The following is a 63169-nucleotide window of genomic DNA, read 5'->3' on the forward strand; positions in this document are numbered from 1 at the left end:
ACTCTTGCTTCACTCATCTAAGCCTGTGAGGCTGTTTCAGGTAGAGGGAGCATCACTATTGCCTGTCACTCTTTGACCTCACGGGGCTCTGTGGCTGTACTAGCCATCCATTCAGCATCCCTTTGGTCATAAGTGGCCGTAAATGCTAAGGCCTCAGCATTCTGAAAAAGCCATGGCGACAGACAGGCCAGTTTGGCGCTGTGCAAAAAGCTAGAAGGTAGCTTAAGTTTAGTTTCTGTGGTCTTCCCCCAATGCCCCTCGGACCCTGCCCCATCCTTTCACTCCCCTCTACACACATCCCCACAGGCTCTACAAAGGAGGATGTTCAGCCTTCGTGGAGTCCAGCTGCCTGTGATAGTATGGGCATGGTATCTACCTAGTGGGAGTGTGCCAATATGTTGAAAACGTCATGATGTCCATGGCTTTTGCAGCACGGTTACTATGAAAGCGTTTCTCCTGGATTGTGGTTTTATTGTCCTTCTCTTTAGTGTAATGTTGGCAGAGGATGGCCATAGCCCAGTGCCACAATGGGGAGTCCTTGACCCATGATGGAGACCACATTCATCTTGGTAGAACAGGGACCCATGAGAATGTTTTGAGAGAGTATTGGGTTTGTCCCTTGTTTGAAGTACGAGGTCTGCTCAGCAAGGTCCAACTATTGGAGACAGACCCATGTCAGAACATGTCGTGCATCTTGGAATCATGGGGTTGAAAGCAGCTGCCAAAGAAGGGTATGGCAGGGTGTATTGGGGTGCGAGTTTGCTACATAAGAGCAACAAATCAGCAGTCAGAAGATAATCCTTCAAAATTCCTTCCATCATCACCTTAATATCAAAACTGGAAAGAAGGACAACATTACAGCAAACATACACCTATATTCCTTGTGAACACAAGGGCAAAATCCTCCAGAAGGCATCACATTCTCCAACTGAACAATATATCGGAAATTGAGTTCAGGAGAACCAGGTGGGATCTCTAAATTTCACGCAGGGATGCTTAAACTTTGCGTAGTCCCAGGATATGAGGTACATTGCCTTATGCATAGCCACTGCTCCATAAAAAAGTAGACAAGCCAAGGAACAATTCAATCTACCTTCTCAATGTGCTAGTAAACTATGATGTCATGATATCCTTAGAGCAGAAAGTAAGGTTATATCTGCTATCAGAGTTCTCCACCTTGCCTAGACATTAGAGAAAAACATTTGGACAGTAAAATGATGCAGCCAGAAGTGGAAAAATTGTTGGGCATTGATTTATCTCATAACAACTGCATTGTATCAGATATTATCAACAAAAAGTTATAGGTTTCATGCCACTTTCTACCAATGCTTACCACACACGTGTCTGTGCTCCTCAGATGCTGAACAGGACTCACTCCAATGTAGACTTCAAGATACTGCACACAAGAAAATGTAGCAGTGTGTCTCTACTGAGAAACTGAATTATTATAGTCAAAGCTATCTTGGTGCTACTATGCCTTCCCCACACCTTGTTTTCTGAGACACATTGATTCCTCTCAGTGACCCTGGCCTTGACCTGTATTTAGGAAAGCTGTGCATGGATGAGGGTGACTGCATCATTAGAATTGTGATACTGCTTCACCATCTGAATTGAATGGACAGTAGTGAGTGCCTGTATCCAGGGTCTCTCCACAGAGTAGAATTAAGCATGCTCTGACTCTTCCCTTGCAGTATTTGTGAAGGAACATCGAAAAGCATGAGCTCCTTTGGCACTTGTATCTTCTCAAGTTAATACAGCAGTAGAAATGAATGAGCTGGGGTATCAAACCATTTCCTTTCACTTTCCCAAAATTATCTCGAGGCTGAAAAAACTAGTACAACATCCACACTTGGATGCTCCTGTCTAACCCAGTCTCCGCCGAATCTGTGAATTAGTCAGATAGGGCAGGCATAACATAGAAACAGGCAGGGCAGGAGGGGTAGCTTGCCTGAGCCAAGGATTATGATGAACTCAGTCCTTGCCCCCTCACAACTTTTGCTGATACCTAACCACAATGCTTAACAATCAATGCCCACCTTCTTACTTTGACAAAGGATGTACTCATCTGATTTCTGTAAGACGTGTCACATCTGTAAGATGGAAGTGGTTACTTTGTCACTTATCCTGCTTGAGCACTCAGCATGAATTTCAGCCTGTTCCCTGGCAATAACCCATTTTGCTGCATCCCAAAATCATTCTGAGAATGAAACATATAAGCCATGAAGCATAAATATTGATACTTTTATTTGCAAAATTATTCAAGCATACTCTTTGCAGCATTCACCCACTGGCTAAATTTTATGAAATGCTTCCACAGAGGAAATGCAAAGGTGTAATAGCAGTTTTGATGGTCATTTTGTAGTATTAGTGGGGTTATTTTTGAAATGATTAAGAGGGCAAGGAAAAGATGGCTGTGTCATTATTCTCCTGGGGATGTGTGGATTGCCTACAAGAAATGGGGGATGAGATGATTGTTGATGGGACCAGAATTCCAGGTATGTGAAGGGAAACCCAGATGGCTGCAGCATAATCGGGTAAGAATAGGTGCAGGGTGGCATTCTTGTGTAGTTCTGCAAATAAGAATGTGTGGTTGAAACAACACTCGTGACAGAGGCTCTAGAATGAGGATGTTGACCATATGAGACAACTGACTTGATGTCAACTGAGGAGAAATCTCAAGTGTGAGTGTGTCCTTGATGTTTGATGGTATGGCAAAGGATGATGACAGAGCTAATAAGGCTCCTCTTATTGCGTCAGTTTTAGGAGCCATAGTGTCAGCTACAGATGGACTGCATCTGCAAAGTGATGCACCAAAGCCTGCATAATTTTGAGAATTGATGTTCCGTGGAACAACACTTGCATTTCCATTACTCTTTGTTAAAACTTCCCCTGCTTGATGTGACTCCTTGGGCAGTTTTTGAAGGGAGGATTCCAGGGCCTGGCATTTCTTTTCATTGCCCACTCTTCTTAGAATATGTCATAAAAGCTGAGGACAGCCTTGTTTGGAATGTGGATGATGGAAGAACTGCACCTGCAAAAAAATTAAACTTGCATCAGCAATATTTCTAGTCAGGAGGGAAGTGAACATGTGACAAACTGTGCTAACTAGCAACTGCATAGACACATGACAGCTACACTTGGCTTTCCTACTGATGTGGAATAATGGTTAATAATTTGTGGCTGAATATATGCATAAGTACAAGTGTATCATCATCTGTAAAACAGAAATGCCCTGTGAATGAGCTATGATATTTGGTAACTGGAAAATTTTGCCTAACAATTTGTATCAGCACTTTACAAACCATGTATTGAATGTTCTGAGTATAATATTGGTATTTCATCTTGTGTTCATAAAGTCTTTTATTATCATGACAAAAATTTCCTTTCAGCAGCTATGCACAAACACACACACACACACATTGATGGATGGAGAAAGAGAGAGAGAAAGATTATTCTGATATTGTTATTGGTATGAGTTTCCTATGCTAGTTCATTGAAGCACATTTTGGTTCAAGATTGCTAAAATGCCAAAAAAAGAAAAAAAGGAGATTCCAGCACAGAGCACACCAACATGACCATGTTCTTGCAGTGTACATACAAAATGCACAGTGCTATTGAACTTATTAAGAATAACCTCTCCCACAACAACAGCAACAACAAAATACTAAATATCCCATGTTAAATTTGAAAGCATCCTTCAGGCCTCCTACTCTGGATCCTTTACAAGAATTTAGCACTATAAATACACATTATATATTCACTTGGAATCAACAGAATGTAAATCTTAATCACCTTGCTTGTCCCGAAGACATCACAACATTCCTGCATAAAGTGGAAAATGGAAGCCAATCTCTGAAAAGTTGACTGCATCTTGCTGAATCCATAAAGGTTAAGCTTTCAAACAAAGCCCTTCAGGTTGTACATTTCAAAGATTCTGAAATGACTTTTCATCTCTAACACGTCTGTGTGAAATTACTCTACATCTATCATGATGGAGCTTCCTCCTTTATCCCACCAAATCAATTTGAATTCTGAGCTTTCCACTATTTGCCAAATAGTTTTCTAGGAATCCCCAGAGCATGATGGTTATTCTGTTCCTGATGAGTGAATCCATCACTAGGAGAAAATGATCTGTCCATCATGAACTGCTGGGATAAAAGCTTAAAGGTCTCTTCTTAAATCACAGACCTAAGGTGAGTATCCTCAAGGAATAGCTGTTCACTTTCTGGAGCTTCCACAAGAATGTCTGTGCTCAAATATCAGCCCTCACAGCACATCTTAAAACCTGGAATGAGTTTTGTGTCCAGTGCCTCTAAGCAACTTGATTGCTATTAATTGGTTCTACTGGATGGTTGAAGACTGTTACTCCTCTGAATTCTTGAGAAATGTCCAGGCTAACTGCTATCTCCCTCCACCACATCTCATACAGGATCATTTTAACATCACTATATACTGTCTTCTACCTCAGCAACATATCTCATCTTTGACCCAGTTGGCTCCCAACATGCCACTGAAACAGAGCAGATGGGAAACTGGGGCATGTGTCCCATGCTAAAGTATATGCACAATTATTGCTATTAATATTATTAATAATCTTAAGTATTAATATATATATATATGAATAACAAGACATAAGTCAAGGAAATTAATCATAAAAAGGGCATAAGCCTGGCTTTCTTACTGATGAACAGGATAAAGGCTTCATTCAATCTAACTGTGTAAATGATTGTGGTGGGTTACAAATTCTTTCCAAATAACATTGCCTCTATGTAATGCTAACAATGTGCAAATCCTTTTCTTAACTTGCTTGAAACAGGGCTAGCAGAAAGCATTGTCTTTGGAAAGGTTGTGTTGAATTCTATGTGAGGATCAGCGAGTGCAATATTCAAGGAGATTTAAATTCTTGGGCCATGGAACAGCATACATGTACTTGGCAAAAGACATTCTACAGGAATCATAGTACCATTCTTCCCAATTCCTCTTGCAGTATATGAATTGATGTCAGCTACAGAAACCCTGGACTTGTGCACAACTGCTTTGCTTAGCCCTGCCCTCTTTGCAATGTTAAACTATGGGAGGCTTTTGGCACCTGGCTGTGTTCTTTTGTGCTTGGAAGACATGCTGCATTGAAATTAAGCTGACCTTGTAATTGAAGACCTTAAGTACCCTGCTGTTATTTGAGTGGCTCTGGGGTGTCAAAGAGACTTAGAAAGTCAGAATCCTTGTATCCCAGAGGGAGATTTGAGAACTCATGCATACCAGAGATGACAAGAGAGAGTGCAAACACTCTGAGTCTCTAGAAACCCTGCCTTCACAGAATTTTTTCCACATCCTTAAGCATGGTGACTCCTGTTCACATTTTGCCCCAGTCAATGCATACAAAATGAATGTTTAATCAAAAACACTGAAAGACGGGATTAAAGAAGAGCAGTAGATATAAGACAAATATTGTAAGCCAGGGTCCTGAGGTGTGTGACAAGGTGTCCTTCTGAGTAATGAACAGCCCTACTTGGACACTTTTGCTCTAAACCAGGACTTGGCCCAGCAGTGTTTCAGGAGAATGTTGAAGATTTTTCCCAAATGATTACTTTTTCCCCAAATGATTGGTTCTCTGTTTTTCCTAATTATCAATGTGGTTGTCATTGAACAGTGAATTCTTACCCCAAATTGGTTGGTGTGAAGAACCTAGGCGTTTTCTGCCTTTTGTGATTCTGCCTTAATGGCTTGGCTGGGGGCTGTGTGAACCTCAGGCCTGATAGTCTACGTGACACCCAGCAGGACACCTGGCAGGTCACGTAGGCAGACCACTCCTCAGGAAGGAGGTACCTGGTGTTTGATAAGATTCACAGCCCAATAGCTTATCAATTTGTACTTTTTAAAAGTTGCTTGTTTCAAACCCACCAATAGAAGCCTGCTAAGTCATGACTGCATAATTAATAGCCTGAAATGTATAAGAACTGGGGGCTTGGGCTCTCGGCCCGTCCCTTGGCTGGTGGCTCGCGCGTCTTTTGTCCTCCTTGTGGATCCTTGCATCCTCGGCTGCAGCTGCCCCTCCCCAGCCCTGCCATGCTGGGCTGGGGGAGGTGGCTGGGAGACCTAGGCTAACCTGAATAAACCACCTTTTTGCCTCAGCACCGACTTCAGACTTGATGATTATCTGGGGGTTTCAAAAAACCGGCACAACAGGTGCTGAATGTCTTAAGTCAGGAACAGGTACCTTGGTTTATGTATTGGTCATGCTCCTACTGATATTGACCAGCTAAGTCCCATGAGGCAAGACACATTCCTCCAGCACCACTCCAAGAGCTTCTCCAAGATTCTGGATCATGTGGTAAGTTCCACTTCCATTACAGCTTTCTCTCTTACTCCAACTGGCTTGTGTCCTAAAGGCTGCATGCTGTGGTCCACTCCATACATCCTGTTTTTGCCATGTAGAACTAGAGCTGTCCTGGAGAGATCGGTCTGAGTATTTGTTGTCTTCAAGCTCTGCCAATGTAATTATTCATTTAAAAATAGGTGAATATTGTCCTATACATAGCTGGCTCTTTCATAAGGAGTACCTGCACTAAGGAAGAGCCACGGATCATGCACTACTGTGCTTAAGTTTCAACACAGTTCAAGGAAAATGACAGGTAGATTTTGAAGTAGGAATGCTCTCCAAAATTTATACTCTAATATTCCTAAACTAATTTATTTTGGTCCAGCCAACCTCAAAGATCCAATGCTTTGGAATATTTAAAGTTGTAGTTGATGTCCCTGCTCTTCCACTTTCCACTCTGCCTGCTGCCATTTATTTTGAAGGTAGTCAGGTCTACCTCCTAGCACATCAAGAGATTCCTGGCTCAAGATTTTGATTCACTCAGGCCCAGCTGTTATTTGTGTTTTTGAGGTTTGATCCTGCCGATGGCAGATCACATTTTTGACAATCTGTCCCTCATTCTCTACACCTATCCTTTTTTTGTTTGTTTGTTTGTTTTAAGATTTGTTACTATATTGCAAAGTCAGATATATAGAGAATGGAGGAGAGTCATAGAGTATTATCTTCCTTCTTAGGAGTCACTCCCCACGAGATCCACTTTGCTGGTGCTGAGTCCATCTGAAGCCAGCAGCCAGGAACTCTTCCAGGTCTCCCATGTGGGTCCAGTTTCCCAAGGTTTCGGGATGTACTTGACTGCTTTCCTATGGCACAAGCAGGGAGCTGGATGGGAAGCTGGGATGCCAGGATTAGAACAAGAGCCGATATGGGATTCTGGTGTGTTCAGTTTGAGGTCTTTAAACACTAGACCGCAACACTGGACCCAAAACTGTGCTTTTACTAGAAACGAATAAATAAAACAGAACCAAAAATCAAGAAATGGATTCATTTGAGCAGAGAATTGGCATTGGGTCAAATCAAACATGTTTGCTCAACATGTACAGACTAGTGAATGTTGGCTTTCACTGCCTGATCTTTTGGGGTATTTCCAAAATATTTTACCCATGCCATTATTTAGAAGAGTACATTGTACTGATTTCCAAGGTTTAATCATTTCATGTGGAGATTTTCTGGAGTCTAGCTGTAGCTGAGGTGGAAACTTGAGAAGGGTGCATGCAATGAAAGAGCAATGAAACAGGCCACTACAATTTCAGGATCATAATGGACAATGCTAGAAAGCTGCATGCTTTATTTACACAGAAAGCATCACAAAAGCTGGCATAGACTTTTGACACCTGGTCAAGCAGGCATTTCTAAGGATATTTTTGCTAAATGTTTTCTGAGGCAGGATATTCAGTCTTAATACTGTAGTCAGAAAGTTCTCAATAGAATGCATATATTAATCAGTAACACATCCCTACTGCAATCCTCATTCTACAACTTTGTCTTGAATCATTTAAAGAAAAAAAATGTATCACAGAAGAAGGCAGATAATGATCAAGAAGAGAGGGAAGCATAGATTTCCACTACACCTGGGGATTTCACATTCTTGATTACCATATGGACAATTTGGAAGACCAAGACAGCCTGAGTAATAATAGGCCCTTTTGCTCAAAGAGTATCATCAACTTCCAAACTCACATTGTTAGTGAACATGAACTCCACTCCACAGTGGCAGACAAGGACTAAATAGATTACAGAATTCTCAGCAGGGTTGTCCAGGTACCATGCAATGGGAGGTGGAGTTGCATTCAGGTGGTTGTACAGACATCTGCTGGACTCTGCAGTGCAACAGGAATTCCCTTGTGGTCCTACCTGCAATGGAAAAATACTCATCACCCCTTGTCTTCCACACCCACCACATGGAGCCCAGCATCTCCCCCTATTTAACTACTAAGTTGTGGGTTGTTGTGTTCTCTGTGAGTTACTTGAATCATGGAAATCAAATTTTGGAATTTGACTGGACCAAAAACAATAGAAAAAGTAAAACAATTAATATGATCCCTAAATTTATTACAAATGAGTAGAACATCTTGTCAGAAGTAAGATATAAAAGAGATTGTAAGAATTGGTTAGTAAACCCTTATCTGGAGAGAGCCGAGGATGAGACTGAGAAATGGCTAAATCTGGGCTCATATTTCCTGGATACTAAGGTAGTATATGTGTCATTCAAAACACCTTAGATATGAGTTTTAGCATCACTCTAAGAGTCATGTGAGTCATTATGATGGGAGAGGAGTGACACAAATCTATTGTAAATGTTAGCCAAGTGATACCACATCTGGTTTTTAAGAGTTGAATTTTATTGTCGATATAAATCACTGTCTCTTCTAATGCATTAATTTGGGCCTCTAAATTTTTATCAATACTTTCCTATGAACTTATTTAACCAGCTGTAAGATATCTGATAAGGGTAATACATGCAGTGTGGCCCAAAGGTAAGGATATTACAAAGCATGGACAAAGTTGTTGAAAACAATTCCAAAGTATAAAATGCAAAATCATCATATCATGGTTCAATCAAATCTACAAGCAGCATTACATATGATTGCTTTCTCCAATACCAAAAGTGCCAGGCTCAGGGTCAATTAAATCAATTAGTGACAACAAAGAGATTGTTAGTATAATGTTATCATATTAGTATGCTAGAATATTAGAATCTTAATGTTAGACAACATTAGGCCCCTTTGTGCCAAACAAACTACGACTTTGCAAGATGCATCTGGACCAGGGGAAAACTCCACTTTAGTGACAAATATGTTCTCTGTTCCTTTGTGACCTTGTGAACAGTGTCACAGCCTTATCTATTGAATGCACCCAGGTGCAGGAGGACAGTGGCACAATCATCTGGTCCCAGGAACAGAACAAACTAAAAAGATAATATGTGTGGGAGCAGATTGAGCTGTTTAGACCCAGGAACCCTAAAGATAGTGTGTCTGGGAATGAAATGGACTGTTTGCACCTGGAAGCCCTGAAGAGGACATGTTCAACTCTTTAAGCTGTGTTTGAATTTGTGCAGGCTATGATGCATGTAATGACTGAAGAGGTCTATATAATCTCTAGCATTTTACTAGTTGGGGTGCACCCCTTCAATGTCTGGCCTGCACGCCCCAAATCTGGTCTGACACCATCTGCCACAATAAATTCTGCTTGCTATTGCATTATCGGTGAGGCTCTTTGTTGTACTTGGAAAATTGACAAAACAGGACCCTAACATCTGGGGGCTAGTCTGATTGTCATTGCTTTGAATGATCAAACCACTGGCTGACGTGAGACTTGTGATGTCCACTGCTAGCAGACTGTGTTTCTTTCTTTCTTTTCTTTTTTCTTTCTTTTTTTTTTTTTTGAAACTTCTTGTATTGGCCTGCAGAAGCCAGGTTTCCTTGCATTGCCTTCTGGAAGTCAGATTTGGGAAGACCTGATTGAGGGAAACATTGCACCGGGGAGAGGCAGGTACAGGGCTGTACTCTGGTAACCATGGAGGGACTTAATCACCCCAATCTGGGCCTGTGAAAGGCAGGTTTCCTCACATTGGCCTGCACAATTTAGGTTTGGGGAAGACCTGGGAGACTGGCAGAATTTTGCCACTCCAGAGAATTGCACTCTCATTGAGTTTACAGGAGAAAGACACTGGACCTGCAGAAAGCAGGTATTGGGTCTGCAAGGAGCAGGCATTGGATCTGTGAGGGGCAGATAGTACACTTGCAGGAGGCAGGCATTGGTCAGAAACCCAGAGGACACCATTGAGCTCATCAATCATCGGCAATGCAGAAGGACACTATTTGGTGTGCTCCCAAGTAAGGATCAAGATTCAGAGTGTGGTGTGAGTGAGAACAATGTGAGAGTGATGTGTGTGAAAACAAATAGGTGAGAAAGATGGGTTCAAGTCATGGCTGACTTGCTGTAAGCATTTGTGTGCTTGCTGAACTGGTGACTCTTGCTTTTTGCCTTTTTTTTTTTTATATAATTTTGATGACTTATTTTAATGAAAATATGGTGCAAATTTGGTTTCCCCCAACTATTTATTCCTGAGCCATTTTGCAGAAATCAAAGAGAGCACATCAGCATGGCTCTGGTCATAAATAAAGATAAGTTGGATAAATTTTGCTCTGCAGAATGGTCAGCATTTGGGATCGGATGACCTGACAATGATATCTCTCCAGAGACCTCATTCCCAAGGTAAAGACAATCATAACTAGACCGGAGATATCAGCACATCCATTCCAGATCCCATATATTCTATTAAGGGAGGATTTGGTTGAGGACCCTCCTAATCAGCTTAAGCATTTTCTTTTACCCCCCACAATCCCCAGATGCAGTAACAGTGCCAACCTGTTTGCTCTGGCACTAACTGGACAAAATACTCAGCCTGTGCACAGAAGGGAAGAGAAAATTGTGCCCCATTGGGACAGAAGCCTATCCTCCAGGATGATGCTAGTATATTTTCTTCAGTAATGGGTTTAGAGAATCCTCCCCCATATGCAGTTCCATCTCCTGTCCCATCCTACCTTGTTGGGCTCAGAGGCAAAGAGGTCACTAAGAGAGTGACCAACAGTTCATGTAAATGGCAGGCAAATTGGTGGCCAAGAACAGAGCCCTAGCTGTGAACTAGGGCAGGAGTCATATAGCTCCAAGGAGATATTGATTGACCAGGGCCATCTCCTTCACCTACCACTGGCCTATGGGAGCTGGCTCCTGCAGTCATTCTCCTAGTAATTGGTTGCTGGTTTCTCCACTCCTAGAATTCCTGGAATTCCTGGCCTGATGCTATCCCTTACCCTATATAAGAGATTTAATTTCCCCAGTAACTTGGAACTACTTAGACAGACCACTTGTCCATCTGTTTGTCTCTCACGGGCTGGGAGCCTGGGTGGTGGACAGCAGGCTCATCACCTCTGGCAACTGGTTACTAAAGAAATCTGTGGCAGAGACTGCAGAACTGGCAGAGGACACCTAACTTAGAGGCATGAATGCTGGACCTTCTGACTCTCACTGCGTGGCTCTGAAATAGGAACGTGTTACGGCTGGCAAACAACAAACAGCTTCAGTACAGCACTTCCAAGAAAAGCACATTGCCAGATAAGTGGCATTTCTTCAGGTGAGCTCCAAAGAAAAGAAACGTGGGGCATGAAGACTGGACCTTGTGACCCCCACCCCCAGCTGCAAGAAAAGCAGGAATGGCTGGTAAACAGGTTCAGTTCAGCATCTTCCAAGAGAAGCACATTGTCAGAGAAGTAGTTGCTCTTCAGATGAGCCTCCAAGATAAGAAGGCAACCTGAGATACAGTATTCCTTCTCTAGAGCAGGAATGTACCATGTGGAAGTGATCTTTGGTACCCCGCAGGTCTGCATAAATGTGAGGACAACCCCAGCCATGGCATAGCTTTGGTCGAATCCCCTGAGAGGTTGTAAGGGAAGGGAGATGCTAGGTGCCCAATTGACTTCTATCTTATCCTCTCATCTTCTGCTTTGGGAGATGGCCATGGATGCATAGCTCTGTGGTGAACCTGAGGACTTATGGTTTCTGGCCGAGGAGACACTTTGGCGTTACCCGAAACTCTGCTGGGGAACCTCTGGGCGATACAGCCCAACTAGATATCCGAGTGTCACTCTCCTCTCTGCTATCTTTACCCATGGGCAATAATGCTGGGGAAATTGATGATTCCACACTTATGGCACTAAAATACATGCTGAAGTCCTGAAGGTTAGAAATCTCAGATACTCAGGCAGTCAAAGTCTGAGGGACTGTGGTCAGACTGGCACTATGAGTTACATTGGTTAATTTAATTGCCCGTGATACTTGGGAAAGGAAGAGCAAAACTGATGCCCAGAACACTAATCCTAACCCACCTCAGCCACCCCAACAATAGCTTCTAGGAAGCTCAGATGGTGGGAAACCAGCCCCAGTTCAAGGACAGTTCAGAGAACACAGCCCCAGTTGCAAGCCTTCTGGTGAAGCTCCACCAGGTAGTCCATTCCCATTAATGTTAACCTTGAAGGGAAATGCACAGTGGTGTTGGCAACGCCCGCATCGCCACGTACTTCAAGCCCCGAGCTCCAAGTCGAGCGGAGGGACTAGGGTTATGAGACAGACAAGACAGACAACACACAGACACAGTGGGTCATTCGTGTGAGGAGAATGCCGAATGCCGTTTATTTGAAGTCAAGCTGCATCTTTTATAGTCTGCTTGGCCCCTCCCAGGATCCTCCCAATGGTTAAGCCACACCTAAGCTCCCCCAAGGACATGCAACAAGGGGAAACAAGAAGGAGGGAGATTGCTAAGCCACACCTAAGCTCCCCCAAGGACATGCAACAAGGGGAAGCAGGAAGGAAGGAGATTGCAGTCAAGCCACAGGCTAAATCTATCAGGCCATGATTGCCTTTCCTGTTACACCCTCAAGAAACAAGCTGTGCTGTGGAGTTAATCCTTGGGAGACTGGGGCCTACATCTCCCCCTTTTTTGTTTTTTAATGGACACCTGTCTTAGGTTGTCCAGCAGTCAGTTGATGCCTTACCCGTCATGGGGAGCCCCACCCGGGGCATGTGGGATCCCTGTCTTAGGTTGGTCATCAGCTCTGCCAGATCTTACCCGTCTCTGGCTGCCCATTATGCATCATGCTCAAACATACTTGAGTGCTAGGGTTTTCCACAGCTAAAGCCATCATAGTTTGTCAAATGATGACCTGCTCCCGGGCTTGTTGCCTGCATAGGCGGCAGAGAAAAGTAAACAGTACTACAATCATGGCTGTAGCCATTAGTCCCATGGCTAAGACTCCATTCCATTCCTTTAACATTTCCTTAAACATCCATGCTGCCAATCTAATGACATTTACAATAACCTTCCTCGACATGAGGGGTACTCGGGTCTTAACAATGTTCAAATATTGTTGACTAACAATCAAGAATCCCATAGAGCTAAGGTGTTACATGTATACAGCAAACAGTTTTACCAGGAACCAGAAACCCTAACTGCCTATCATCCCATCTGGCTCTTACACTTCGAAACAGAGAAATGGACCCCAAAAGTTTTTAGGGAAAAGGGGCGTCGTCATCCGCTCTTAGCTTCTTCCTGCTGAGTGGGGGGTGCAGTTGGGTAGCAGCAGCAGTTGGGGGTCAGTCCATCTAGTGGTTCCTGATGGAAGGCAGAAGTTATCAGGTGTTTGATGTACTTCCTGGTACTTGAGACTTCTCTTTGTTGAAATCCTGAGTAGTAAGTCCTTCTGAATTCGTTCAGAAACATTCAGCTGAACAGACTTTGTAGGTGCTGAGAAAACAGAAACAGACATGCCTCTCCAAGAGCTTAACTGTGTATCCATACATTATTTTCAAAAGGATTTAGGTTAGCAATTGACATTTATAAATATTCTCATCTGTAAGCCAACTAAGATAGACTGTATAGCTTGCCACATAAACATACATGTATATCAGATAACACATTATAAAACAAACTGCTTTTGTAACAGCTACTTGAGATTTCTCTTAAGCGTGTAAGTTACCAATTGTTTAGAATTACATTTTGCTCTTAATAATTTGAATAAACCATACCTATAGTTTACTATTAAACTTTAACAGTGCCCCCCTAAAAATTTTTTTTTTAAACAGATTGAATCAGTTGTCTGTCCTACACTTAACTTTACCAACTGAAAGATACAATCTTTGAATTACATTCTTCTGACTTTGAGGCTGCTAGGGGCCCATCTAGAAATCCCAAAACCAGAAGAGTTAAGCCTATTAAATATGCCAAGAGGCCTTAAAATATCCAAACCGATTTAAACAATAACATAGCAAAAAGTTTTATCACATGTAAATGATCACCCAAACATGTCAAAGTAAATACATAACAGAAAATACACTTGAAATCACAGCTCTTCTCATAACTTTTTAAGAATTTTACCAAATTCAAAGGTTGGAACAAGAATAGAGCTTACTGAACCTGGATAGACATTTGATAAAGTTACCAATTAAACAGAGACTATCTAAAGTTTAATGCTTCAATTTTTTAACAGCTTTAAAAATTAGATATTTTTGTTTTTAGATATTTACTAGCATTTTTATGTATGCACACTTCAAAAAACTTCAAGTACTTAACAATAAGGTGAAAATAACTTGAAAGAGATGCTAAAACACTGTTGTTTCTCACAAGAAATCAGACTCCAACTCCATTGTCTTAAAGGCAAAATTTAAAAATCGTACATATCATAACCAATTTCACTGTACAATTTAAACGAATTTGTTTTCCTGTAAGGCAAAATCTCATACTTCTTTGTAAATAAGAACACAAATAATTTACAATCAGGGCCAGTTTCATAATTAGGAAACATCTGATAATCCAAATTATTTTGAATAAGAATTACACTACTCAAATTTTTGTCTCAATCTTTGAGAGTTCCAGGGATCCTACTAGAACGCTCAAAGTCATGAGACTTGGTTTAGAATTCTGAAGAATTTAGAGTCTAAATAAGTTAAACAATAAAATACCTTTAGCATTTAACTGTACCCTAGACCTAATCAATGCCAAGATAACACTGTAAGCTGAACATCAAACATCATAGAAGAAAACATTATAGGAACTTTTCCCCAGTGGAGGTGGGGAGTCTGGTCTGGCCATGGCCTATTAAATTGTTACACCTCTCTAAAATTATTCACCAGGAGAGAGAAAGGAGTAAGGTCATTGTCCGTCCCATCTTGTCTGTCAGTCAGTCACACACGCACCCAGTTCTGAACAAGAACAACTTAGCAATTCAAGACAAAGACAGAACTGGAGAAAGAATGTTAAAACAAAATCTACTTTTTGTCCGGACAAAAATAATAGAACACCAACAATAATAACTAAACATATGCACAAACACCAAACACATCAGAACAGAGACATATAACTCTTAAACACTTTGCAATTTCCAACCTCTTCTTTGACATACTTTAACCTGGAGACATTTTATAAAACAAGTACTTGGGTTCATCTCATGCTTTAGGTTAATTTAACAGTGGACCACTTTACATCAGATTATTTTTTGTTAAATTAAGTTGCAGAACACGTGTCTTTCTTTCCCTTTTTTTTTTTGTTTTTTCTTTCTTACTCTTTTTTTTTCTTTTTTTCTTTTATTTATTTTATATCTACCTTGCTTGAATTGCTTAACTCTCCGGTCAGCCTGTTCTGACCAACAGCGTTCCCCATTTTATGCAGAAGTTCTTCAAGCTCAGTGTCCAATTTATCCTGGGAGAAGGCTAAACCCATTTTATTGTCCTTTTCGCAGGATGAATTAAACACCAGGACCTAACTATACTTCAAAATAAATCTGAAACCTAACTATGCCTCAAAATAAAACTCCCTTTCCTACCAGTTTAGGAAAGACTTACAATACGTCCCACTTACCCGCTGGCCAGCCTCCTGGGACGACCCTTCGTCCTGTATCCTCTCTTTCTCGATCTCAGTGGGACCTCCAGATGTTGGCAACGCCCGCATCGCCACGTGCTTCAAGCCCCGAGCTCCAAGTCGAGCGGAGGGACTAGGGTTATGAGACAGACAAGACAGACAACACACAGACACAGTGGGTCATTCGTGTGAGGAGAATGCCGAATGCCGTTTATTTGAAGTCAAGCTGCATCTTTTATAGTCTGCTTGGCCCCTCCCAGGATCCTCCCAATGGTTAAGCCACACCTAAGCTCCCCCAAGGACATGCAACAAGGGGAAACAAGAAGGAGGGAGATTGCTAAGCCACACCTAAGCTCCCCCAAGGACATGCAACAAGGGGAAGCAGGAAGGAAGGAGATTGCAGTCAAGCCACATGCTAAATCTATCAGGCCATGATTGCCTTTCCTGTTACACCCTCAAGAAACAAGCTGTGCTGTGGAGTTAATCCTTGGGAGACTGGGGCCTACACAGTGGCAGTGTGATATCACTGGAATATAGGAGACTTAAGAAAGCTGTGGTAGAAATGAGCCTTTCTGGCCTTGGGAAAAGACTAGTTTTCAGGGTGTTGCCCACCAACCGTGTACCACAATAGATTGGATAATAATACTTTGGGAGCTTGTACAACTCAGGAATAAGAAGTAGCCTGGGGAAAGGTAAGAGACCTTTTAGAGAGAGCTAACATGAATGTCTCCTCAGAGGAGGTGCAAATGATCCCTCCTCTTTTTAAGATTTTAGGGACAGAATTATGTTTTGAAAAGGTCTCCCTCTTGAAACCCCAGCTAAACGTTAAGGAATAATATTCACCGTAGAATTTCAAAAGCTTCTTGGAGAGGTCAATTGGTTATGCCCTTGGCTCCCATGTGTATGGGGCAATTATTTGAATTATTTGAAAAAGCAAAATGCTAGGAGACTGAGTTTCTCTCATCTACAAGTCTTGTATGGGAGATTTAAAAGGCTCTGAGCAAGGCTACTTGCTCATTATTGCCCTAAGAAAGAATTACAACTAGACATGTTAAAATTCTTTAGTACTTGTGGCTGCCCTTGTGCGGGAGGGCAGTCTCCTCCAGTGGAGCTATTTATCTGTTGGAGGGGAGCCCTGGATTTATATTTGCCTCATCAGCTTGCAGATCTAATTCAGAAGCTTAGAGAGCTAGCCCTTAGGTGTTAAGACTGTGAATGATCAAAGCTTGTTTGTCTCTTATCGAATGAGTAATTTTGAATGGATTCAAACAAACAGCAACAGGCTGGCAGCCTCCCTTGAGGGTTATTTCAGCACCATTGACTGACATTTTGGGCCATATAAGTGGATCACCTCCTTCAATCCCTTGGTTTGGGAAAGTCCTGCCCTTTTGCCAACAAACCATGAGGGTGGAGGAAGATAAGGGGCCACAGAAGAGGTTTTTCTGTTCATTTGTGTCTATGAGATCTATTTTGAGCCTTGTCAAGGATCAGCACCGTATGTTGTCAATTTGCTCCCAGAATTGGCTCCTGTAGGCAATGCCAGCATCACCGCATACCTCAAGTGGAATAAAGAGACTAGGGTTACAAAAGAGATAACACACAGTGGTTCATTCTTGTAAAGAGAATGCAATTTATTTGAGGTTAACCTGCCTCTTTTATAGTTCCTCCCAGTATTATCCCAATGCTCAATCATCAGCTAAGCTCCCCCAAGGGCATCTTAAATAAGGGGAAGCAGTGAAGAGGGAACTTGTGGTCAAGCCAGGGGCTAAATATATCAGGCCCAGATTGCCCATCGTGTTACAACTCCAGAAACAGGTAAAGTTGAGGAGTTAACCCTTGGGAGAACAGGGCCTACAGTGTCTGGCATAAGAAAGGCTGGATGATAATCCTATCATTCTTCATGATCCAGGCCTTGCTGTGAGGGCAGGTCCATTCCACTGTCTGAGGGTCTCTGTTTGCTCTCCTCACTGGGTAGCAGAGATTTTCTCTCCATTGTAGCCATTTAAACTTTGCCATAACCTGTTCTCCCAGTCTGTCTGTAGTTAGCCACATCCAGTCAGCATCAGGATCTAAATTTCTCTGGCTCTACCTCACAGCCCTAACCCCTAGCTGAGAGGGGTGGGGTAAGAGATAAGTGATTTAATATTTATAAGAAAAAAAATGGAAACTTGTTCTGTAACTTTTTTTTAACAATTATATAGAGTGGTCCAAATCCACTGTTAAACTAAGCCAAAGCATGAGATGAACCTATGTGCTTGGTTTACAAAACATTTCCAGATTAAAGTATGTCAAGGAAGAGGTTGAAGTTACAAAAGTTTGAGAGTTTTATATCTCTCTCTTTTGACATGTTTGATGGTTGTGCATAAGTCTGTGTTAGAGTTAAAAATCACCCATCCGTTGGATAACAAAGAAACAGATGTGGATGAATCAGCAAGCAGAGTTTATTGAACTGGTTAGCCAGCGTAAAGCTCCTTACATGGACACGCAGGACCGGTGGGTGTGGCAAGACCGCAAGCTAGGAACAAGCCAGATTCTTGTAGGCCAGTTTGACAGTTACAGCAAAGCCCGCTTCCATGAAAAACACTCCAATCAATTACCAGCAAGACTAAAGGCCCGTGAAATGCCTCAAGACCCTATTCATCATGACCAGACAAAACTATTCTAAGCTAAGGGGTTACAGATGCAAAGCAATAGATAAAATATCTGTGAAATAAGGACAATGGGCTATTTATTTTTACCCTTATCAGGGCCACTGACCTTTACTTACATCTTGAGCCTGGGTGCAGGGACAATGAGCTCTTGCTCTTACTCTTATCTGTGCCTGCAAAGGACCCACTGATCCTTACAGCCCCCAAGTTATTTGTAGAAACTTCTCATTTTTACTTTAAATTTGAGTTGCTTTTGACTTATTCAAATCACTTCTAATATGTAGATCTTTTAACATTTTGGTTGCCTCTAACAGTCTGTTTAGTCATTATTGTTGGTGTTCTATTAATTTTGTCTGGACAAAACTATTTTTTTTAAAAGATTTTATATTCATTGGAAAGGCAGATATACAGAGAAAAGAGACAGAGAGGAAGATCTTCCGTCCGATGATTCACTCCCCAAGTGAGCGCAATGGCCGATGCTATGGTGATCCAAAGCTAGGAGCCTTTTCTGGGTCTCCCACGTGGGTGCAGGGTCCCAAAGCTCTGGGCCATCCTCAACTGCTTTCCTGGGCCACAGGTAGGGAGCTGGAAGGAAAGCGGGGCTGCCGGGATTAGAACCGGTGCCCATATGGGATCCCGGGCATGCAAGGAGAGGACTTTAACTACTTGCACCACCGCGCTGGGCCCAAAATTAAATTTTTTTTTAAACCTCTTTCTCCAGTTCAATTTTTGAGTGAATTGCTTAGTTATTATTCTTGTTCTGAACTGGGTGCTTGTGTGACTGACAGACGAGATGGGACAAACAATGACTCACCCCCTTTCTTTCTCCTGGTAAATAATTTTAGAGATGTTTAACTTATCTAGCAGGACTTTGCCAGACAGACTCCCCATTGGGAGAAAGGTTCATATAACGCTTACTTGCTGTTTGGTCTTCAGCTTACAATGTTGTCACGGCACTGATCAGGTCTAACATACAGTATTCGTTAACATGTTCAGTTAAATGTTAAATGTACTTTTTGTTTAACTAATTTACACTTTTAAGTTCTTCAGAATATTAAAACAAGTCACATGACTTTGTAAGATCTACTAGGATCACTGGAAATCTCAAAGATTGAGACAGAATTTGGATAATATAATTGTCATTTAAAATAATTTGGATTATAATCTCACAGTATTATAAAATTATGCTAAATTTGTGGCCTCATCTATGCAATTAAAGTAAATGAGTATTTATGCTCCTTGGGTCAAATGTTTCCTAATCACAAAATTGGTCCAGATTGCAATTTATGTTCTTATTTACAAGGAAGTATGTGAGAATTTGCCTTACAGAAAAACAATAAATTCTCTCAAAATTTATAGTGAAGTTGTTATGATGTGTATAATTTCTGATTTTTGCCTTTAAGATGATGGAATTGAGTCTGATTCTTTGTGAAGAACAAGAGCATTTTAACATCTCCTTTTAAGTGATTTTTATCGTATTGGTAACTACTAAATTCCTAAGTAGTCACTTAAGACAACAGCCAAATTGAAGTTTTTCAGCTCTCTTGACTTCCATAAAACAGAAGCTAAGGAAAAGCTCCAGGCCTACCAGCCATGGAAAAGGGAGGAGCATGATTGGAGTCTGCCCTTTGTAAGGAATTGAGGACCTTGGCCACCTTCGTGTCCTCATTGCAATTCTTATCTTCCTTCTCTTGAGAAGGGGAAATTCCCAAATCAGCTAGAAGGTTATTTGAAAAACTTTTCATTCCCAGTTTTAATACAGGTTGTGTTAAAATGTATTTCCATGAATTGAGAGAAATCCTTAAAAATTGCTTAAAGCAATTGTATTTAAAATTTTGGTATGCTTTTATTTAGAATGTCTTAATTTGGAACATTACCTGATTGTTTCATAATATAAATCAAGAAAATTGACAGATTATTAATGAACAGAATTGCTTGTAGAATATTTTGTCCTACACAAGTATGGCTATCATATAATGGAAAGGAAAAGCTTGGACAAAATACTTAAAGGCTTAAGCCTGTTGAGAAATAAACCTTGTAAGTTTTACATATATAACTGCCCATACTTTTTAAGATACTACCACAACATTGTTTAAGTGTTTAATATTAATAGCTAAATGTATGCTGACATTAGAATTAAGTGTGCATATATAGGAATGCTAGTAAATATCTGAAAATTTATAGGGGAGAGGTCTGGCACAATAGCTTGGCAGTTAAAGGGTTTGATGTAGCAGCCTGGAAGTTAAAGTCCTCACTTTGGACATAACAGAATCGCATGTGGCCACTGGTTCTAATAACAGCAGCTCTGCTTCCCATCCAGCTCCCTGCTTGTGGCCTGGGAAGGCAGTAGAGGACAGCCCAATGCCTTGGGAGCCTGCACCCATGTGGGAGACAAGGAAGAGGCTCTTGGCCCAGAGTGGCTCAGCTCCAGCCATTGCAGTTCAAGAATGGTGAAAATTCTACAGGTGGTTTCACAGTGCTATGTGAAATACAGATGTCTCTACTTGATTGATGCTTGATAACTCAAAACATCGATACTCTTTTTTTCTAGTTTCCAGCAGATCAATTGTATCCATAATTTATTCACATTACTAAGAGCAAGGTGTAATTCTAAACAATTGGCAACTTTAAAACACTTAAGAGAAATTTCAAGTAGCTGTTACAAAAGCTGTTTTGTTCTATAATGTACATTAGCTGGTATGCATGCACAGGCTTATGTGACAAGCTGTATATTCCATTTTAATTGGCTTATAGATGAAAATGTTCATAAATGAGAATTGCAAGTCTAAATTCTTTTTGGAAATAATGTATAAATACATAATTATGCTCTTGAAGAGTCATGTTTTTGTTTTCTCAGGACCTACAAAGTCTGTGCAGTTATATAGTTCAGCATGCATTCAAACGGACTTACTGCCAAGGTCCCAGTTTCAAAATTGGCCATGGGACCCCTTATCCCCATGAGCTAGATGGATATGTAAGTAAGTGCTCAATGATAATTCAGATGTCTGGGAATATTATAATGCTCCAACATGGGAAGCAGCTGTTTCAGGAAATTCATAGACTGGCAATCTTGAGCAGCATACAATAGTCTCAGAATTGGGGCCCTACTCAGTTCACCTCCTGTCTTAGCAGGAACAGTGGCTTTTCCTGACTGGCCTTCAACCCAAACTGATCCTTGTTGTTGCATGTTTCAGCCCAGGCAAGGTTTGTCCATACCTACATATGGCTCACATATGGCTCATTAGGGGTTTGAGACCTTGCCTAGTTCATCCCACATCTACCCTGGTCCTCCACAACAGCAGAGGGTTTTGGAGTTTGGCCTGGCTCAGTGCATTTAATCACAGTCCACATTTGTGCCAAGGGAGACTACAACTGTTTCCCGTTCAGAATGCAGCCCCCATTCCAGCTCATGTGCCCCTTGGTGGAAACCTCAACCCAGCAGGTTTTCCCTTAGCTCCCAAACCGGGCCTGTTCCCAGCCATAAATCACACACATGCCAGTGGTTGCTCTGATTTAGCTTGTTTCAGCCCCTCACCTGTCCCAACCTCTGCCTTAGACACTGTGGCTTAGCGTTCCTGGCTAATGCAGACCAGTAGGTGCAAGAGCCTAGCTCAGCATGACCAGTGCTTTCTCCTGGTCTTAGTTTCGCTGGTGGGCTAAGGTTTACTCAGTCCTGCCGGGTCTACCCTGTTCCATTGCCAATTGACACATTACGTAGCTGTTGGAGCTACTTTGCCCAGCTTGTCTGACCCCCAGGTCTGGACCACATGTTCACCAGTGGGAGATATGATTCACCAAAGGAATTTCCCAAGTTCCTCCACTTAATCCACTCCCAGACCCAGTTCTCATACATGCCATTGGGTATAGGTCAGGTTCTGGTGAGGTCTGGCCTTCCATTTGTCATTGTATGAGCTGGTGAATGTTGCAGCCCAGCCCACCCCACACCCTATTCAGGATGCACATTTGGGTGCTGCTGCCCTGAGCAGTCCAGACTGTTGTGGGTTACTTTACCTGTGATTAATGGCAGGCTCCTTGGTCACTCCTAGTTTAATCCATCAACATCCCATCTCTTGAGCTAACCAGTGGAGATAGAATTTTCACAGGGTTTGGCACACATCCCTCACAGTATCTGCCCCCTGTTATGGTTTTAGTGCTAGTTAATATAATGGACCTGCTTAATGTGGCCCTTCTCCTGCTCCTTCATCATTTCAGGTAGCAGGATATGATTCTGCTATAAAAGTCTTGAGCCATACCTTTTGCAAGGACTGGTATTTGGCAGTCAGCATTGTTCAGTGATTACAAGATTTTCAAAGGAAGAGTTATTGTCACAGAGGATCTTTATGATAACTTCATGTCCTAGCAGCATAGTGGGTTCAATATGAATCTCAGCAGAGATTCAAAGAGCCTACATCCTAGAGCCCCCAGCCAGCAGTTGGAACATGGCAAAAAATGGAGGGAGCACTGGCCGCCCAGGGACAGCTCACCAAGTGCATATGACGGCTATCGTTGGTGATTCAGGCATGAGACACCCATCCTGAGACCCACCAGCAGCCAGGAGACTACTGAAAGTTTAAAATCAAAGGCTCAAGATTTAAACTGAATGACAATAAAACCACTACCTTTGGAGAAATGCTTTCATAGTAACAGTGTTGCTAAAGCCCTGGGCTTCACTCCATTTTCAGCTATTGCCACACTCCCACTCATTGGGCATCCAAGCCCCACACAGTCACGTACAGCTGGCTTCTACAGAGGCTGAATATGTTCCCTAGTAGGGCCTTTGGGGATTTGTCTATGTGTAGGATGGGGAATGTAATCAGAGGGGTGTTGGAGAGAAGAACACAGAAAGCAAAGCTTGAACCACCTGCCTGCAATCTGCACTGGGCTAAAAGGGAACTGTCTGTCAAAATGGCTATTCCAGAATGCTGAGGCCTTAGCATTCTAGGCCATTTATGACCAGGAAGCTGCTAATTGGATGGTTGCTACAGCCACAGAACTCTTTGAGGTCACAGAGGGGCAGACAATTGAAATGATCAGTGTACCGTCACAGCCACATGGGCATAGGCAAGTGAAGCAAGAGTGAGGGCTTAGGTCATTGTCCAGCAGAGTTGCTGTGCTGTCACCTGCCTGTTGGTCCAGCTCATGCATCCCCCATGCCTGCGAGCTTCATGTCATCTGGAGCTCCACACTACCTGTGGCAGCTGGCATACAATCCTATTGGTGCCAGCGGCTTTGCCTAGCAGCTACAGTTGTTATCTTGAATAAGCTGAGATCCCATTTGGTGCTGTTTCTAATCCAGCTTCCTCTTGTAACCTGGAAAGGCAGTCAAAGATGGCCCACAATTTTGGGACCCTACACCATAGTGAGATACTCGAATGAATTTTCTGGCTACTGGCTTCAGATAGAAATAGCATCAGCCTTTACATTCAGTTGGGGAGTGAATAATTGGACACTAGATCTTTCTTCCTATCTCTTCCTCTCTTTATGTGTGATGTTCTAATAAAAAAATATTAAAAAAAAGAACAATCCTATGGGCTTCAAACAGCTACAACAGGCCCCAGACACACACTACCCCACGCCATGCCACAGCCATTTTTGACAGCTCTTTGCTACTCCAGGAATTCGAGTGTACAACATCTTCTGACATGTATCTGTCCCCCACAATTACACCTCACTGAGCAGAACACCAACTTCATCCAAGGGACAGCCCAACGAAGCATTGTGAAACCATTTGCGAGTGTCTCTCCCTGTTCTACCTAGACCATTGGGTCACCATAGAGGATCAAGGACTTCCCCTTTTGGCACAAGGCTATGGCCATCCTCTCCTTAAATGACTCTAAAAAGAATGACAATGATACCACAACCAAGAAAATCACTTTCCTAGTAACAGTGTTGCAAAAGCCCTGGGTTTCACTCTGTTTTCAGCATATTGGCAAACTCCCACTCAGAAGACAAACAAGCCCCATACACTCATGGACAGCTTGCTTACACGGAGGCTGGATTTCCTCCCTGGTAGGTCCTGTGGGGACATGTGTCAGGCTGGGTCAGTAGTGGTAGTATGGAGGGGCATTGAAGGAAAGATGACAGAAAGCAGAGCTTGAGTCACCTGCCTGCTTCCTATGCCATGACAAAAGGGGCCTTTCTGTTGCCCTGGTTTTTCTAGAATGCTGAGGCCATATTATTTGGGGCCACTTATGACCAGGCATGTGCTGATTGGACAGCTGGTACAAGCACAGAACACTTTGTGGTCACGGAGGGGCAGCCAATCCTGATGCTCCCTGTATAGGCACTGCTAAATAGACATAGGTGAGTGAAGCAAGAGTGAGCGCTGAGCTCAAGCTCCACCAAAGTTGCTGTGCTGTCACCTGCCATTTGGTCCAACTTATCCACCACCATGCCGGCGAGCTTCTTGTCATCTGGAGCTCCACACCCCCTGTGGCAGCTGGATTATAATACATGGGAATCAGACTGCTACAAAAGCCCACCCCCACACACTTGCACCACCAACACGCCCTTTTAGTGACAGCTTGCTACTACTCTAGGAAGGAAAACTACAGACCAAACTTCCTGATGAACATTGATGCTAAGTTTCTCAATGAAATCCTAGCCAATAGAACTCAAAAAAAAAAAAAATAGACCAATTATTCATCTGGATCAAGTAGGATTCATCCCTGGCATGCAGAGATGTTCAACATTCGAAAATCCAAAAACGTAATGCACCACATCCAAAAACTGAAGAACAAAAATCATATGATAATATCAAAAAACGCAGAAGAAGCTTTTGACAAAATCCAATACCACTTCATGCTAAAAACCTTAGCCAGGGCAAGCATAGAACGAACAATTCAGAACACAATCAAAGCAATATATGAAAACCCCAATGCCAGCCTCAGCCTGAATGGAGCAAAACTGGAACCCTTCCCACTGAGATCTGGAACAAGACAAGGATGTCTGCTATCTCTACTGCTATTCATCATAGTCCTGGAGGTATTCGCTGAGGCCATAAGACAAGACAAACAAATCAAAGTAATTCCAATGGGAAATGAACCAGTCAAGCTTCCACTATACGTGGATGGATGACATGATCCTTTACGTTGAAAATCCAAGAGACTCAATACAGAGACTGTTAGAACTGATACGAGAGTTTGGTTGAGTGGCAGTGTACAAAATAAACAAAAATCAACAGCCATAGTGTATGGAAACAGCCCCCAAGATAGAAGGAGATCTAACCAACGTAATACCATTCAAAGTAACAAAGAAAAGTGTGAAGTATCTAGAAATAAATCTAACCAAAATTGTAGGAGATCTTTTTGAAGAAAACTAGACATTACTTTAAAAAGAAATTGAACAAAAACTCAAAAAATGTAGTAACATGCCATGCTCTTGAATAGGTAAAATCAATATCATTAAAATATTTATAGCACCAAAAGCAATATAAATTCAATGCAATCCCAATCAAATTGCCGATAACATTCTTCATGAAACTGGAAACAATGATACAAACGTTCATCTGGAAACACAAAAAACCCACAAATAGCTAGAACGATTCTGAAGAATAGAAATTTAACAGGGGGAATCACAATTCCTGTTCTCAGGATATACTACAGTGTAGTTGTTATCAAAACAGCTTTGTACTGGCCCAAAGACAGAGAGGAAGACCAGTGGAGCAGAATAGAAGCAACAGAAGGAAACCTATGCAATTATGGCCAAATAAACTTTGACAAAAAGACAAACAACAATCCAGGATAAGGGGAAGGTCTCTTCAATAAATGCTGTTGGGACAACTGGTTCATAGCCGGCAGAAACAAAAAGATAGACCCGCATCTATCACCATGCACTAAGATCAAACATAAATGGATACAAGACCGAAAACTAAATCCAGAGACCTTCAAACTTTTGGAAGAAAATGTTGGAAATACCCTGCAAGATCTAGGAGTAGATCCTGACTTCCTAAAATGGACACCAAAAGCAATAGCAATCAAGATTAAAATAAACAAATGGGACCTCATCAAGCTAAGAAGCTGCTGCACAGCAAGGGAAACAATTACAAAGTAAAAAAGCAACTCACCGAATGGGAGATGATCTTTGCTCAATGCATAGCTGATAGAGAGCTAATCTCCAGAAAAAACAAACAAACAAACAACAAAAAAAACACACAAAGAATCCCAAAACAACCAAAATACCAAAACAAACAGGCCACTCAAGAAATGGGCATGGGAAATGGGCAGACATTTCACAAAGGATCAAACAGAAATGGCAAACAAACATGAGAAAAAGGGCTAAAACTCTCTGGCAATAACAAAAATCTAAATTAAGACATCAATGCAGTGCCACCTGAGGCCTGTAAAATTGGACAACATACAGGCAAACACCAACAACAGTTGCTGGAAAGGATATGGAGAAAAGAGAACGCTACTCCATTGTTGGTGGGACTGCAGGTTGGTACAGCCTCTATGGAAATCAGTATGGAGAACACACAAACAACTGAAAAATCTGCATACCATGTGACCCAGCAATAGCACTCCTAAAAATATATCCAAAATACCGGTTATACGAGAAACCAACATGTACCCCTATGTTCATAGCAGCACAATCAGTAATTGCAAAAACATGGAAGCAACCAAAATGCCCATCAACAGAAGACTGGATAAGAAATCTATGCTTCACCTATTCCATGGAATACTACTCAGCTCTTAAAAAAAAGAAAAAAAAAAAAAAGAAAAAGAAAAAAAAAAGAAATGCAGGGCCCAAATGGAAACTATCATGCTAAAGGAAAAGAGCCAACCCCAAAAGATTAGATACCACATGTTTGCTTTAATTTAACCTATAATTATTTTAAACCTGTAATTAATACTGTCTCAACCGGTTTGTTTTCAAAATTTTAAAAGCTACTTACTTTCAAAACCTTTTGCTAATCAGAAATGGGGCAGCAGAGTACAGAAATCTTCCGTCTCGTTAGCATGTGTGAGGAAGACGTGTATTGTAACCTATTAGGAAAATAATAAGTAACTTATTGGCAACAGATTCAAAAGAGCATTAGACAATAGTTAAACTAGAAAGATAGACAGGGGGAAACAAGAGCAACCCTAAAAACCTATTAACAGCAGGTCAAATGCACAGAGCAGGGGGGCACCCCAGAGTGGAGTACGGGGACAGGAGGAGGATTGTATCCCAACCCTGGAGACTCATGGATCCCTACCAAGGACTATCAGTACAGGCACCAAGGACTGTATCTCAACTGCCAAAGAGACCATGGGGATCTGGAAGGCTTTGGCGCCCTAAAACTCAGAGGGTAACCCCCCCCTCTTTGAATCTACCACATGCAATGAAAAAAGCCTGAATTCTAGCTCGAAGGATCCAAGGTCATTGAAACAATAGCCAGCAACCCAGAACAGTCCTCAGAATCAGAAGAACAATAAACTTCCTTCAGGACTAGGGAGGGGAGCTTTCTCTGGTCCTAAATTAGTTCCAACTTTGGGTCTCTACCCTCTCTGCAATGACCATCAGGGTCACTCCAGAGCCCCCTCCCACAAACACACACACACACACACATTTGCACACACACACATTAGAATAGATAGAGAATTACAAGGAAAGCTTTGTCATATTGGACTCACACATACCTTACTAGGTGGGACAGAAAGAGTAAGTACTCCTCAACAAGGTATTGAAGATTTCTCTACACATCCCTCCTATAACTGTTTTGCACCACAATTGTTCAAATGTCAATGGAGTGGTCACAGGTTGTGATTAAGAACTGGCATTGTTTTCAAAATACTGTTTACTCAATCCTATGTCAATTACTTCCATAACATTGTATATTGTTGCTGATGTTATGTTGGGGCTTTTAATCGGTCAGGATTTTACTCTGTTCACTCTACCTTCAGACTAGAGAAGGTATCCCCAAGAAGCCGTTGAACTTATCTGGACAATAAGATGCTGGACTCTATGCTTGCAATGAAGAAATCTCTTTATAACTTGAACTGTGGTTATGCAACAAGGTGGAGGAATCCACTATAGGGGAATAGTTATGCAAGGTTGGGGGGGTGAATTCCAGTACCTATAAAACTGTATCACATAATACAAGGTTATTAATAATAATAATATTAAAAAGAAAAGTCCTGGCGAGCGACAGATAAGTCCTTATGGCCTGGTGCAGAAAGGGGGAAGGTGGCTCAAGCTCTGCTTTCTGTGGTCTTCCCACCAACATCCCTCCAAATCTCTGACACACACAAACCATCCATGGGGGAGAGTTGTTGTAAGAGTTGGATGTCCATTGGATTTTATGCCAGCTCTCAAGGGGTTGTGGAGCTGCAGACGACTGGAGGCTGGTAGGCATGGGGGTGGATGAATTGTACCAACAGGAAGGTGACAACACAGCAACTTTTGTGGGCCATGACCTCAGCTTTCACTCTTGCATCAACAAAGCCCATTATGCTGTGCAGGTAGAGGAAGGGTCAGGACTGGCTACTGCTCTGTGACCTTACAGGGTTCTGTGTCTGTAGCAGCCATCCACTCAGCAGCAGCCTGGTCATAGTCAGCTTGAATGCTATAGCCTCAACATTCTAGAAAACCCCTTGGAACAGAGAGAGTCTTTTGGCCCGGTGCAGAAACCAGGCAGGTGGCTCAAGCTCTGATTTCTGTGCTCTTATCCCAACATGTCGCGCCCACGTGTCTTATTGTCCCGCAATAAGACGCAGATGCGAGTGAAGTCTTCTGCGGTAATCTTTATTGTGCACACCAACATGAGGAAGAGGGAAGGGGGGCCGACCCCGGCAGGCTTTCTGCTCTTATGTGCTGACTGGCCCCGCCTCCGCCGATGATAGGTCGGCGTCATGATCACACAGGGTCCTGGGCGACTGGATTCCTCAGTCCCCAGTGTTCACGTGCCGGCCACGCCGCAGCTCACTGCGCATGCGCTAGGCGCCTGCGCAGTACTGCGAAGGCTACGTGACTCTCCACCACGCACGAAGGTGTGGCTTCTCCGGCCGGCGCCATTTTAGGCACAGCATGTGGCCAGTGCATACAGATGCGGCTTGCAACACCCCTCTGCTTCTTATACAATAGAAAAAATAAGCTGGTATGGGCCTGTCTTAGGTTGTAGATTCAAGGCGCATGATCCGTCATAGGGAGGCTGCGTAGCTTGACGTAGTCCCTGTCTTAGACCGATAATTGTCTGGGTCTATCTTACCCGTCCTGGGCTACAACCACGGCGTTGTAAAGAGCAATGTCTCGACAAGGCAGTTATAAGATTGACTACCCTCTCGCGTGCAATGGATAAGTCCTGCGAGGTACAAGGGCTAGTCAGGTGCATCATGCATCATGCTCGAACTCAGTGCAATGCCATAATGACCTGAGGTGCAGGAGCCATGATGTCCATGCTCTTAACTAAGCCTGTTGAAGCATGCTCAACCATACCATCAGGGAGTCACCATTCTGCATGGCTAGTAGGGCTTGATGAATTGCCACACGATCTCGCTGAGCGCGGCGTCTCAGACGACACAGGCAAAAAGGCATAAGGCACAGCCTGCACACAAGAGCAGAATCAGCACAACCGCTCCCACCCATTCCTTAATCTGGGAAGTGCTGTTCCAAATCCAAGTGGCCAGGGTTTCAGCAACAACAGGATCCACCCATGTAGAATTAATCTGGACAATGGCAATTCTCAACTCCGACTGTAAAATATCAAATTCTCTCGTCCAATTTCCTAAAAGATAAGAAGAAAGCTGGCAAGAAAGATTAGCAGCCGTTGAAACATTTTGAAAAGGAATATAAGTAACACATAAACCTTGACACTAAAATTCTCAGGAGACGTTTGAAAACAAAGCGTGTCCTGTACGGGGAATAAAAAATTACGCACATTCTCCTTAATATCATCATAAGGGAGAAAAGGCAAATCCAAAGAAGAAAAAATCAAGGAAACACTCGGGCTGAGTGGGCGACCGGTAAGGGTCGTGGAAAAACACTCAAAACTCCTCATCGTGGCTCAGCAATCACGGTCCTCACAAGCGCCATACAGACCATTAGTTGTACCATCAGCCGTGTTTGCACTGGATGGGGCACCATTGTCCTGTGGAATTGTAGGAGGAGTTTCTGATTGCGGGTCTGCATGAATCTTCCCCAAGTCAGATCCTGGTGTAAGCACTCCAGCGGTTGCAGAAACGTCAGAAGGTGGTGATGGACAGGAACGAGTCAATCGAGCTGGAACCCAAACCGGAACTGGGGCGTCCTGTGGAAACACACAAATGGCTCCTCGAGCCTGCCTAATAACTGGGTCTGGGCCCTTCCATTTGGACTCCAGAACATCCTTCCACTTGACCCAAGATTGCTCCTGTGCCGTGTTGAGGGAATGACGATCTGCAGCACTGAGGCCTTGCTCATCCAGCTGTAAAAAATTGATGGTGAAAAGAGCCAGGGCTAGAGTGGCCCGAGGGCTCTGACTGGGGAGACCAAGTGATTCCCAGGTGGTTTTTTGTTTTTGTAACAATTCCTTAATAGAGGGATGAGCACGATCGATTATCCCCTGACTTTGTGTATTATAAGGAATGCCAGTCACTAATTTGACACTCATTTTCTGCATTACACGTGCCACAAAATCAGCAAAGGGCTCATCCGGCTCCTGCTTAACCTGTGTAATGCCCAGTTTCTCTTGCCATTTAAGTGAAAGGGCCTTCCATGCCTTTATAGCTGTAGTAGAGATCTGGGTATACACTGGCCATGGATAGCTATTTTGATCATCAGAGTATTGGCCTTGTCCGGAAAGCATATTATAAGTCCATGACAAAGCTTCACCGCCGCGCTGTTGATTTGTGCGGGCGGTCTCAGCCAAAAGCTCTTGCCATAGGCCCTTCCAATTTAGATATGATCCCATATTAGGCAGAAAGGCCTTCACCACAAATTGCCAATCAGAGGGAGTCATATTCATTCCCCCCATACGTTCTAACAGGGACAAAGTGTATTTGGCATGAAGACTATATTGTTTTACAGACATGGCCAATTCTTGCACTAATGATGCATCTACCTGTCTGTAAACTCTTTCCCTTTCTTCTTCTAAGACGGGGAACATATTTTGAAGTTCCCGGCACGTGGCTGCATTGATGAAGGAAGAGCCAGCACCACAACTCATGGGCGAAGCAGATGGCTTCACAGCAGGAGGAGCCATTAGTGAAATGGCTCCAGAGTCCTGAGGCCATGGGCCGAGCGTGGACGACGCAGTAGCACCGCCATTCTCTTTCTTCTCCTTTTCTGATCCTCCTCTGTTTCCTGCGGGTTGTTTGTGTCCTAAGCGCCTATTCTGCTTGTACCCTTCCTCCGCGTCGGACATCTCCGAACTTGATGAGGAAGATCCTGCTTTCAGTTTCACCCTTATTATTTGCTTCAAACCGGTTCTCCTCTCCCGCTCTGTTTATGAGAGACTATCCTGGGCAGACTGAAGGGCTTTGTCACTCTCTCTGACTGCTCCCTTACGGGGGGCATAAACCATCTGCAAAAATTTCACCAGAGAGACCTGTGCGCCCATGTCTATAACCAGAAGCGGTGGCTCATATACCTCCGATTTATGCTCCTAGTCACCCGAAAGTTCTCCCTCTCAGAGCTCCTTACCTGTCTTTTGGCCGCAGTTCTGACTTCGTCCCGTTCAAAACGGGAGGCCCCCTCCAGGTCCCGGGTTTTGGCACCAGTTGTCGCCCCACGTGTCTTATTGTCCCGCAATAAGACGCAGATGCGAGTGAAGTCTTCTGCGGTAATCTTTATTGTGCACACCAACATGAGGAAGAGGGAAGGGGGGCCGACCCCGGCAGGCTTTCTGCTCTTATGTGCTGACTGGCCCCGCCTCCGCCGATGATAGGTCGGCGTCATGATCACACAGGGTCCTGGGCGACTGGATTCCTCAGTCCCCAGTGTTCACGTGCCGGCCATGCCGCAGCTCACTGCGCATCCGCTAGGCGCCTGCGCATTAATGCGAAGGCTACGTGACTCTCCACCACGCACGAAGGTGTGGCTTCTCCGGCTGGCGCCATTTTAGGCAAAGCATGTGGCCAGTGCATACAGATGCGGCTTGCAACACCAACACCCCTCTGCTTCTTAGCCCTAAAATCATACACACAACCCCCACAGGTCCTATCAGGGAGGAGTGCAGCCTATGTGGGAGCCAGCTGTCCATGAGTGAATGGGGCTTGGGTGTCTTCCGAGTGGAAGTGTGCCAATAATGTGAAAATTTCGGGAAGCCCAGAGCTTTTGAAACACTGTTACTAGGAAAGTGTTTCTCCCAGGTTGTGGTCTTATTGTCATTCTCTTAGATTGATGTACAGAGGATGACCATAGCCCTGGCCCACAATGAAGAGTCTTTTAGCCATTACTGAGAGAAAATTCTTCTGGGTAGCACAGGGAGGAATCAACAAAAATGGTTTGACACAGCGTTGGGACTGTCCCATATATGAAGTAGGCACACTGAGCAGCCAGTTCAACTAGGAGGGACAGAAGCTCTGGTGAATCTGGGAATCATGTTGTAGCAAGCAGTTGCCAATGCGGTGTATGTGTGTTTGGGAGGGATGGCTGTGCCATTCTATTAGTTTCGCATCTATAGGATTGTAAGCCAGCTGCCACATGTGGTGTGTAGCTCCAGATGGCAGGATGCTCTCAGCATGGGGGTAGATGAGTTGAACCAATAGGCAAGTCACAGCACAGCAAATTTATTGGACTGTGACCTCAGCCCTCAATCTTGCTTCACTTACCTAAGCCCATGCGACTGTAACTATATAGGGACCATTAAAATTGGCTGCTTCTACATGAACTCACAGGGCTCTGTGGCTGTACCAGCTGTTCTAACAAGAGCAGCATGGACATAAGCAGAGGAGAATACTAAGGCCTCATCATTCTGGAAAAGCCATGGCGACAGGCAGGCCACTTTTGACATGGTGCAGAAAGTGGGCGGGTGGCTCAAGCTCTGCTTTCAGTTTTCTTCCCCTCAACTACCATCCGCCCCAACAAACGCACATCCCCATAAGCCCTAACAGGAGGATGTCCAGACTCTGTGAAATCCAGCTGCCCGTTAGTGTATAGGGCTTTGGGATCTAATGAGTTGGAGTGTGCTAATATAAAGGAAAAGAAGTGCAACATTGGTACTATGAAACTGGTTTCATTGTCATGCTCTTTAGAGTCACGTAGGCAGAAAATGGCTATAGTTCTGTGCCACAATGAACAATCTTTGACCCACTCTGAAGACCAGATTCTGCTAGGTTAATCAGAGACCAATGAGAAAGGTTTGACACTGCGTTGGGGCTGTCCAATGCATTATGAAAAAGGTGCACTTATTAGCACGGTTGAACCATGCAGTTTGACAAATGCATGTCAAAAGCTGAAGTGGGCACGCTGCACAGAGAGTTCAATAAAGAGGGAGAGAAGCTGTGGTGAATCTGGGATTCATGGAGTAGCAGGCAATTGCCAATGGGGTGTATATGTGTTTGGGAGGGATGGCTGCGCCGTAATAGTAGTTTCGCATCTATAGGATTATAAGCCAACTGCCACAGGTGGTGTGGAGCTCCAGATGACAGGAAGCTCTCAGGCATGGGGGTGGAGGAGTTGGACGATCAGGCAGGTGACAGCACAAGTTTGGTGGGCCCTACCTCAGCCCTCAATCTTGCTTCAGTCACCTAAACTCATGCGGCTGTAAAACTAGAGGAAGCATTCCGATTGGCTGCCCTTCCATGACCTCACAGGACTCTGTGTTCATACCAGCAATCCAATCATGAGCTGCCTGTTCATAAAATAGCCTGGAATGCTACAATCTCAGCATTCTGGAAAAGCCATGGCTGCAACAGACCCTTTTGGGCTAATGCAAAAAGCGGGCAGGTGGCTCAAATTCTGCTTTCTGTGGTCTTACCACAAAATGCCGCTCCTGCCCCGTTCACCATCCCTTTCTCACACAGACTCACAAACATTGCCACAGGCCCTATGAGGGAGTATGTTCAGCCTTCTTGGAATCCAAGAGCCCATGTGTATATGGAGCTTAAGGCACTAGTGAGTGGAAGTGTGCTAATATGCTGAAAATGACAAATCCAGTACTTTTGCAACACTGATACTAGGAATATGTTTCTTCTGGGTTGTGATTTCTTTGGGATTCTGTTTAGAGTCATGTATGCAGAGGATGACCATAGGTTTGTGTCACAACAAACACTTCTTGAGCCACTACAGAGACCACTTTTGTCTAGATAGCACAGGGACCCACAATAATAGTTTGACCATATGTAGAAGTGGTTCCTTGTGTGAAGTGGATGCCATGCCCAATGAGGTCCAACTATGGGGTACACATCCATGTAAAAGCTGTCTTCCATCTTGGATTCCTGAGGTAGCAAGTAGTTGCCAAAAAATGTGTGAAGGGGGTAACTGGTGTGTGTGTAGGGTGGAGCATTGTAGCAGTGTGACAGCCATAGGATTATAACCAACTGCCCCAAGTGGTGTGGAGCTCCAGATGACAGGGAGCTCACAGGCATGGGGGGGGGAGGATGAATTGGACCAACTGGCACGTGACAGCACAGCAACTTTTGTCAACTATGACCTCAGCCTTCACTCTTGCTTCACTCGCCTAAGCCCATGTGGAATTCCAGTCCTGGAAGCATCCCGATTGGCTGCCTCTCTATGACCTACAGGGATCTATGGCTTTCCCAGCCATCCACTCAGCACCACCTGATTATAAGCAGCCGGGAATGCTATGGCCTGAGCATTCTGGAAAAGCCATGGTGACGGACAGGCCATTTTTGGCCTGGTGAAGAAATCTGGCAGGAGGCTCAAGATCTGCTTTCTGCAGTCTTTCCGCAAACTACTCTCATCCATAGCCCTGGCCCTGGCCATTCCTTCCCCTCTCTCACCAACACACACACACATTCCACGGGCACTACAGTGAGGATCTCTTACCTCAACGGACTCCAGCTGTCCGTGACTCTATGGTTCTTGGGTATCTAACCAGTGGGACAATGCCCATATGCTGAAAATGGAGTGAAGCCCAGGACTTTTGCAACAATTTTATTGGGAAAACATTTCACCTGTGTTGTGGTTTCATTGTCATTCTCTTTAGAGTAACATACGAAGAGGATGGCCATAGCCCTGTGCCACAATGAACAGTACATGAGCCACTCTGAAGACCTCATTCAGCTATATAGAACAGGGATCCACAAGAATGGTATGCCACAGTGTTCAGGCAATCCATTTTATGAAGTCGGTGCCCTGCCCAGTGAGGTCCAACTATAGGGGACAGCTCTATGTCAGAAGCTGTAGTGCATCTTGGATTCTTGTTGTAGCGAGCAACTGCCAAAGAAGTGCATTGGCAGGGTGTTCTGTGTGCATGCCTGTGTGGTGAGCCATTGCAGCAATTTGGCGAATATAGTATCGTAAGCCAGCTGTCACATGTGGTGTGGAGCTCCAGATGACACGAAGCTCTCAGGCATGGGGGTAGAGGAGTTGGACCAACAGGCAGGAGAAAGCACAGCAACTTTGGTGGACAATGACCTCAGCCTTCATGTAGTCTCATGTAGCTGTACCAATATAGAGAACATCAAAATTGTTGGCCCCTCTGTGACCTCACAGGGCTCTGTGGTCGGAACAGCCATCCAATCAGCAGCCACCTGGTCATAAGCCTCCCAGAATGCTATGGCTTCTTTATTCTGGAAAAATCATGGTAACAGAAAGGCAATTTTTGGCCTGGTGCTGAAAGCCTCCAGGCGGCTTAAGTTCTGCTTCCTGTGGTCTCCTTCAAATTGCCATTCAGCCCCTTTCCAGCATCCATTTCCCACACACACACACATATCTCCACAGGCTCTACGAGGTAGGATGCCATAACTGTTGACTCCAGCTGCTCATGAGTGTATGGGGTATGAGGTCTACTGAGTGGAAGTGTGCTAATACACTGAAAACAGAGTGAAGACCAGGGCTTTTGCAACACTGTTACTATGAAAATGTTTCACACATGTTGTGGTTTCATTGTCATTTTCTTTAGAGTCATGTAGTCAGAGGATGGCCATAATCCTGTGCCACAACTGACAGTCCTTGAGCCACTACAAAGACCATAGTCATATAGATAGAACAGGGGAGGGCCCAGAGGAATGGTTTGAAACTGCATGGGGAAGGTCCCTTGTTTAAATCAAATCACCATTCAGCTCTTTTCCAGCACTTGTTTAAAGTGTGCACCCTGCTTAGTGAGGTCCAACTATGGGAGACAGATCCCTGTCAGAAGCTGTGGTGCATCTTGGTTTCTGGGGTTGCCAAAAAGTGCGTGGCAGTTGGCACATGGTCTGTGTGTGTGTGTGGTGGATCATTGTAACAGTGTGATAGACATATGATTGTAAGCCAGCTGTCACAGGTGGTGTGAGTTCCAGATGACAGGAAGCTCCCAGGCATGGGGTTGGATGAGTTGGACCAAGAGGCAGGTGACATTATAGCACGTTTGGTGGACTGTGACCTCAACCCTCACTCTTGCTTCACTCACCCATGCCCATGTGGCTGTCCAGGTATAGGCAGCATCACATTTGGCTCCCTATCCATGACCCAGCAGGGCTCTTTGTTCATATCAGCCATCCAATTAGCAGCTGCCTGGGCATAGGTGGCCTGGAATGCTACAGCCTTAGCAATCTGGAAAAGCCATGGCTACAGACAGGCCCCTTTTAGGCTAATGTGAAAAGTAGGCAGGTGTCTCAAGCTCTGCTTTCTGTGGTCTTCCACACAACACACCTCCGACCCCGTTTTTGCCAAGCCTTCACCTCCCAAAACACACACATCTCAACAGTACCTACCAGGGAGCAAGTCCAGCCACTGTGAAAGCCAGCTGTCTGTGAGTGTATGTGGCTTGGGTGTCTACTGATTGAGAGTGTGCCAATATGCTAGCAATGTCATGTAGTCCTGGGATTTGCAACACTGTTACTAGGTAATCATTGCACCCAGGTTGTGGTTTATTGTCTTTCTCGCTTAGAGTTCCATAGATAGAGAATGGCCATAGCCCTGTGCCACAAGAGAGAGTCCTTGATCCTCTGTGAAGACCACATTTGTCTAGGTAGAACAGGGAGAGACCCACGTGATTGGTTTGACAACGCATTGGGGTGGTTTCTTATATGAAGTGTGTGCCCTGATCAGCGAGTTCCAACTATGGGGCACAGGTCCATGTCTGAAGCTTTAGTGCATTTCAGATTCCTGGGATTGAAAGCAGCTGCCAAAGAAGGGCATGGCAGTTGATGTGGGTGTTCATGTGTGTGGAGAGAGCCATTGTAGCTGCAAGTTGGTGGACCATGACCTCAGCTCTCTCTCTTGATTCACTTATGTAAGTCCATTCGGCTGTCCAGGTACAGGCAGCATCATATTTGTTTGCCTCTCCATGATGAAACAGGGCTCTGTGGCTGTAACCAACTGCCAATCAGCAGCTGCCTTGTCATATGTGGACCGGCATGTTGTGGCTTCAGCAGTGCAGAAAAGCCATGGTGATGTAATGGCCACTTTTGGCCTGGTGCAGAAATCGGGCCAGTGTCTCAAGCTCTGCTTTCTGTGGTCCTCAGCACAACGCCTCTCTGTCCCAACCCCTGCCAAACCTCCCCCTCCCCCACACAGACACACATACACACGGTCTACCACAGTGGATCTACAGCCACCATGGGAGCCACCTGCCTAGCATTGTATGAGGCTTGGGTGTCTACCAAGTTGGGATGTGACAATATACTGGAAACAATTAAGCTGGGTGTTAAGCTGCAAGCTTTTGCAACACTGTTAATTAAAATTTGTTTCCCCTGGTTGTGGTTTCATTGTCATTCTCTTTAGAGTCACATAGGCAGAGGATGGACGTAACCCTCTGCACAATGGACAGTCCTTGAGCCACTCTGCAGACCACATTCATCTAGGTAGAACAGGGACCCAAGAGAATGGTTTGACACAGTTAAAGTGGTCCTTTTATGAAGTGGACGCTCTGCTCAGTGAGTTCTAACTATGGGTAACATGTCTATGTCATAAGCTGTGGTGCATCTTGGATTTCTGGAGTAGTAAGCAGCTGCCAAAGAAGTGCATGGCAGGTGATGTGGTTGTGTGTGTGTGGTGGTTGGCTATTTTATCAGTTTAACACCCATAACTTTGTAAGCCTACTCCCCTAGGTTGTTTAAAATATTGGGGGCACTCACAATATCCTGTCCTGTGTTTGGCCCTTTGCCTTGATTGGCGTGCCTTAGTGATCTTTAAGCTGACTGTATAGGATTGATATATATATGCCAGGGCTTTGGGGGTGGGAGGATTCGGCTTCTGCCAAACGGAATTAATGGACATAATGGTTTTCACAGAAGGTCTGACTAAAACACCTCTGAGACGCTTTCCAGTGTTGAGTGATTTCTTCCATAAGAAGGGAGAGCCCAATAATTGGTGCTGTAACTCAGATACATGTCAGCTGGTGAGCACCAAGAAGATAAGCAGCTGAACAGATCGATCAGAGAGTCTCTTACAGTGGGAATTAGTTTACAACTGAGCCTTTTGCTCAGGAAGCCACAATAGGTGGGGACGTTAACCTCGAGTTCATGGTTTAGCAACCAGTCAATTTCATGGTTTAGCGAACAGTCAAGTTTGTGATTAGTGAGGAGTCAAGTTTGTGGGTTAGCGAAGAGCAAATGTGTTAGAAATATGGGCAATTTAACGTCATCAATGCAGGAAGAAGCTTCCTTAAAAGGAGGAGATAGCAGTGAAGAATACTCATACTCAGGCAGTCTGGTGGGGACCTCTGGCGAGGATATTGATGAGCTCGTGCAGAAATTCGAGACTGCCATAATGTAATCAGAAAGGTTTATCTGGTAGCCAGCTCCCCCTGCAGGAGACCCCCCCGACTCACGCAAACTGTGCTGCCCTTGCCGTGCCAGGAGAGAAACGGTGCCCTTCCCTCACCTCATGGTGCAAGTTCATGTCACAATTTTGCAGAGGCAGGCCAAGTATTTCCAGTTAGAGGATAGAACACAAAATCCCCCAGTTCGCTTCTGGGTCTCACTTGATTTCAAGTTAATTAAAGATTTAAAGACCGCAGTTGATTCCTGTAGTATTCATGCCCTCTTCACCCTCACGGTGCTGAAACAGATAGCAGGCTTGGCATTGGCCCCTGATGAATGAAAAAATTAGCTAAAGCCACCCTGTCCCCTGGACTGTATTTGGTCTGGCACTCAGCCTGCTGAGATTTAGCACTAGACACCACTCATCGTAATGCCCAAGCAGGGAATCCTGTATGGGATGTAGACTTACTCCTTGGGGAGGGTGTTCGAGTGGGACAGGAAAACCAAATAGATTGTCCCAAGCCTGTTTATGCCCAGATAGACACCATAGGGTGCAACGTTTGGAGGGCCCTTCATAGCAAAGATGATCTGCACTTATCCACATCTAAAGCTATTTATGTATGTGTACAAGCTCCATTTATGTTTATTGCTTTTACGAGTGCTAATGTTACCTTTTTGAACTGCTCTGCAGTTAAGTGAGCCCTTAACCAGAGTTGAAATGGCTCAAGCACTGAGGTGCTGGTGCGCATTCCACAGCTTATTCCCATGCCCATTCAGATGAAAGAAAGTGACCTTCAGGTTCTTATAATTTGAGTTAGGAACAAAGATCCCATATATTAGCCATAAATAGCACAAAGTATAGTTTGCCACGATAGAGCAATGGACAAATTGGATACTAAAGGGTCTTTTTCCGTTGCATGCCAATGGGCTGGTATAGTAGGCCTGAGCCTTATCTTTTGATTTTCATCCTTTGGGGTCTGCAGACACTTCATCTGTGACTGAGGTCACAGTCCACCAAATTTGCTGTGCTGTTGGTCCAACTCATCCACCTTCATGGATGCGGCGTTCCTGTCATCTGTGGCTGCTGGCTTACAATGCTGTTTGCTTCAAACTGCTACAACACCCCTGTGCTCCCCCATACCTCCTTCTACACGCTTCTTGCTACCACAGGACTCCAAGATGCATGGCAGCTTATGCCATGTATCTGTCCCCCATTGTTGGCCCTGGCTGAGCAGGGTGCTCACTTCATACCAGAGACAGCCCCAATGTTGTGTTACGCTGGAGTCCAGCTCAGGCAAGTTCAGAGCTCAGGAAGGGTGTGTGGAGATTGTGATAAAGAAAGACACAGACACAGCCATTTGGTGCATTCTCACAACAGCTCAAGGAAAAGCTGTGCTCATAGCTTCTGTACAAGTAACTGATTATTCTATTTTTACTTCAAGTCTAACGGGGCAGGTACAGACATTTGATTATTCCTTCTGCACTTCAAGGCTAAGCAGGTGTCCCTAAAGAAAATTCTGCAAAATAATGTATCCACATTCTTCAAAGCAAACCATTATTTATTCTTCAACTGTAGCCATGGAGTAACAGGCAGGACTTCAAGGCCAAGGCACATGAGATTAGCTGCTAATTAGTAGTACATTTCTACCACATTTCTATTTCTATAATTTACCCATTATTTAATGTTAAAAAAGTTTACAAGGGAAAAACCTAAAATCTAAATCAGAAACTTCAAATGTTAAATCCCCTCACAAATATAGACTCCTACAACCCCACAAACAATAAAGCATTTTTCATTAATAAGAGCATCTTAATTCCTCTAGCTAAAAATTATAAAAGCAGCTAAAACAATTACATTTTCTATGTTCCAAAACATTGCAAAGAGAGGCGAGCCTTTGCGATAACAATGAATATATTTATTGCTATAGCAGTTTCAGCAATCACTTCTATTACATCCATTACTTTGTAAATTTCTTATTAAGCCATTTAGCAGAAGGCATGCTATCTGTCTGGTTCCAAGTTCAGGGCAATCAGTATGTACATAAAAAGGTTTCCAGAAATATCATGGGTTTAATTGTACTCCTGTGTGCATATACTGGCCTAATCAACAAAACATTATCAATAACATTAACCCTCAAGTTCAGCTGTTTCTCTAAAATTTCATGCCTACACGCACACAGCACAGATCGCAGCAGTGTGAAACCATTCTTGTGGGTCTCTCCCTGTTCTACCTAGATGATTGTGGTCTCCATAGAGGATCAAGGACTCTCCCTTGTATCACAGGGCTATGGCCATCCTCTCTCTACATGACTCTAAAAAGAATGACAATGAAAGTACAAACCAGGATAAATGCTTTCCTAGTAACAGTGTTGCAAAACTACTGGGCTTCACTCTGTTTTCAGCATATTGGCAAACTCCCACTCAGAAGACAAACAAGCCCCATACACTCATGGACAGCTTGCTTACACGGAGGCTGGATTTCCTCCCTGGTAGGTCCTGTGGGGATATGTGTCAGGGTGGGAGGGTCAGTAGCGGTAGTATGGAGGGGCACTGAAGGAAAGATGACAGAAAGCAGAGCTTGAGTCACCTGCCTGCTTCCTATGCCATGACAAAAGGGGCCTTTCTGTTGCCCTGGTTTTTCTAGAATGCTGAGGCCATATTATTTGGGGCCACTTATGACCAGGCATGTGCTGATTGGACAGCTGGTACAAGCACAGAACACTTTGTGGTCACGGAGGGGCAGCCAATCCGGATGCTCCCTGTATAGGCACTGCTAAATAGACATAGGTGAGTGAAGCAAGAGTGAGCGCTGAGCTCAAGCTCCACCAAAGTTGCTGTGCTGTCACCTGCCATTTGGTCCAACTTATCCACCACCATGCCGGCGAGCTTCTTGTCATCTGGAGCTCCACACCCCCTGTGGCAGCTGGGTTATAATACATGGGAATCAGACTGCTACAAAAGCCCACCCCCACACACTTGCACCACCAACACGCCCTTTTAGTGACAGCTTGCTACTACTCTAGGAATTGAGATGCAGGACAGTGTCTGGAATGTATGGCAGCCCATAGTTGGACATCACTGAACAGGGCGACAACTTCATACAAGGGACAGCCCCAACGATGTGTCAAAGCATTACTCTGGGTCCTTGTTCTACCTAGATGAATGTGGTCTCCATAGTGGTTCTAAGACTGTCCGTTGTATCACAGGGCTATGGTCATCCTCTGTCGATGTGCCTCTAAACTGAATGATGGGAACGGGAAAAAGGTGGCTGACATCTAAGAGCTGATAAAAGGTGGAGCATGGAGAGAGCAGGACACATCCAGCATAGGAACAAACCAGGACACAGAATTGCAGGGAGAGGAGTGGGACGGTCACTGGACTTCACTGAAGTAAGAATATCAACAGAGCTTGGAGGGACAGCCAGAAAAAGAACAAAAGAAAAGGCAGCACGTTGTGCAAAACTTAGTGAGCTGTGGTCTCAGGCAGGGGGAATGTCCATGTAGTCTCAGCCTATCCAGGGAAGACAAAGGCAGCTACAAAAACAAGTCCCCACACGAGCTGGAGCCACAAACCACTGGAGTCCTGTAAACCTTTAAATGTGGCTACAGGTTTGAACATAGGGTCCATCAACCTCTGCAGAGGTTGTGGACAAGCAGGGAAGGGGGTCCGTCAACCTCTGCAGAGGTTGAGGACAAGCAGGGATGGGGGTTCCAGCAGCACACATTTCAACAGGTCAGCACTATTGAGAAAGTGCGAGGGGGCTGGAACCTTGCTCTTGGGCTGGGTCTCAGAATCTCAATTCCAAACTTTGGTTTAGTGACAGAATTTTCTGCTGTGCTCAGCCTGAGCAGGTGAGGCCTGAGAGGTGGGGCACCACACCACAGAATCTGCCAACCCAGAAAGAGGTGTAGGTTAAGTACAGACACAGATGAGTACCTTACAACTGGGGCGCATCTTTGAGAGAGTACAACAAGGAGCGGAGCCTCACTAGGTCCAGGCCGCTGAGATTTCCTAACCCAGCTAGGGGCTATGGAATCCGAGCAGCAGGCAGATGGAAGCTCCAGCGGAACACCCTGCTCTGCTCAGCTCCAACTCCAGAGGTGGGGCGGCACTGCTCCACACAGTCAGACAATGAGGACCAATGCACAGGATAGCTGGCTTGGAGGGACATGACAGTGTGTCAGTGCCTTTGAGAGAGTGTAACAGGGAGCCTCACAAGGCCAGGGCACACAGAGCTTTCCTAACCCAGCTAGGGGCTGTGGATTTTGAGCATCAGGTAGCTGGAAGCTCAGGTGCAACCCCCTGATGTGCTCAGCTCCTTTCCCACAGGTGGGGCACTACACAACAGAGTCAACTGATCAGGACAGAGGTGTGGGCTAACAGAAAGATGACAATGTATCTCACAGTGGGGCAGTGCCTTTGAGAAAGTGCAACAGGAAGAGTAGCCTCACATTAGGGCCTGGGCCACAGAGCTTTCTGACGCAGCTCAACAGAGTCTGCTGACCAGGGTGGAGACGCAGGCAAGCGAGCCACAGCAGCATGTTTCCCAGCAGTGGAGCACATTTGTGAGAGTGTAGTAGGCTGTGGAACCTCAAGCTCTATATCCACCCAGAGCAAAGACAAGAAGCCCAAATCTACAAAGTCTCTCATCCACACTCTATCCCTGTTGGTATATGTAAGAAAAAACCTAAACAACTAGGTGCAGCAGAACCGGGTTGCAGAGATATAATCTCAGAGGCTTATGAAACAACCCAACACCCACCCCACCATCACCTGCTGTCCCCAATACAGCAAGAAGAATTAAACATCTAACATACCTTTCAGCATTAGCTGGATCATACCACCTACAGGCTACAGAACTGAGGGCAGCGGCCGAGGACAAGCAAGTTAGAGGCTAAAATCCCAAAATGACAAGATGTAGGGAGCCTGCATCCCATACCCTAGACGGATGGCAACGGACTGCTGCTTCCTCCTGTGCTAGAAAAAACAAGCCACAGCAAGTCTGCTGTGATTGGCCCAGGGATGCTTGGATGGCGTGTGGACAGCGCGTGATGTGTGATGATTGGCCTGCCCGCTGCATGCACAGGTGACCTCTACGTCGATTTCCCTGGTTATCCAATATATAAGGGAGCCAGAGAACCGGGGAGGGGTAGAGAGCACGCCTCAGAGGGATAGAGCGCGCCTTGCGATGGCGTAGCTGCTGCGTGGCTGCATGGCTGCTGTGCTGGTTTTGTTGTGTCTTCTCCACAATAAAGATTCTGCAAAGACAACAAGTGTCCGGGTTTGACTTGCTGGCCAAGGGACCCTGACATCTGGTGCTGTTACTGGGATCGGAACTACAGGTAAGCCGTAGCTGGGAATAAGAGCCCAGGGAGTCACAGAAGCGGGGAATGCAAAACAGAGCTGAGCAAGGACTCAGGGAGCTTGGAAGCGGGGAGATTGAAAAGGAGCTGAGCAGAATCAGGGAGCTGCCTTGAGAGGGAAGCATATGCTAGGTACGCTGGATGGCAACAAGAGTAAGCTCACCAGAAGTGGTAACAATATGGGGAATTCAAATTCTTCAGTACACATGCAGTGTTTACTGCAGAACCTACTGAAGAAGAATAGAACGCCAGTAAAGGCACAGACAGTACTTTCATTTTTGCAGATAGCACAGCGGCATGCTCCATGGTTTCTAGAGGAGGGACTCCTAACGCTGCTGCAGTGGGAACGTTTAGGTCGAGACTTAGCCCGAGCGGCTTCGCATATGCCCCTACCACCAGGAATCGTAGGGTTCTGGATGTTCGTTAGATCTTGCCTAGCAGATAAGTCAGGAAAGTACTGAGAGATAATACAGGAGGGAGAGGAGGTTCTCCGAAACATGCAGGAAGAAGCCTATACTTTGGGAAGGAGTGAACAGGGGAGTTCAGAATCTGAAAGTGACAGTGAATCTGATGAAAAGTCAGGCGAGGAGCTAGACCAGCTCATCAACCAGATGAACAGGGCCTCATTGGGCTCCCACATGGGCTCCCGCAGGCTTCCTCGGCATCCTCCCTCTGGTGACCCACCGGTGAACCCTAGCGCCCCTCCTTGGCCTGCGTGCCGGATTCGGCTGGCAGGACCTTGTGGAGCCCAGCCAGGTGTTCCTTGTTCACAAGGATCAGGACACTGGGGGGGGGGGGGCATGGCCGTGGTTTTACTTCCCCCTTGATTTCAAAGTGATTAAAGATTTGAAAACAGCCGTCGATTCTTATGGTGTACATGCCCCCTTTACGATCACGCTGCTAGAACAAATTAGTTTTAATGCCCTGACCCCAGATGATTGGAAACAGTTGGCCAGAGCCACTCTCTCCCCTGGCCAATATCTGGTCTGGCGGGCCGCATGCCATGAACTGGCCATGGACCAGGCGCTGTGTAACGCACAAGGTGGAAACAGAGAATGGAATGTCGATATGCTCCTGGGAGAGGGAGCTCGGGTGGGAAACAATATTCAACATGAGTATCCTGAACCAGTTTATGGCCAGATTCAACAAATAGGCCGTACTGCATGGCGAGCTCTACAGAGTAAAGGGGACCTCCGTTTTTCCATCTCTAAAGTGACTCAGGGGTCTAACAAGCCTTACGCTGATTTTGTGAGTCACCTCATGGAGGTAGCAGGAAAGCTTTTCCCCAATGTAGAGCAGGCTATGCCTCTGGTTAAGCAGCTGGCTTACGAGAATGCTAACAAATGGTACCGTGAGGCCATCCGTCCCTGGAAACATAAGGATCTAGATACATGGATAAAGATTTGCAGGGATGTTCATGATCAAGTTACTGCAGGGGTGGTACAAGCCAGAGAGCAAGCAAAAGTGTTGGGGGCGATGATTAAAGGCAAAGAATAGGGAGGTAGGATGTGCTTCTGGTGCGGCAAGCCTGGCCACTTCAAAAGGGAGTGTAGACAGGGCCAAGATTCACGATCAACACCTAAACCAGGTCTCTGCCCTAAGTGCGGCAAAGGGAATCATTGGGCGAATGAATGTAGGTCTAGACAGGATATTACAGGACAGCCTTTGGATTATGGTGCTCAGCCAAAAAACGGGCAGAGGGGCCCAGCACCTCGGGGCCCCAGCAGAGTGTACGGGGTGCAATCCAACAGCCCAACATCCTTCGGGCTACCCCAGGAAGCGCAGGATTGGACCTCCGTGCCACCTTCCACCTGGTATTAACTCCGGAAATGGGACCACAAGCTTTAGACACCACCTTCTCTGGCCAACTTCCTTCAGATACTGTGAACCTTGTGTTTGGTCGCAGTTCCAAGACCCTGAAGGGGCTGGTAGTACACCCAGGGGTCATAGATTCTGACTATACCGAAGTAGTTAAAGTAATGGTATCCTCCCCCAGAGGTGTCACTGTAATTATCCCTGATGAGCGCATTGCCCAGCTTCTTGTTTTACCCAGTTGTCACAGGAGATGGCGGAGTTGCTCTGCTCCACGCGGAAGCCAAGGCTTTGGCTCCTCTGGCGATGCCCTTGTCAATTTGTCAGTTTCCTTGCAAAATTGCCCCATGGCCACCTTAACTATTAAAGGAGTTCTATTTGAAGGTCTTTTAGACACGGGAGCAGATGTGAGCATTATCCAACAGGGTGATTGGCCCAAGGACTGGCCCATCCAATAAATTTCACAAACCCTACGAGGACTTGGAGTGGCCAATCAGCCTAGGCAAAGTGCATTTGTATTCTCATGGCAAGAAAAGAAGGACATCAAGGATCATTTCTGTCCTACGTCTGCCCCATTCCTGTGATTCTATGGGGACAGGAAGTGCACAGCTCCATGGGCTTGAAGCTGAGCAATCAGTTTAATCAAGTAGGAAGCTTGCAATCCTGGCATATTATGGCAAGTATGGGATATTCAGGAAAAGGGATAGGCAAAGAAGAGCAGGGATATGTGGATCCTGTTAGTGCCCGACCCAAGATAGGAGGACAGGGACTGGGTTTTCAGCAGGGGCCGCTGCCAAACAGCAGCCATTAAAAATCACTTGGGTGTGCGATGGACCCATGTGGGTGTCGCAGTGGCCCCTTACCCTTGAAAAACTGTTGGCTGCTCAGGAGCTTGTCACGGAACAATTAACCCTAGGGCATATAGTCCCCTCTACATCACCTTGGAATACTCCTATTTTTGTGATCAAGAAAAAGTCAGGCAAATGGCGATTGTTGCATGATCTTCGTGCCATTAATGCCACCATGCAGCCTATGGGTGCCATGCAACCTGGTGTTCCATTAGCCACTGCCGTTCCTAGAGATTGGTATTTAATTGTGATTGATATCAAGGTTTTTTTTTTTTTCTATACCTTTGCATTATCAAGATTCAAAGCGTTTTGCTTTTACATTACCTTCCATTAACCATCTAGGCCCAGATTCAAGATATCAGTGGGTTGTGCTTCCACAGGGTATGATGAATAGTCCCACTATGTGCCAATTATATGTAGCCCAGGCATTGTTCCCAGTCAGAAAAAAGTTTTCACATTTGTGCATTTATCATTATATGGATGATATTCTTGTAGCAGGAGAGCAGAGGGTAGAGGTGCAGGCTGCCTTAGTGTGCCTGAAGCAGGAACCAGCAGCCTGGAAGTTATATATTGCCCCTGGGAAGATTCAAGAGGGCCAAGATGTCAAATATTTGGGCCTGCGTTTGACTGCTCGACAGGTGGCCCCGCTACAGGTAAATATTAAATTGGATGGGTTAAACACTCTTAATGACTTTCAACAGCTTTGGGCCATATCAATTGGATTCGCCCGTACCTGCGTATTACCACCAAAGATTTAGAACCATTATTTTCCATCCTTCATGGAAGCCCTGCCCTGGATTCTCCTCAGACGCTCATGCCTGCTGGGTGCAAAGCCCTAGAACTGGTGCAGCAGCGCTTACAAGAAGCACAGGTCGAGCGTTGTGATCCTACCCAACACTTATCTGTTTTAGTAATTCCAGAGAGTATTCCTGCTGCCTTATTGTGGCAAGGAGGACCATTAGTCTTGATTTATTTACCTATGCAACCCCCCAAAGTGCTGGCTGCCTTTCCTGAAGTTATGGGTCAAGTGATTTTGAAAGCTGTTGAAAGAGCTTGCGAAGCTTTTGGTATTTATCCTGCCATGTGTGTTATTCCCTATTCAAGGGCTATGATTGATGTTCTATGTCAGACTATGGATGTTTGGGCCATTTTAGCATCCTGTTTTGCCTTACAGTTTGATACTCATTACCCATCACATCCTTGGGTACAATTCTGCAAACAGGTGCCACTTTGTTTCCCTCAGATAGTCAAGGATAGGCCCATACCCAATGCTGCGGTGGTCTTTACTGATGGTGCCAAAGGCGGGACTGGTGTAATGATTCGGGTACCCACATTTTTCCCTTAGCCATTGCTGCTTCTTCTCCGCAGTCCACAGAGCTAACTGCTGTTGCCCTGGCCCTGCGCCTTGTGCCTGAATCCTTGAATCTTTTATCTGATAGTCTCTATGTGGTGAATGCTTTGAAGTGCTTGGAGCTGGTGGAATATATTTTACCACGGTCCACCATCCATGAAGCTCTGTTCCAGTTTCGACAGCTTTTGTTGTCCCGAAAAAAATCCCCTCTATATTGGTTTTATTCGTGCCCATTCTGCTCTACCTGGGCCCCTGGCCCAGGGCAATACTATGGCTATGGCTGATGCTGCCTCTCAGTTTTTATTGGCACTTTCATTGGAAGAAGAAGAAGCCCAGCGTTTCCATCAGTACTGGCATGTTAGTGCCCGCACCCTAATGAAGCGTTTTTCTATTGCTCAGGAGACAGCTCAGTCTATAGTTAGAGAATATCAATCTTGTGCTCTTTTTCTTTCTCAACCTCATGTTGGTGTGAATCCACATGGTTTGTTACCCAGTCGTGTGGCAGATGCATGTTACCCATATTCCAAGCTTTTGTTGTTTATCCTTTGTTCATGTATCCATTGATACCTGCTCAGGAGTCCTGTTCGCTTTAGCCCATACAGGGGAGAAGGTGCAGGATGTTATCTCGCATTGTTTGCATGCCTTCACCGCTTGGGGCATGCCCCGTATGTTGAAAACAGAAAATGGCCCTGCTTATACAGCAAAGGCCTTTGCCACTTTTTGTGCAGAATTTCGTATTACACATTCCACTGTCATACCCTATAATCCCACAGGCCAAGCCATAGTGGCGCGTGCTCATTCCACCCTCAAAAATCTACTTATAAAACAAAAAGGGGGAGTAGGGGCCATTCTTTATCCCAATAGCCCCAAACATTAATTGGCCCTTGTCATTTATATTTATAATTTTTTTATGTTAAATTTGGATGGCTGGTCTGCTGCCGAATGCCACGCCCTGGGTTGCAGCATTACTCAGGAACAAGTGATATGGAAGAATGTGTTAACTAAACAGTGCAAGGGCCCGCATCCGGTGTTGAGGCAGATGCGATATGCAGTTTGTGCTTTTCTGCAGGATTCAGAGGCCCCTGTGTGGATACCAGAGCGCCTAATGAGAGTGGTGAGAGCCTCCATGCCAGACAACATCCAAGATGAAGCCCTGGATGCTCGGGTCGGTGATCCTGCTGGTAACACTGCTACCTTCCAGAACACTGAGCCAACAGCTTCAACTGTGGGCGATCGTGAAGGCATTGTCAGTGCCATTACTGGTGACCAATAGTTCATCAATGCTGCCCCCATTATTCAACACCAACGCAACTATTGGACTACTGGTGGTGCCCCTGGAAAACACCACAGAGCCATCCACAAACCAGACAATTCAATTGTTTGGATCAGTTTGTTTTCAAAGCCCCTCATGGGCAAATGGGACCAGACCTTGCATCCTATTGGTGAACCAGACCATTGGACAATTTCAGAGGAACAGCTCAGGAGGATGGGCACATCTCCTGACGGGTCTGGTACCCCGCTTTTTTGCCCACATTCACAATGCGGGAACCATTTTGTGACTGAGAGTTTGTCAGCTCCTCCCTCGTTGTATGGACCAATGGCCATAGCCGCCAGAGTGGACTGGCTGCCAGAGCACTGTCACCCTTGTAGGGTGGCTCCTGGCTGAACTTGTCCGATCTGTTTCTGACTTATACCAATGACACCTTCCCGGGATACAATTTTTCCTACAAGGACCCAGTACAATCAGTGACATCCAGACCTTGGAATACTTGGGTTTTATGTACCATTTATCACATTCAATGTCTGTTCATTTTGATAATTTGACTGCCGAATTGAGGACACAAACTCTTAGCATTAACGCTATCAAGGTGGAAATTGCTTCTGTGGAACCATGGACTAATTCATTGATAAAGTGTTTATCCTTTGCTAAGCAGTGGGCTGGAATGATTGGCGTATGCATGCTTGTGATGATCTGATAGCCTGGGCCATTCACACTCTATGCAGATGCATTTTAACAACAGCAGCAACAACAGGTGTTGTTAGTGCAGGTTGTCATGGCCTTGGCTAGACAAGAATCCCCTGAGGTATGGCTTAACAAGATGGACTGGTAGTCAAAGACGGGTAAGGATCCAGTAAGGTTCTACCAACCTAAGCCAGGCGCCACGAGCCATGTGGTTAGCTGATGATGGGTAAGGAGAGCCTACTCTGGAACACCTAAGACAGGCACAGTCCTGTGATTAATAAAACAAAAAGGGGGAGCTGTAGGGAGCCTGAATCCCACACCCTAAAATGACGGCACCAGACTGCTGCTTCCTCCTGTGCTAGAAAAAACAAGCCACAGCAAGTCTGCTGTGATTGGACCAGGGGTGCATGGATGGTGCGTGGACAGCGCACGATCTGTGTGATGATTGGCCTGCACGGTGCATGCACCGGTGACCTTTACGTCGATTTGCCTGGTTACCCAATATATAAGGGAGCCAGAGAACCGGGGAGGGGGGAGAGAGCGTGCCTCGGAGGGAGAGAGCGCGCCTTGCGATGGTGTAGCTGCTGCGTGGCTGCATGGCGGCTGCTGTGCTGGTTTTGTTGTGTCTTCTCCACAATAAAGATTCCGCAAAGACAACAAGTGTCCGGGTTTGACTTGCTGGCCAAGGGACACTGACAACAAGAAACTACACAATGAGGAGAAGTAGCAGAAAAAGTCATGACACAGAAGAAAGATTAAGCACTAGCCCCGCCCAGAATAACAAAAAAACTAATCTCTATTTCTGAGATGTGAGATGAAGTCATAGAGAAATTATCAGATAAGGAATTTAAGAAAATAGTGATGAAATTCATCAGAGACAGAGAGAAGTTTGGGGAAGAGTCCAAGAAATTAAAAAACCATGTCATTGCAGAAATAAACCAAGTCAGAAAGGGAATTCTCGATCTTGAACACAAAATTGAAAGCCTAACTAACAGAATGAACACAGCAGTGGACAGAATATCAGAAATGGAAGACAATGAGAATGAAAGTCAGCAGCTCATCAAACACTTGGAACAAACCTGGACAAAGCCAACAGGTCCATACAGAAAATGAAGGACAACCTCAAAAATCAAATATTAGAATAATTGGCCTTCCAGAAGGAGTGGAAAAGAGATAGGCTTAAAATGAGCGTTCAATGCAATGATACAGGAGAACATCCAGAACACTGGAAATATAAATCCAGCAGAAATTCAGGAAGGTCCGAGAACCACCCATGGATCTGACCCCAAGAGACCCTCTTCCAGAAATGTGGTCCTCATGCTCCCCTCAAGTGAACATAAGGAAACTATCCTAATTCAAATAAGAAGAAAGGATAAAATTACTTTCAGAGAAGGCAAATCAGAATCACAGCCTATCTCTCAGAAGAAACACTACAGGCAAGGAGAGAATGGAGTAAAACCTTTCAAATCCTGAAACAAAACAACTGCAAACCAAGAATAATGCACCCAGTGAAGCTTTCATTTGCATTTGAAAATGAAATTAAATTCTTCCACAGTAAAGAGAAACTTAAAGTATATGCCAGCATGAAACCAGCTAAAGAAAATCTCCTTAGGAAGGTGCTAAACACAGAAAGAAAAAATGAAAGCCGGAACCAAAATGGCAAATGGGAAGACCTCCCCACTAAAAACCACATGAGGAAAGTCAACCAATCAGAGATTCCAATAGAGGAAAACACACACACTAGCACGCTTACACATGCAGATGGCAGCTCAATATCACAACCTCTCAATTTTATCACTAAACACAAATGGCCTAAATTCATCAGTCAAAAGACACAGATTTACAGAATGGATTAATAAACAGAATGCAACCATATGCTGCCTACAAAAGACACATCTAACCAAAAAAGATGCGAAGAAACTGAAAGTGAAGAAATGGAAAAAGATATTTCATGCCAATAGAAGAGAAAAAAAGGCCACAGAAGCTGTTGTAATCTCAGATGACTTAGACTTCAATGTGACAAACATCAAAAGAGAGAGAGATGGACACTTCATATTGCTGAAGGGAACCTTCCAACAACAATTGATTACTATTATTACCATCTATACACAAAAACACGGGTGCACCAAAGTACGTGAAGCAATTGCTGATAGAATTAAGAGGGAACACACAAGAATCCTGGGGTACCGCAAAACTCAGTTAACAGCAATAGACAGATCATCAAAACAGAAATTTAACAGAGAAACAGTAGAACTCACACAGACAATAGAACTAATGGACCTGGTGAACATTTATAGAAACCTCCACCCTCAGACACAGAATACACATTTTTTTCAGCAGTGCATGTCACCTTCTCCAGAATTGACCACATGATAGGGCACAAAGCAAGCCTCACTAACTTCAAAGACATCGAAGACATATAATGCTCCTTCTCAGACCACAATGGGGTGAAACAGGAAATCAACAAATCAATATGCCCCAGGAAGTACATAAACACCTGGACACTGAACAACTAAATGAGCAGTGGGTCAGAGAACAATAAAGGACAAGATCAAAACATATTTATGGAAACCTGCAAAAAATAAAGCACAACATTCCAGAACTTGTGGGACACCACCAAAGAAGTCTTGTGTGGTAATTTCATAGTAGTTGGTGCATATGTCAAAGCCCAAGAAAGATACCAATTACAAGAGTTAAACATCCACCTCCAGAAATTAGAGAAACAGCAACAAATAGACCCTTCAAACAAAAGGAAATAAGATATCATCAAAATAAGGGAGGAGATAAACCAAATAGAAATTAAAAAAAAAAAAACTATACACAAAATGAATGAATCAAAAAGCTGGTTCTTGGAGAAGACAAACAAAATAGACACCCCACTGGAATGACTGACAAAGAAAAACAAGAGAAAATGAGGATTAACAGCATCAAGGATGAAAAAGGTAGCATAAGAATTGACACTGCAACCATTAAGAAAATAGTTAGAAATTACTACAATGAACTATACTCCAACAAATTAGAAGACCATCAGGAAATGGAAAGGTTCTTGGACTCCCACCACTTACCAAAACTTTGCTCAAAGTCAACATAACACCTGAACAAACCCATAACTGAGGCAGCGATCAACTCAGTGATCAAAGATCTCCCAACAAAGAAAGTCCAGGCCCAGAAGTTTTCACTGCAAAGTTATCCCAAACATTCCAAGCAGAACTAACTCAATCCTCTACACAGTATTCAGAGCAAAAGAAAAGGAAGCAACACTTCCAAACTCATTCTATGAAGCCAACATCACCTTAATCCCAAAACCCATAAGAAAACTAACAGAGAAGGAAAACTACAGACCGATATCCCTGATGAACATTGATGCTAAGTTTCTCAATGAAATCCTAGCCAATAGAATAAAAAGAAATCAGACAGATCATTCATTCAGATCAAGTAGGATTCATTCCTGGCATGCAGAGATGGTTCAACATTGAAAATCTGAAAATGTAATACACCACATCCAAAAATTGAAGAACAAAAATCATATAATAGTATCAATAGACACAGAAAAGGCTTTTGACAAAATCCAGCACCACTTCATGCTGAAAACCCTAGCCAGGGTAGGCATAGAAGAAACAATCCAGAACACAATCAAAGCAATATAAGAAAACCCCAATGCCAGCCTCAGCCTGAATGGAGCAAAACTGGAACCCTTCACACTGAGATCTGGAACAAGACAAGGATGACTGCTATCTCCATTGTTATTCAGCATAGTCCTGGAGGTATTCGCTGAGGCCATAAGACAAGACAAAGAAATCAAAGGAACTCAAATGGGAAATGAACAAGCCAAGCTCTCACTATTCGCAGTTGACATGATTGTTTTCCTAGAATACCTAGACACGGAATACAGAAACTGCTAAAACTTATAAAAGAGTGTGGTAGGGTGGCAGGGTACAAAATAAGTGAACAAAAAACAACAGCCATATTGTATGCAAACAGCCCCCAAGATGGAAAAAGATCTTGCTAACATACCATGCAAAATAACACAGAAGAGTATCAGGTACCTAGGAATTAACCTCACCAAAAATGTAGGAGATCTTTTTGAAGAAAACCACAGTAAGCTTAAAAAAAAAAAAATTGAGGAGGACTTCAAAAGATGGAGAAACATCCCAGGCTCCTGGATAGGTAAAATCAACATCGTCAAGATATCCATACTACCAAAAGCAATATACACATTCAATGCAATCCGAAACAAAGTACCTAAAACATTCGTCATAGAACTAAAAAAAAATAAATAAATAAAATAAAAAAATGACCTATAGGCATACTATAGAGAGGGGTTGCCATCAAAACAGCTTGGTACAGGCACAGAGACAGAGAGGAGGACCAATGGAGCAGAATAGAAACAACAGATGGGAACCTACACAGATACAGCTGATTAATCTTTGACAAAAAAAAAAAAAAGACAACAACCCACACAAATGAGTAGGTCTCTTCAATTAATGATGTTGTTACAACTGACTGATAGCCTGTAGAAACCAGAAGATAGATCTATATCTCTCACTATACACTAAGATCAAATCAAAAAGGATAAAGGACCTCAACCTACACGCAAAAACCTTCAAACTGCTGGAAGAAAATGTAGGAAACACTTGGCAAGAGCTAGGTGTAGGCCTTGACTTTCTAAATAGAAAGCCAAAATCAATACTACTCAAGACCAAAGTAAACAACTGGGACTATATCAAACTAAAAAGCTTCTGCACAGCAGGGAAACAATCAACAAAGTCAAAAAAAAAAAAAAAAACACAGAATGGGAGAAGATTTTGCACACTATATAGTTGATGGGGGCTAATCTCCAGAACAACCAAAACGCCAAAGCAAAGAAACCACTCAGAAAATCAGCACAGGAAATGGGCAGACATTTCACAAAGGAGCAAACCCAAATGACAAACACGTGAAAAAATGCTCAAGTTCATTGGCAATAAGGGAAATTCATATTAAGACATCAATGCAGTAAGACCTAACACCAGTAAGAATGGCTCATATGCAAACAACCGCCAACAACACTTGCTGGTGAGGTTCTGGGGAAAGGGAACATTTATCCATTGCTGGTGGGGCTGCAGGTTGGTGCAACCTCTATGAAAATCAGTATGGAGAACACTCAAACAACTGAAAATTTGCATATCATATGATCCACCATTAGCACTCCTAGGAATATATCCAAAACATCTGCTACATGAGAAACCTACGTGCACTCCCATGTTCATAGCAGCACAATCAATAATTGCAAAAACTTAAAAGCAACAGAAATGCCCATCAACAGAAGAATGGATAAGAAAGCTATGGCTTATTTACTCCATGGAATATCACTCAGCTCTTTAAAAAAAAAAAAAAACGAAATGAATTTCTTTGTGGTCAAATGGGCCCAACTGGAAACCATCATGCTAAGGGGAATAAGTGAATTACAAAAAGTTAGATATCGCATGTTTCCCTTAATTTAACTTGGAACGCTGTCAATTTGTAAAATAGTACCAGTGAAATGTAGTATTACATTGTTAATTAACCCTGTAATGTTGGAAAAAATGTGTTGATGTGATACTATGGCATTTAATTGGTCGAATTGATAATCTGCCACCTATATCTATAGAGCAGAGTTGGTCTCCTGAAGAAACTGATGAATTGAGCTGTGCAATAAGATACTGGACACTATGCAAGGTACATGCTTGCATTAAAAGAAACAAGACTAGATTTGAACTGTAACACTGCCATAAGGTAGAGCAATCCACCATGGGGGAAGGGCAATGGGAGGAGAAGAAGGGACATCAGAGTGTATAAAACATTGTTATAATATTAAATACAATAAAAATAAAAAATGAATAATAAAAAAGAAGGATATGGTGCAAAACATTGGATCCCTCAACTGATTTGTGAGAAGAAAGCTCCTGGCTGTTGTGTTGGGATAAGCTCACCTCTGGCCGTTGCAGCCACTTGGGGAGTGAACCGGTGGATGGATGATCTTTCTATCTCCTTCTCTCTATTGATCTATCATTTGAGGAAAAATATTTAAATCCTTTACCAGAAGAAAGAAATAAAAGATTCAGGCAGCTTGAGATGAAACCAGAAGCATGTGAAGTGGGAGCCTTGGAATATCAGCCTCCCCAGGTCATGTCACTTGACAAAGTCTGCAACTAGGAAAGAGAAGTCCTGTGAAAGAGCCCAGGGTGGAAAGTGTCAGATTGTTTGGAAGTGGGCATTACTGAGAGAACAAACTGAAACAGTTTGTGTGCCTGGAGCTTCTTGCTAAACCTCTCCATCCTCCTGTGCTATGGTAATCCCGTGTTGTCCTTGAAGACACGTAGGCACTGAAGGTGAGAAATCTTTCTCTGAAAATAACTGCTGGGTGAGCCAACTTTCCTTCAGTTGCTGGCAGAGTTCCCTCAGGCTACCCTCATTAAATCTGCTCTTCTCTCTAAGTCCTTTTGTTTCTCAAGTATGCACTATGCCCCCTTGAGCAGTACTCAGTGCCATGAGATTTTTGTCCCAGTGAGTTTTCTAGGTGGAAGGATGCTGTGCATAGTTCAACTGGGATCATGCTGAATCTGTAGCTTGCTCTTGGGAGTAAAGACTTCTGAATTCATACAACAAATATACAAGCACGACTTTTTTATTTGTAAATTGCATAGAGCTTATAAGTTCTTTCTCTGGTATGGTGCCATTTGTGTATACGAAGTTTATTAACTTTTGTGGTCCCTGGTAGTAGTCTCTTATTGGTGTATATTGTCTTGTATAGACAAATCTTTACTTACTTTTATGGGATAACTTACTTACAAATTAAATAAATTTTCCTGTTTGCTCTGGTAGTAGTTTCCTGCTTGTGTAGGTAGCTATTTCATGTGCTTCCATTGCTCCTTCGATTTCCTCTTTGGCATTGTGTAGCCATCCCTATGTCTATATCTTATAGAATGTTTCTGGTTATAATATTCAGGATTATATTTAGTGGTAGGAATGAGGATGTACCTTTTTATTGGTTCAGGATCCTAATGTAAGTCCCTAGAAACTTGGCCACATTCAATATACTGCTGGGCTGTGAGTGCTAAATGCAATCCTTTAACATATTAAGAGATATTCCTCATTGCAATCTTTGCTTTAGGATTTGAACAAGAATAGAGGTCATTTGTACCTTTCTTAAAAAGTTAAATATTTTTGTTGTAAAGGTTGATATACAGAGAGGAGCAGAGATATAGAGGAAGTTCTTCCATCTAATGATTTACACCCCATGTGAACAACAATGGCTGCAGTTGAGCCAATCTGAAGCTAGGAGCCAGGAGCTTCTGCTGGTCTCCCATGTGGATGCAGGGTCCCAAAGCTTTGGGCCATCCTTGACTGCTTTTGTAGCCCACAGGCAGGGAGTTGGGTGGAAAAGAGGGCTGCCAGAATTAGGCACAGTCCCCATATGGGATTCTGACATGCACAGGGCAAGGGCATTAACCACCATGCTATCACATCAGGCCTGCAGGTTGTATCCTAAAAAAATGCTTTTTCTATGTACTGAGATTATCATGGCTTTCATTTTTTCATAGGCTATAGCATGTGTCACATTTACTGCCTTCCACTATCAAACAAACACTGCATAATGATGTTTATGGTGAGCTGTGGGATTTGATGAGTAGTGTTTTCCTGAGGATTTTTGCAATGAATTCAATCAGGGATAGTTCTCTGTCTAGTATCATTGTGCTGTGTGATTAAGCAAATCAATGCGCTTTGGGATTAAGCACAAAATTCTCAGAAGTTTGAGAGGATTTCTGCCTTAAGTTCTTTAGGATATCTAGAGAAGAATTGCTATTGATTAGTCTTGGAATTTATGGTAGAAGCTCCCATTGAAGCCATCTAATCTGAGCTGCTTTATGTGGTCATAGTCATAATTCCTTCATCTGTAACTACCTCAGGTATTTCTCTATTTAGGTCAACTATGTCATCATGGCTGAATATTGCTATATATTTAGAAATTTCTCTATGCTTGTTTGTTGCAAATAATGTTGTAAGATGATGATAGCACGGGGCCTGGAGGTTGGACTTGGCTGGGGAGAGAGGACTGTGCAACACTGCCACTGCTGGCAGAGGAGGGCAGGGATGGGGGGTTGTGTGTGACACAGAGAAAAAGAGTAACAGATTCTGTCTGTGTGTATGTGTGTATATGTGTGTGTGTGTGAGACAAAGAGACAGACAGAGAGACACAGAGAGAGGCAGAGAGAGAGATGGGACTGTTGGGAAGTGTGGGAGGTGGCAAGAGGAGAGCCGAGTCCCCAGAGTCTTAGCTCTGGCCAAGGCCCTGACTGGATCAGTCACTTCCATTGTGATAGGGAGCTAGAAGCCAGGCACTAACCACCCGGAGAACCCCATCCAGCAGTCTGAATGGCTTGGGTGTTGGGCTGTGCATGGTGTGGGGCTGAGCAGCCTGCTCCACAGGTGGTCTTGGCTAGCCTCAGCTCCACTCACCTCTGGCAGCACCCTGTGAGCAAGAGTAGGTCCTGCAGAGCTGAGACAGACCTGCAGGACATTACCCACAAACTGTGTGCAAGGCTGTGGTTAGCCAGACCTGGAGAAGGGAATGTGGCAATGTTCTTCTGAGGATCCAGTGGTGTGGTACAGCCAGAAGCATACTGCTGCCGGATTGGAAGTTGAGGTGGTACCAACAAAGCAGCTCCTGGCAAGTGCAAGTTCAGGCTGTGGCCCAGAGCAGAGCATTGGGGTTGTCCTCAGTGGAATGTGCAACCCCTCTAGTCCTGAGCAAGGCTGCTGGTGTTGTACCTCAAGGGAGGGGAGGCCTGAAATCAGAGGCCTGGTGAGCTGAGGCCCATCCTGTTAGGCAGCACATGGGGCTGTGGAAGGGAAGGCAGTGAGACAGACACATGCTGCAGCCTCCATGTTCACTAGTGCAACAGGTGTCTCCTTGACCCCAAGCAGATTACACACCACTTGAGCTGAGGAGTGTCAAAATGAGCAGGATGAAGATGTGCTGATCTATGTGATTGGCTGGGAGGTGGGGACCTGTGGGTGGGTGTTGTTGCTGGTGCAGGGGTTGGGTGGTGGTGATAGTGGGTCCTGGGCCTGGACGTTTGCTGGGAGGAAGCAAGAGAGTGTGGCCAGGGATGTGGAGACAGTGGCAGGATGTGCCTCTCTGCACAGTGGGCTCACCGTGCTCCCTTTGGCAGGTTAAGGAACTCAGCTGTGGCCAGGGGCACCGCAGGGTATGCTTTTGCTTCCGGCAGAACCCTTACTTCTGCAACAACATCATCTACAAGGATCAGAGCCTCCATGTTAGGGAAGCCATAGACAGTGGATTCGGTGTGTGTCTTGTCCATTCATGGGTCCTTTTTGAGATCCCATTCACACAGGGTACAGGGCTGCATGTTCAGTGCAACCCAGGGATTCTGTGTCTGTGATGTTGATCCAACTTGGACTCATGCCAACCCAACTTTTTGGATTGGCTGATGAACCCCGCTTTTCCAGGCACCAACAGGATTGCCTAGATGAGGCCAACCCTCATATGCATCATCTCACTCGACTCCAGAGCCTTTGCTAGACTCAGGCAGGAATGAGGCTGCCAGAGGTTGGCAAGGGCCATAAACCAGTGTTAGTGAGGTGTTTTGGTGATGTATGATTACAGTAAGCAAAGGTTCCTTCAAAGATGCTCAGGTGATCTTAGGCCCTTCTGGCTTACATGCCCTCCCTCCCCTCCCTTTGCCCAGATCATCTGCAATAGCCTAGGCTCAACGCCATGCTGTACTCTCCCAAGGAGAATGTCACTTCATGGGAACTGTGCCAGAAGTGAGGTGAGTAACCAGTGGACTGGAGCATGACCATTCCCTTGGCGGGTGGCTGGGAAGCCAGGTGCACTGTATCAGTAGACCTCTTGCAGACAAGAGATATCCCATCTTCTGAGACACGCAGAGGTCCTCTGCACCGTTATGCTGGGGCAAATAGGCGGCAAGCTAGAATATTGCAAATCCTTTCCCTTTGCCATAAAGACTGTCAGGTCTACCCTCTTGCAGCCAGGCTTCAGCCCTCGGCCACTTCTTCCTCTGCCAGACACCAAGGGCTTTACTCTGGTGCTAGTGCTGTTGACCTCTGCTACCAGCATCCCACTCTGCCATCAGCATCCCTACTCGCCTGGGAGCTTTGCCAATGCCTGGGCTGCCTGCCTTGCAGATACCCTGAGATGTGTGCTGGGTCTGGTGTGGTTGGTGGAGATTCAGGATGGGCTTGCATTCAGGTGCAAGAGCACAGGTCAATGAGAGCTGGAGCATAAGTGTCTGCACACTGGAGGCAGCCTCCCAGGAGCACATTAGATGGCAATGCGACTGTGGTGAACATGGTAGCAGAGGCACAGGCTTCCAAGACAGCTGGGATCAATTCACCACCCTGCATAACTTGCCTGGGTACCATGGCAGCATGAGCACAGCTGGGGTCTGTGGGAGCCACGTGGGACCTTGCCCTGCCTCTGTGCCTTGACCCAGGTGTGTGCAGGAGGTGGAACCAGAGGAGGAGGAGCAGGAAGAGGCGGTGGAAGACAATTGAAATTTCCAGTGGCCTACACAGTTAATGAGGCATCCCTCATTGTCAGTGTGTGGGCATGTCCTTTCTTTAAAGGTAATGTCCCTCCATATCCCTCATTCCTCACCCCTCCACAGCCACTGGAAACACACTGTGTGTCTATGATATGACACAGAGCTTCAATAATGTGCTGTCCACAGGGGATTCCTCTGGCTTAGATGGTGCTCACAGTGGTTGAGAGGTGCACATGTGTGCAAGGTGTGGTTAGCGGTTGTGCCTGCAATAGCAGCAGCAGAAGCCATAGGCGGTCTAGGGGCTCTGCACAGCTGGCCATTATGTGGCATATCAGTTGGACCCAGGCAGCACTCCTGTATTGGGTATAGCTTCTAGAGCTGTAGGGTAAAATGGCTCCCTTCAAACCAAGTGGAAGGACAGGTTGTGCCACACACACAAGCAGGTTGAGAGGGCATGTGTCTTGCGGTGCAATATGTCTGCCACATTGCAATCCCAAGGAAAGTCACAGAGGCAGCAAGCCAGGGAGCTTGCCATCCAGTACAGTGCCCGATTGTGAGGAGGAGCATCACTAATTCCTTGTTTTGAGCCTTTTATCACAAGGCTTCTGTTGTAGGAGCTGGGCTCGACACAGAAGAACTCAAATATCCCTGCTTCCTCTTTTCTCTCTGCTTCCAATACAAGAGGTGTTTGAAATACTTATTCTGGAACTTGTATTTGAGGGCAGGCTTAATCCATCTTGACAATGGTCTTAGTCCAAAACCTGTAGAGAATAGCTCATCCCAGGCTTGGAATAGGAAATCTCATGTGGACTTGATCTACATTTCTTTCCCAAATCAGGTGCGGAATCACTGGAACACACACAACATGCACGTCACAGAATTTATTGTATTAGGTTGGGTTAACACAATTGTTCCCAACTTGCACTTGAGGCCTGTATCGTCCTTCAGTGATGTGGCAGACAAGCTTGCATATTCCATACCAGGATTTTCAGGGTTTATACACATCTCCAACAGATTCCATTCTAAATGAAAAGCTCTCTGAAACACATAAATTCATAAGGACACATGTCCTCTCAGAACAACACTAAATGTGTGTTAAAATGGAAAGGATCTGCATAGAAAGCTATCCAAAACTCACATGTGACCCTTCATTAGTGTTCCCACAAGAGTGCACTAATGAGAGAGATTAAAATCAGTTTCCCCTTATTCCAGAGCAATTGCTCGTGTTCAGTGAAAGAATACATGGACATATATTAAAATACAAGGACATCTATTATTAAAACCTGAACTCCTAATGTGTCTAAGGGCCAAGACACAACCTAAATATTCACGGATATTTCTAGAATCAATGATGACAGAAATTTTTAAAGAATCAAAAATATAACTTGCTGGTATTGAGCTGAAAATGGACTTGAAATATATGGCCAGAAATATGTCTACTAAAGTGAAGCGACACTTCAAGCTTGTTTAGTATCTGCGAGGGTGGCCACAAAGTATGCCTACATGTATGTGTACACACACAATAGTGAGCCATTTTGTATCATACTTCTCCCCAACATCAGCTTCACTCTGATACCCAGGCTGACCAGAATGTAGTGAATCCTGTTGGTCTCCACTAAGCCTCAGGTACATCTTTTAGAAAATAAGGGACCATGTCCCTACACACAAGCTCTTACCCAAGGTCACGACCTGCTCATCACTTTTCTGCATTCCATCTTCAGCTGCCTGAGTCCCAAGGTAATATGGCAGAGGTTTGACACAAATATCCTAGTAGATTATCTGTTAGGCAAAAGGAGAAATTAGCTCATTGTTGAGTTGCTCCAGAACTTCCAACATGCACTTAGAATTTTCCCAGTGAGCACCCTCCTCAGCAATCCTGCTGGAGTCTACACAGTTGTGGTGCACAAACCAGTTGAACATGCTGACACTGTTGTTACAAGCCATGCATCTTGGAACTTCACCCATATAATCCTGAAGCCACTTAATTGGACAGGAACAATATGCTCTATACACTAGGGGATTAGAATGAAGAAGAGCTGGATCATATCGCCAGTTACCTGTCACCCATGTCCAAT

The 63169-nt window shown here is 44.4% G+C and overlaps 1 long non-coding RNA gene across 1 annotated transcript; it reads right to left on the reverse strand.

Moving 5' to 3' along the window:
• Positions 1–26043: 26043 nt before the first annotated feature.
• LOC121148877 lies at positions 26044–40564 on the reverse strand. Its single transcript, XR_005882597.1, has 3 exons — positions 40554–40564; positions 37195–37200; positions 26044–26125 (listed from the first exon to the last, which is right to left on the reverse strand). It is a non-coding gene; the product is annotated as an uncharacterized LOC121148877 (long non-coding RNA).
• Positions 40565–63169: the final 22605 nt, after the last annotated feature.

The sequence above is a fragment of the Ochotona curzoniae genome, unplaced genomic scaffold (assembly GCF_017591425.1).
Source record: "Ochotona curzoniae isolate NIBS_2020 unplaced genomic scaffold, NIBS_Ocur_1.0 contig_1835, whole genome shotgun sequence".
In the NCBI taxonomy this organism is placed as follows: domain Eukaryota; kingdom Metazoa; phylum Chordata; class Mammalia; order Lagomorpha; family Ochotonidae; genus Ochotona; species Ochotona curzoniae.